This window comes from Cinclus cinclus, chromosome 2 (genome assembly GCF_963662255.1).
Source record: "Cinclus cinclus chromosome 2, bCinCin1.1, whole genome shotgun sequence".
Lineage (NCBI taxonomy): Eukaryota > Metazoa > Chordata > Aves > Passeriformes > Cinclidae > Cinclus > Cinclus cinclus.
This window is the reverse complement of record NC_085047.1, coordinates 44,770,877-44,842,965: the sequence shown is the minus strand read 5'-3', so window position 1 is coordinate 44,842,965 and position 72,089 is coordinate 44,770,877. Positions and strand designations below refer to the sequence as shown.

The 72,089-nt window shown below is 41.8% G+C and overlaps 2 protein-coding genes across 3 annotated transcripts; one reads left to right on the top strand and one right to left on the bottom strand.

Annotated features, from left to right (window-relative positions):
* The first annotated feature begins 19,919 nt into the window (after positions 1–19,919).
* On the top strand, positions 19,920–20,431 carry SLN (sarcolipin). Its single transcript, XM_062514634.1, has one exon. It carries the CDS (start codon positions 20,295–20,297, stop codon positions 20,388–20,390), a length of 96 nt encoding a protein of 31 aa, XP_062370618.1. The 5' UTR covers positions 19,920–20,294; the 3' UTR covers positions 20,391–20,431.
* A 20,223-nt stretch (positions 20,432–40,654) lies between these two features.
* Positions 40,655–65,382, bottom strand: ELMOD1 (ELMO domain containing 1). 2 transcript variants are annotated; one of them, XM_062514632.1, is made up of 11 exons: positions 65,366–65,382; positions 55,561–55,706; positions 55,381–55,409; positions 54,119–54,216; positions 50,160–50,289; positions 46,940–47,073; positions 45,693–45,761; positions 45,381–45,404; positions 43,308–43,358; positions 41,668–41,801; positions 40,655–40,827 (listed from the first exon to the last, which is right to left on the bottom strand). In XM_062514632.1, the coding sequence occupies exons 1-11, from the start codon at positions 65,380–65,382 to the stop codon at positions 40,655–40,657; spliced, it is 1,005 nt and encodes a 334-aa protein (XP_062370616.1). The 2 variants fall into 2 exon arrangements, with proteins under 2 accessions (XP_062370616.1, XP_062370617.1); XM_062514633.1 differs by lacking the exon at positions 45,381–45,404.
* Between the last annotated feature and the right edge of the window lie 6,707 nt (positions 65,383–72,089).

Here is a 72,089-nt window from a genome sequence, read left to right as displayed (position 1 = left end):
GGGATCTGAGACACAGCTGCCAGTCCTGGCAGGCAGCAGCAGCCCAAACACTCTATTCTTAGACTTGGAAAGCATAAGTAGGTCACGTTACAATTGGTTCTTATAAACACCATCTCCACTAAAATCAGAAATCAATACGAGGTCAGAAATTTGCAGTATGTTGAATCAGCAAGATAAAGCAGATGGGGTTGGTTAGAGCATGGTGCTAATAGTGCCAAGGTCCTGGGTTTGATGCCCCTGTGGGCCATTCACTCCAGAACTGCACTTGATGGCCCTTCCAGCTCCCTTCCTGCTCAGAACAGCCTATGATTCTATGGGTTCATTTGGCCTCCAAATACTTTTGGTTCACCCCCGTTTTTACCAAATGTGGTTTTGCTCCATAAGCTATCAGTAGCTGGAGACTTCTCCCTGGCTGGGGAGGTCCCATGGGCTCCCAGAAGGTCTGGCAGATACAAGGCAGTTGAGGGATGCTGTTTATTTGTACATCCTGAGGTAAAGCTAAATAGTTAAAGAGATTGAAAAGACAGTTGCAACTTGTCAAGTGCTCTCCCCTGTCTGTGCTTTTGACTCTTTTTCTTTCGGAGGCAGAAACATTTAGACATGAACGGAGTAAATTTGTAGGCTAAAAAGAAGGTTTGGTGTAAAATGTGGGTAGAAAATACAGTGTAGATTTTAATCCTGCATTTTCTTTTCTTCCCCCCCACATTTTCATCTGCTCAATTTTATTCCATATTTTACCCAGTCTTTGGTTTTGGCACTACAAATTTGTTTCTGCTCTACTCCACACAAGTGTTACATTACAGCTCAGGGACCTCCTTCACATCCAGTTGAGCACTGCCTAATTATTGCTGGCCTTGTAAATAGGCATGGCATCTTACCCAAATCACGTTCCTTTTCATCCTTTTCATTACAAAGGCAGATGGGCTGCAGTTGTTTACAGCCACCTTGGTGGAGGAACCTAGACCAGAACATCTTTATCAGCACTGAGCTCATACTGATCATGAAAAAATACACCCATGTTTGATTGCAGACAATGAGAAGGGAAGAATACACCAAAAAGTGGTTTTCACATAAGCCTGATAGGCAGGGAAATGTCTGGAGACTGATCAGTAAGCTCTTAACAGAAAAGACTGAGGCTTAGCTGAATCTGAAATGAAAGAGGGATCTCTTAATAGTGAGTCTGAGCCCTTTCTTTGATACTGCAACTGAGTCACTGGACTGATTTAATTCCTTGCCCTTGTTGAAACACATCAAAGTTCTGACATGTTTGGGGTCTCATTATCAATCAAATGCCAGGTGAAATCTTTGAGAACTTCCGTTTTCAGTTGGTATAAATGTGCCAAGTCTTGTGATTCCTAATGATCTTCTCAGTGTCTTTGAAATCCCCCTTGCAGCTCCACCATGAGGAAGCATATTAGCAAAAGGGAATACTCCACTTAAACTGAAAATCATATGTGCGTGTACTGTAGTTAGAACTCCTTGAAAATAGGAGGCTTGAGGTGCAAAGCCGTCAGGCAAATGACCTCCAAACCCAGCAATTTGTGTTTCACCTTTCAAGCAAATATCCTGGTTTCCAGGTCCTAATTCAAAGGGCAGAAACAAAATCACTGTTAAGTTCATAAGTAGCCCTTGGCTATACTGCAGCTCTTAATGTGGGAATAAAATTGTACTTAGATATTAACTGACACAAGATACAGCTACAACTTGGGTAGGTCCTGCCTATGTAACTGAATATATCTTTCATTATATCCTCCAGGCTGCTCAAGACCAGGGATGGCAGTATTCGGAGGACTGGCAAATCATGCCAACTTAAATCTAAAATGAAATTGTCCGCTAAATTTATTCATTAGCAACACACTTCAAATGGTTATTTCTTGCACCATATTAACCACTGCCACTACGTAGAGAAAAGTCTTGGTCCCTGAGAGCCATAAATTAACTATGGGTGTATGATACTACAGAGATAACAGTTTGCACTGCTGGCTATGGTCTTGGCCATTCATAATCACTGAGCTCCTGAGAGCTCATTGCAAAGAGAACTCAGTGTACAGGCAGTCTCTTTCTCCCTCTCTTTCTTTCTCTCTCTCTCTCACTGCACTGATATGGAGCAACCCAACCAATACTCCCTCTGCAAGGACATGCAATTCAATAACTGAGCTGTTAAAGAGCACAGTACTGAAGAAGACATCACAGCAATTAAAAGAACCCCAAAAAACCAAATGCAAAATAGAATCAAAAGGACCAGATTAACAAAAACCAGCAGGGGATAAATCAATTAGAAACCATTATTATAAGTTTTTGGTAGTAAGTTCAACCTTCTTCTTCTGGCAAGGCCAGCCTGGCTACAGGAGTTTTGAGGCTCATTGAGGATTCCTGGGAGCCTTTTCTCTCTATGTCTTTATGGAGTTCTTTGCCCTCACTTTGGTTGACTTCTGACAACCTCCTGGACGTTTCCAGCAGGTACCAATACTACTACAGGCAAAACAGTGGTCCAAAGGACACCACCTTCCTTTACTGACCCTCCATCAGGATGAGACTGTGAGCGAAGAATGACTTTGAAGACCTGTGGGAAGATGGCCAATGATCCCCAAATTAATCCTGTCAAGCTAGCTGTGGTGATGATCACTGTGATCTGAAAAGGGACTGAGACAGAACTGAATTGCCCCAGATCCAATGTATCCCTTCAAATGATTCAAGCCCAAGTCAAAGTATATTCCTGCATGTTGCCCACACTTATCATGCCCCAGTGTTTGGCTCCAGAGTCTGAGCAGGGAGCATGGGTTGGCATCACATCTCACTCAGAGGTCTCCAGAGGTGCCACCTCGTTCTCTTGGTGCCCCTATATTGGTATCTGCACCTGTGTCCCCACACCTCCAGGAACAGGGTCCTCACTAAATACAGTGGTGGCACTGGTGACTTTTGTGACAGCTGCTTGCCTGGAGTTCAATGAGAAATGACTGCAGCATTCACATGGGAAATGAAAGACCTGGAGTCAGTTCCCTCAGCCCAGGGAAGACCAGGTTTGCTTCTCCCAGTACAGCTTGTGGGGGATATTTCACCCAGTGCTGTAAAATGGACTTGGGTTTGGGGAAAATGGGGACAGTAACTGAGGTACAAAGTGTCCTTAGCCTGGCTTGGCTGAATATGTGGGACCAGACTGCAGGAACACTGGGTCATGGTCCCTCCCTTTGTCTCTGTGGGGCATGGTACATGGTGTCATCCTGCTACACACAGAGTAAGGGTTATGTACCTGTCAGTGCCATTTTATGTACTGCCTGAACATATGGCTTCTGGCTAATGGAAAGGAAAGCTTCTAAAATGCTAAATCTGGTTACACTTCAGCCGTATTGGCCTTTTTGTGGTATTTCTTGGACTACAGAAAGGCCCTCTATTGGTCAATGGCAAACTCTCAAAAGGCTGGAACAAGACTAGATAATTTTTTTCATTAGGGGCATCACCATTTGAATATACCATGCCTGAATAACAACTTACCTGAGGCCTGATTTAACAAAGCTCCTCAAGTGCACTCAACTCTGAGTGAGAAGGGCTATTCTGAAATCAGCAGCTGACTCACAACGAGCTAAACATGCACTTTAGCACTTGTTGGGATGCTGCAGCATGGTTCATTGCCTGCAGGGATCTCGGCACCCAGCCAGGCTGGGGGTGGAGGGAACGGACAGCTCACACCCACCGAGTTGTACATTAATTGTATTGTCACTTTTTTGTCACTAGGCAGAAAAGAGGTTGAGCTCCAGGAGCCAGTGGCACTGGTGAGTTTTCCCTTCTCTGTCCTGGCTCCCTCCAGTTCCAAATTGGAGTGTGGCTCTCAGGAGTCCCTGAAGTCAAGGTGCCCTCCTGTGGTGTCAGCTGGGCTGCAAGCACCCAGCAAGTTAACTGCACACCCACATTCCTTCCACTGTATAACTAAGGTACTTATTTAAATGTCTTAAAACACTTTGCTTGTATGTGAAGAGGTACTTTTTCAGGCTGAGAACAATTACAGGATTTCTGTGGTTTTGTTGCTTACTTTGATATCATCATCTGTGTCCATTTTGGAATTGCCTCTTAATAGACAAGGGCTGAAGGTGACGGTGAATTATTTAACCAGTGCCCTCAGTGAAGAGTTATTTAGTCCTCCTAATCCTTCTCCATGTGGTCTCTTGATTTCCATGCCTGGAAGAATAAGAGCACCAAACTTTAGCTGAAACATTATGCTGCAGGATCCTCCCTGTGAAAATAATTCATCCAAACAAGTCCTTCTTGGATTAGACAATGCCCAGCCAGCCCTTAATGAGATTTTGAAGCAAGAGCTGACAGATGTCCTGTGGCAGGGATGGATGCACATTCCAGGGACAGCTGTGGGGGGAGCTTTGGAGCCCTAGACCCATGGCAGCAGGGGCATGATGTTGCCTTGGCCACGTTGTCAACAGCAGGCTCTGGCTGTACATTGTGCCTTGATTGCTGGAGACCACACAGCTCATCCCAGGAAACCTGCCAGGCCTCAAGACTGAGTGGGAACAAGGCTGGTGTGGATGTATAGAGCTGTGAGCTGTAAAGAATGCTTCAGATGCTGCTGCAGAAAGGACTAATGACTGAAGAGGCAAGCTCTGCTTGAAATTCAGTGCCTGTGAAGATTAGTTTTCAACCCTTTATAAGCCATGGGAATCTGTTCTTTGCCTGTCCATAAACACCAAGACCTTCAGATTATCTCCTCACAGGAATGACAAGCTCCAAAGGTCTGGTAAAAGACCCATACTCCCAATCATAAAATAGTCACAGCCTCAACAGGGAAATCTTTCTACCTAGATCAAGAGCAGGGAATTTGTGGTTGGTTTGTTTCTTTCAAAAAAAAAAATTTTTGAAATGGACTTTAAAACCCCCCAACTTTCCTAGATTGTTACAGAAGATATTTACAGTACATAAAGTATATGAACAATACAAATATTTTAAAACTTATAACTTTGACAAAAGAGACTGATACCAGCTGGGTTCGGATTGCAATTTTTAAGCCAATTTATTTCAGTTGCAATAAAAGGGTTAGTTGTGAATCCTGCATGAACTCCGGGTTTCACATCTAGACTCCCTTTCCTCCTTGCTGAGAGCATCTTGTGCCATGGCTGTGTTCTGTCTGTTCCCAGGAAGCAGGTTTGTATTGGAATAAGATTATTATAACAAATGAGGGTTATTTTGGCATCCTTAATTATGTCTAGTTATGAAAATATTCTTTCTGGTTCTTCTCCATCTCCAAGAACAGCAAAAGAAGGTTCTTGGGAACTGTACTAGAAAGAAATGTGAATGTCTTGTGCTCATACATATCGACACAGCTAGTTTTTCACTATTCATCTCCACCTGAGACTGAAACAGGTGGCCTGTGGAAGTTGGAGAACTCAAGATGTATTAAGTAAAAGCTACCCCAGCCCTTCAGCACTCGGGAATTTCTTATTGGGTTTTCTGGCCTCTGCAGATACCACTAAAGCTGTCCCAGTCCTGTGCAGAGCTGAACTGCAGCACAGCCCTTCCTTGAAAGTGCTGGACATGCAGGGATCCTTGTGCTCCTGTGAAAGGCTTGGCACTGATCTCATGAGGTTGGCTTGGGAAGGCTCATCTCCATTCCTGGGGGGCTGCAAGTTAGACCCTCCCCACAAGGGGTGATTAGGACCAAGGCAGACATCTACCCCAGCAGGATGGTGCCCACAGTGGCCTGCACTGGCTGATATCCCATAGGAGGGTCTCCAGAGATGCTGAGTTTGGCCTTTCTCTCCACTGACTGCTGGAGCATCTCAGAAAGATTGGCCTTGTCGGGGTGAAGATGTGCTTTGGTTGTGTGCACCTAAGTCTTCATCACACTGACAGGTGAGCAAAAGAAAAAAAAAATCACGTTGTCTTTCTGTATCTGCCTTTCTCATCTTTTTTCCCCTGTTCTCTCCTCTGGGTTTAACCAGGAATAAAAAAGATTCAATGCAATAGTTTCATTGTCTATGAACTACTTACAGCAAACAGCTTTCCAGTATGCCCTTTTTCAAATTGAAAGATTATAGCTTGGTCTGTAGTAAGCCTCAGCTTTGAAATTGAAAGAAAAGGACTTGCTGTCTGTAAAGTAAACAAATTATGCTTTTGAATGGAAAAAACCCCAACTTCTTTCCTTTTTTTCTTTTCTTCTTTTCTTTTTTCTTTTTTTTTCAGTATAAGTAATATTTTCAGGCTTTCCACTTTCTGTCTCTTGTATGAAACATCCAATATTTTTTAAAAGATTTTTTTGTCCAAATGAAATAAGTAGACCTGAAAATATTTTCAAATTTTTTGCAGTAGCTTGTCCTGCAGGTCCATCCAATATTCACAAGATCGTGAAAGGTCCAGGAGATGGACAGAACAAGTAATTTTTGAACTAAAAATATTATGGAATCTCTCTGGATTTCCTGGGGTTTAAATCAGGGCCTAGAGGGAGGTTGTTTCGCCAGCTGTGCTGTTTCTCCCTGAGCTCACTGCAGCTACAATTTGCAGTAAACATTAACTACTTCTCTACTGAAATTTTCACATGTTGTCCTGGAACATATTATCGGAAAACTAAGAAATAGTACAGTATTTACAGATCAGATGAATTTATGTAAATTCATCACCTCAGTGAACTGTTCTTAGGAAAGATAGTGAGAAATAACCTGTGAATAATTCCTCCCCAGTCCTACCAAGAGGAAGATGGGAGAAGAGGCACTTTAAAATCTCACTCAGAGTGCCAGGGATTTTCTCCAGGCTTTCTTAGCTCAAATGATTTTTTTTTTTAGCAAAATGAAGAAGAAAAAAAGGTGTTAAGTGTTTTCCAGAAGTTTTCAGGGAATATTCCTGATGGAAAAAGGGGCATACAAACCCCAGTGCAGTTAATTTAGTACTCCTAACATTTTCTGGTAGCTGGGATTATGCAGAATGAGGAAATTATGCAGCATGGGTCAGGTAAAAGCCATTGAAGCGCATGGACCCACCTCCTTTTACTGCCTTCCTGTGACCAAGTTGGTTTTAAGTTATAATGTGCTAGCTAGGCTGAAAGGCTGGTGAGAAATTAGGGGTGTCCACTCTTCTTGCATTATCATTCTTTAGCAGAAACCAGGATATTCCTGTGGTGAGGTGTGCCTCCTATCAGCATTTCTCACCTGCACAGCACACTACCTTACCTGCCCCAGGATTCTGACCTTACAGTACTTCTAGTGCTTTTTTAATTCCAGCAGGTGACATCCTATCACACCTTCTTATCACATTCCAGAAGTTGATTTCAGAAATATTTCATGGACTGTAAGTGGGACTGCTGTTCCCTTGTGACGCTGTTAATATCATGGATCCCCTTTGTCAGGAGTCCCAGAGCTGCTGCTCCTCTCCCAGGCTCAGTTTAACACTTTGCTTTTAATCTCAGCCCAAAAGAACTCAAATGAAGGTCTAACAAGGTATACCAGGTGAGGAGGCTTGGAGAGCTGGGCAAGGGATGGGAGCGAGGGCAGGTGAGGCTATGCTGAGGCTGACAAACCTGGCACGGTGTTAGCTCTGCACAGCTGTGCCTGGGCTACTGAATAAAACAAACCAGGGCCATTATTTGCCCTGAGAGGGGGAGGTATGGCTCAGCTGCCCTGACCATAGCTATCATACCCAGACTGTCCCAGTAACACGCTGCAGAAGCCATGCTTGGGCAAAGGTCTCTGTGGGGCTCAGCCTGTGGGTCCTGGGTGGGCAAATGGTACCTTTGGGACTAGTGGGAAGCACAGAGATGGGGCCATCTGTATGGCAGAGGGGAGAATCTCTGGGGTTTTAGAGGGGAGAAGAGCCCTCCACTCCTCCTGTGTGCCTGGATGCTTTGCTGAAAAGACAAGGAACAGCAGAGACACAGTCCTGACAAATTTATGGGCATGTGAATCCTGTCACATCTTTTCATTTTTTATTTTTTTTTCAAACTGGAGCTTAGCTTAATTTTCAGCAACCCAGGAAGTAAGGATTTGCACCTAGTCATGTGTGAAGTGTGGCAAGCTGTGCATTGTTCAGTAAAAGGGCTTGCTTCCTACAGGGAATACTTTTGAGTTTATGGCAAACCTGGTGGGACTGAGATCAAATTATACAACGTGCCTTTTTCCTCACTTGCTTATGTCAGGTGCAACCTGATAACCTGCAATGGGAATCTGAAACTTCTGAATAAAACACAACAGAAAGAGAATACAAAATACAGAGCAGTGAATGAGACAGACATACAGATCTGGTGGCCACTGGGTCTGACAAATTTCCCTTCTCCATGGGGACAGGGCTCGATGGGTACCATGTACGTCATGAAGACCCTCAGGGTGGGCGATGGGGATGCTGCAGACAGATGGCTGCAATTTTTGTCTCTGTTGTGCACTCAGAAGGTCAATCAGGAAACTCATCACCTCCTGCATGTCTTCTGTGATGTGTTTTTGCAGAAGACATGCACTAATTTGCAACCCAAATTCAAGGTTGGATTTGTAGGTGGGATCAGTGAAATTTCTTACTGAGATTATGGTTATTTTACAGGCATCAACCTGCTAAAGTGCCAAAGGTGTTTATGAAATTCATAGCTTGATTCATAAGATAGCCTGGGTCTGAGCTGAGTGTTTATGGATTGAGGAACACAGGACTGTTGTGAGGGAAGGAAAACAGCCCAAATAATCTGATTTTAGAAACAATCTCTTATTAATGAAACTGGGATAGGCTTTTTGTGCTTTTGCCCACTGCATTTTTAAATCTGTAATTGTGTGAATTTGTGCTAAAGAAGGGATTTTAAGGTTAGTTGGTAAAGCCCAGTTATTTATACAGTCATGTTTTCATTTGCACTTTTCTGCCCAAAATAAGATGTATTTCCCTGAGTTTTCTAAACCAGCTTGGTTATGCCCAGTTAGTGCAGAAAAGCCAGAAGCACCAGCCTTGACCACTAATCACAGAAAGTCTCATTCTGGGTACCACTGCTGACCAAGTGAAAACTGATGGAGGAGTCAATCATGTTCAAAAATATTTGTTGCTGGGTGCAGAAAGCTCTGTGTCCTAAATCTGTCTCCAGCTGTGTTCAGCCCTGTTGTAACTGGACATGGTGTCTGAGTCCTGCTAACCTCACTGCAAGTAAATACTTGGGGTCCAACATTTTCTAAGTCATTGTGACTTGTCTGTCACCAGTTTCCCTGAATTTGAATGGGGCTCTGCTTGGCCCCTTTTCCCTCCAACCAAATTTAATAGACTGTATTTCTTGAGAAATACAATTCTCTCACAGCACAAGACCTTTTTTTTTTTCTTCCAAGTCAAATGTCTTGGGAGACAGTAAACAGTCAAAGGCACGAAGTTATGCCCTGGGGGCAGGGAGCAAGCAGGCTTCTTGGCTCAGGGCATCCCGTGCATCCTGTCCCCCTTGTATACCACACACACTCCTCCATTACTCCTTGGCTGACATTTCCCCAGCACTTTCCGTTCTCTCAGGCTGGTCATACCCAAGCCACGTGCTGGCAAACCTCAGAAAATAACTGGCACAGAACCAATAACTTCTTATTATGAGGGGGATTGCACATAGAAAATAACACAGGCTAGCAAGGTTCTTGTCCCTTACTGCCCAGGTAATCATCAACAACTTTAACCCTTGTCAGTGTGTTGGGGTGGGAAAATTGAACTTTAGCTCAAGCTAATGAAGCAACATCCCTCTAATGCTTCCTGGAATAAGGAGTTTCTTGTCTGACCTGGCACAGACTGCTGCTTCTCTCCAAAAGCATAACAAGCCCCACAGGAGCTCTGCAGAGGATCAGAGTGTGGTTCCCTGGCTGTTCCTGCTGGATTAAGAAACACTTCTATTATCCAGGGCTGACACAGGTCAGTGTCATGTCATCCAGCCTGAGCAGTCTATTAGGTGCTCAGATGGCTGCTTAGGTCCTATGGGCAAAGTACTGATCTTGTTAATATTATCAAATCAAGCCAAAGAGTGCACTGACCTGCACCCCTGACCCTCTCTTGCAGGGAAGAGTTACAATCACAGAATAACTTAGGTTAGACCTCTAAGGTCACTGAGTCCAACTGTTAACCCAGTACTGCTGTGTTCACCATTAAACCAACCCTGGTGACATACCTACACATTTTCAAACACCTCCAGGGATGACAACTCCACCACTTCCCTGAGCAGCCTGTACCAAGGTTTGACAATCCTTGCAATGAAGAAATTTTTCCTAAAAAAATTCTAAACCTCCCCTATGGTAACTTTATGCCATTTCCCCTTCTCCTGTCACTCATTACCTGGCAGAAGAAGCTGACCCCCCCCTGGCTGCCCCCTCCTTTCAGGCAGCTGTAGAGTGATGAGGTCCCCCCTGAGCCTCCTTTTCTCCAGGCTGAACACCCCCAGCTCCCTCAGCTGCTCCTCACAGGACTTGTGCTCCAGACCCTTCCCCAGCTCCGTTGCCCTTCTCTGGACACGCTCCAGCCCCTCAATGTCTTCCTTGCAGTGAGGGGCCCAGAACTGAGCACAGGATTGGAGCTGTGGCCTCAGCAGTGCCCAGCACAGGGGGATGGTCACTGCCCTGCTCCTGCTGCCCACACCACTGCTGATCCAGGACAGGATGACAATGGCCTTCTTGGCCACCTGGACACACCCTGGATCATGTTCTGCAATGGGTAGGAATTCATTCTTGTCCACAGTTTAGCCAGACCACCTACCTGGAAAGTGTCTCCTGTGATGCAGAAAGGTCTGGAAGATGCTGAATAACACGTCTTCTAAGAAAAAAATGAACTGGAAAATGCTTCAGAGGGGCAGATGCCAGAGGTGGCCTGAACCAATGCTTTCTACACAGCACTTTCAAGCAGATTGTCTTGTAACCATGAAAGGTTTGCACTGTGCAAAATGGGTAGCACTGAGGAGCCCACCCAAGGATGAAGGGAAGGTGGGGCACCCTGCTCCAGCTGCTGAACAGTGAGTGCACACTGGCAGGTCAGCTTTACTGCTGCAGGATTAGATCCATGACCTGATCCAAATAGAGCCACGCTGACAGATATTTTGGAGTGCACAGGTTTGATGTGAGCAGTTGCCTAATCAAACCCTGAGAGAGCAAAAGAAGTAATTTCCTATTCCAGGGCAGGGAATGAAAGATAATATCTTAATAGAGGAAGGGAAGGAAAGGTATGATACCTGAGCAGGGAATGGATCTCCTGTTTGCCCCTTAGCCACATAACACTTAAGTCTGTGGGCATAAACGTGAGTGTCAGTGCTTCTCACTTGGTACACCCTCAGGGAACGAAGCCTCCATATGCTTATGAAGAGATGTGTGAATTGATTTTGTAGAAAGCAAAAAGTAGATGTAATTATCCATCAGTGATGCACAAACTGTGATTACAAAGACAAGAGGAGGGGAAATAACATTTATCATCAACAACAGGAGAAGCTTAACCTTAGTGATGAAGCTATCTAATGTTACAAGTCTTGCTCCCAACGCACTACTGGTCAGTAGTCCTGTTAAAAGTTATTGCTCCCTCTTAACACATGTCTTTCCAAAACCTAGAATATATGGCCATCAAAACAGACTGAGAGAGCAATTATAATAGATGTGGATTTTGACTAAGTAAGAGGAAAGAAGAAGCACTGGTGGGGCCCAGGTTGAGGGTGCTGTTTTGAACTGTTCCACTAATTTGGCTGTTCCAACTTTTTTTCTGAATTAAATCCTGACAGTCTTCAGGTGTATTTCATAGCCTGGAGCAATCATCTGGGGCCTGGAGAGGGAAGGGCGCTACTGAATTGTTGAAAGTAGTCGTGTTTTACTTCTCATTTATTCTGTAAAAGTACATTGCTCTGGGAAAGAATAAAAATTTATTTTCATCAGTAGTTACAAAACTCTGCATTGTCTTGAGTCAAACTTTATATTAGATTTCATCCCGCTCATACGGGGTCAATGACTGTTGTGATTAGAAAGTAATTAGAGACCTCTTGACTCTCAATGGCTGTGTATAAACACCCAAAAAATGAAGGGCGAATCTGTGCTGAGAGAGAATCTGCTCCTGTCTTCCCTCCATCAAGTCAGTTCAGCCTTACTAGCTCTGTTTTTCCTAGAACATAAATAAACACAAAGTGATGCAACCCAGAGATTTGGGTTCAGCTCAACCCCTGCTAGAACACATAGCAAGATTCCTGTGAAATTCAGTGAGAGAAGGATGGGATCCTTCATGAGCTTTTCTTGCTAAATAATACTGGCTTTAGATTTGTCTCAATGGGTAATGCTAAAATGTGAGTGTCAACATCTCTTCAAGGGGTATTTGAGGTAGTGGTGGGCCAGAAGAGATTTTTAGGTCCTGTTTATTGGCAGTTTATCTGTTCATCATATGCATTTATATTTGTAGAGGACACCTAAATCTTGCAGAAGCTTTAAGTCTTCCAGGCATGTTGGCTTCCCCCTGTTCCAGACATTGTCTGAGGGCTCTTGTCTACAGCATCCAGAAACTCAGACTACTGCAACACTCAGTATTTAATTGATGGTGAGTGCTAAACTGTACTTTCCCAGTACTCATGTCATGAAGCATTTATAGAGATAAGCTTTTATTGTTGTTTAAGTCCCACAGTATTCCCAGTTCTAACACAGATACCCAATAAGTGTGATTTCCTATCTACCAGTCTTGGGCTGGACCCAGAGCTCACCACACACATTCTCTTTTGCAGACCCCCCACTGCTCTTTTTCTTGATTTCTGGATGAAAATGTGTGGCTTGCTATGTACCTCTGAGCTCTATAACTCCAGCACCAAGGCAGTTGCTTTCTATTTGTTTTTCTTGGTGGTTTTGTTTCTTTGTTTGTCTTTTGTTTTGGTTTAGTTTTTGTTTGTGGTTTGGTTTGGTTTCTTTTTTCCTTTTTGTCCCCCCCAGAGAGGTTCCAGTCTAAGGCTTCAACTTGCTGGTTCTGTTCACATGCTTCTCTGAGTGTCCCTAGGGAAGAACAGCTCCTTTCCATGTTCCCAGAAATGGGCTCGCGGTCTTCTTACAGTGGATGCTGGACAATATAAAACACCAGCCTACTGCTGGTAGTTACTTCCTGACGATCTTCTGGCTGAGAGTGGGGTCCCACCACGGTGTTTTGGGTTTTTTTTCATCATTGAACCAAGTGCACTGTTCTGTTCTGTCAGAGTTTGCTGTTGGTGTTTGTAAAGTAGTGAGAACGGGAGGGAATGAAAGCTTGTACTAACAAGTAGGCCATACTCAGAATTTCTTGCTTCTTGGAGTGGTGTTTGAGAATTCAGTTTGGCCAAGGTTTAGTCAAAATTCCAAGTTTTTTCCTCTGTTGGACTCAGGTGGGGCTGTCAAAGGATTTGTTTTCCAGGTGCACAGAGAATGGCCCCCTCTACTCCTTTCCAATTTTGCATGCACAGGGTGCTCCCCTGCCTCATTCTCCTTCAGCAGTGCCAATCCTTCAGGACAGCCCCCATCACCCCTCTGGAGCACAGCCCTTTTGTATTCTTATTGCCAACCAGGCGTGTTTAACTCTCCCCTGTGGCTGTCACAGCTTTGTCAGGAGGATTTGGGCAGGATGTTGCCTGTCGGAGGAGAAATGGTGTGGCTTTCCTGAAATGCAGCACGTGCTCCATGGCATCTGTGCTCGCTGCTCCATGGGGACGTGTCCGAGGCGGAGGGACCGCGCAGCACACCTGGGCTAAAGGCAGAGAGTTGCGGCAGAGCTGGGCTGGTCCATCAGCCCACAGCCCTTCGAAACCACTCCAACACTGCTGGCTGGAAGTACCAGGGTGTGTTGGCACAGCAGCTGGTGGCCACTTAGTAACCAAAGGCAAATCTCCTTCTCTGAGAGGGGCTGCCGTGTAAGAGACTTCAGAGATGCGAGAACGCACACGACAGCTGTATGGGTTGAGTTGGAAGCTTGTCACATACCAGTAGTGCTGATATTGTTGCTCCCAGAGATAAAAATTGTATTCCTTCATGGTGCCAGGACATAGTTTATTGAAGACTCACTTCTTTCCACGGAAGAGATCAAATCGTGCTGTAAGTGCACAGATGCCTCGCTCTGTGCTAGAGTAAGGAGAGAACATGACTGACATCAGTGGAAACTCGTGGCCAAACTCCTACTCAGAAGTTACCTTACAAAGCTGCCTTTTTTTTTTTCCCCAGAGAAAAGCACTGTGTCTTTGCTTATATGTTCATTTATCAGGATTCAACCAACAAGTTGTAGGTTCACAGCCACCCTTGTTTTTCTGTGTCCATACCTGTTCTGGGATAGCTGAACCCTTTGCAGGAGACTTGTGACATGTTGATAGCTACAATGGCATCAATAATTCTTGATGCAAAAGCACTGAACACCATGGCCTGAGTACAGAAATCTGCACAGGTCTGCCTATGCCTCTGACCCTGCTGCACCAGTCTCTCCTCCCCCACCTGTAGAAATTTCCTGCACCACTCAGAAATTACTTTTAAAGAGATTGATTTTGTTTCTTATTTGAATGTGTTCTTCTTCCACTGCATCTTCTTCTATCAGTCCCTTTCATGTAGTTCCTTACTAGTCTGCAGATTGTTTTCTTTCTTTGAACCAGTGCTGACTAAATTTTTGATCTGTTCTCCTATACTTGTGGACAGAAGTCTTCTGGTTCAAGCATAAACCTCATAGATGGCATTCATCAGAAGACAGATGTGGCAAAGGTCAAAACTACTGTGCTTCTGAACATGTTGCCAATGCAGGGGTTCATATTCCCAGGGATTTAATGTGCTCCTGCCTACTCCCTCTACCCAAACTGCAGCTCTGCCTGGCAGCACATTTTAAGGTGGTATGGAAGAGTGTGGCCTCAGTAATCTGCATGTCTGTGACCTTGATCCTGATTGCTGAAATCAGCTTTACAAGCATTTAAGCTCAAACCCCTCTCCGTAGCTTCCACCAGTACTGTCTAGACAAGGAAGCGCAGCAATAGCATATCCAGGTGCATAGCCATAAATTCCCTACCAGCCTTTAGTTATCTTCCTGGAGAAACTCATTAACTTCAAGGTCTGACATTTAGTATCATGGGGGGAAGTTGGCTTTTAATGGTTTTCTGTAAAGCCCTGTGAAAGAAAGAAGTCTGTGTCCCAGAATTCAACTCTGTTCAGAACATGTGGGATGTAAGAATATAGGAGCCAAGATGTAAAATACACCCATTTTTGTCTAACTTTCAACATAATTTTTGTACAATTTCATCTATGATATTTTATCTCCTAATGCAACTTACTGCTTGATTGTCCCTGGAGTGACTGGGTCACTGCTCTTGAAGGTGAATTGAGTTTTCTTCACTCTTGATATGACATTTATTTTTTTTTTGAGACAGCTATCTATAAAAGATTAAAATTAAGGCCTCCTTTGCTTTATCTTTCTTATATTACCTCTCATTTGTGGTGTTTTAGAAATAATTTTAAGTTTTCTTCTTTCCCCTCTGTGTTCAGGTTTTCACATGGTCTTTTATTGGCCTGAGTATATTGCCACAGAGTTTGTCTCACAGTATTAAAACCTTTGTCCAGTTGAAAACTTTGTAGAGAAATAAAAGGAATATCTTCTGAAGTCTAAAATTAACAAAACCACACCCAAAACCCAATAAAAAGATTACAAGAACAAGTTTAAGAAAATCAAACTCTTAACAGAGAAGGACGAATTATGCTGGCAACAATTGTAAACACCTGTGTGACTCATGGCTCATACTTACACTGCATTTGGTAAGAAAGGTAATTCTGAGGGCAAAAATTAACACTAATTGTGTAAGAATGGCTTTGAAAGATGATATGGTACTTGATTAGCAGCCTGGGAAGAACGTGAGTTAGTCACAACAGCTTTAAATATAGGCTGGAGATGTAAGTTTGAGTATGTGAGGCATGAAAATGGAACTTTGGCATGGCCACATGAAAGCTGAGAACATCTAGATCTGTCAGAAAAACAAGAAAAAGTGACAATGAGAAAAATACTCAACAGTGTATCTAAACCTCTGGATCAGCATTTAAAGTAAAATCACTACATTCATTCTCTTCCTATTTTCTGCTTTCCTAATCAGTACTGAATTCCTTGGATAAATAAACCAACTACTTAAAGAAACAGCTTTTAAGGTCTTTATGCTTTTTCATAGAGAGTAGGAATAGGTGTTTGCTATTTTTTGGGGGGGGGGGGGTGTGGGGCTGGTATGGAGTGGAGAGGGGCAGAATTTTCAGCCTCTGGCAACAGCAGACTCTAATCTGTGGTGAATTGAAGTCAGAGGTTCAAACTTTGGTTGGACTCATTGATAGCATCCAGACACATTCCACGACTCAGGGGTGTTTATTGGACCTCCTGGTCAGTGCTAAGTCCTTTTTTCCCACAAGTCTCTGTGTGTGTGTGTCTTTGTGTACCTTATGTAATATATAGGCAAAGTTCAGCTATGAACAAGTTGTTTGATCTAGAATTATTCACTGAATGAGTAAGAGGGAGCCATAAACCCAGTCTGTTTGTAGTCCCTCCCTAGCAATCCCAGTAGACTGGATCCCAAATGTTTGAGGATATCTAGGCAAAGACCATGTTATATTTCCTGCGTTCCTCTATACTTTCCCCAGATCTCCTTACCAGTCAGTGAGTTGGGTTAGATGAACTTTGTTCTCATTCAACAATGAATGCTTGTGGTTCTCTATGCTCATCCATGGTCTACTGCAAAATCCCCAGCAGAGAAAATGAGAGAAACATCAGTGCCTGTAGAGGTGAGTTAGGGTGTTTATAGTGTGTATTGTGATTAATGACATTTACAGAGCTGTTTCCCTGCTTTGAAGAAGGAAAATCTTCTAGCTGTCATGCAGTACATTAAAGAAAGAGGAGATGAACTGGCACAGAGGAGCAAGGAGCTCTCTGTCAGTGTGGAAGTGCAGGGGACCTCAGCCTGGGGACAAGATGGCTTCTAAATTAAAAAATACACCTTTGAGTTTTCTGTTATCAGAGGGTAAAATAAATCCCAAGGTTTCCATAGCCCAAGGGGAATAATTTAGACAGTGCTGTGTATAACATTTAATAATTCGGGTGAATGGTATTCAAATGTTTCAACATTTCTCTGGTGAAGATTTATGTGATTCAAGGTGAAGTAGATGAGGTATAGCATGAGAAATCCACAGATTTCTGCTTCAGAACATGCCAAGGGAGGAAATAGTCAAGGGTGGACTCATGGTATAAGATCACAATCTTGCGTCCCTCAGGCTAAAAGGAGCATTTTCAACTTGGATTTCCCAAATTCCTGTAAGTGTGGGATGTTTGCCCAAGTTTCCCCTAAAAGGATGGCTCAGCAGAGCATGCACCATAACAGGATACTGCAAACCTGCTTAGGCATGTAACTCCTGAATGAGGCACGGGTTGAAGCCTTTGCTGTTTGATCTGTGTACTTTAGCACAAGGCTCCCACGCAGCACACTGGCTTTTTTGAACGTGCTGCCTTGGTTGTGTAGGAGGGCAGTGGCAAAGCAGTCAAACCAATGAAAGGGAATGAAAAGGAAAACTTCTACTGTTCTGACCCCCCTCCTACCTCCACTGATCCCGTGGGAAGACTATTTAGGGAGATCATCCAGCAAAACCCAAGCAGCACTCCCCTCCACCCCCCTGGTTACCCACAGCTATTTGTTTTGTTGTGTTTTCCACCGGGTAGGTTTCCAGCCAGCTGGCCTCGCTCACCAGGCCATCATCCCGTGATGTGGGTGCCAGCAATGGTGCAGAGGGTGAAACCTGGGAGCTCAGGGAGGAGGACAGTGACAAACAAACTTGGATACTGTGAGCTAAAATATGTCCCAGCATGCCTGAATATAAATATACAAAAGGCATCAGAATCAATAAATAATCTACATGCTGTATGTCACACGGTGTTTGGCAGTGAGAATAAGGTCAGTGTTGTGGATAGCTTTACACACTTAAACCTGAGCAGGATCCCCCCACTCCTCTGCTAGCAGTGTTGCAGAAGTGGTCCCTCTGGCTTCAGTGGAAATACTTGTATTTTCCAAGTAGGAGGAAACCCATTGGCACTGTCTGCTCCCAGTTCACTCCAGCTCGCTCTGCTGTGTCAATTCAAAGGGAGCAAATAGCCACTTCCTCTTGTTCATGTTTACAGCAAGTCCTAGCAGTGCCTTGAGCAAAGATAAGGGAATGTGGGGGTTACAGCTCCCTAGTTTCTTTCTGGGTTGAAATACTGAAGGGTGGCAGAAACACTTCCCTGTATGCTCATCGAGGTGAAGCATTCACACCAGCACTGAAATTCAGTGGGGGAAAAGCATGCAAGAGCGTTAGCAGATCTTTAAGGAAATGTTTTGTATTTTTCAGCCAGCAAATGATCCTGTTTCAGTTATTCGTATTGAAATGAAAAGTGTATTTTGCTCCTATTCACTTTATTTTAAATGCATGTGAACTCCAGAAGCTGTGCAGAGTACAGGTATGTGGAACAACAACAGCTGCACTGTACTCAGAAAGGTAGATGTGTAGACAGGCTCCATATCCTGGATCCTTGAGATCCTTAGCTCTGCACACAGAACTCTTCAAGTGGCTCTTTCTTTCCCTTTCCCCACGTTGAGGAAGACATTAACAGGCCAAAGGAAAGAATTTAAGGACAGAACATGGGGGAATGGCTTCCAGCTCAAAGAGTAGATTTAGATTAGATATTAGGAAAAAGTTCTTCACTGTGAGGATGGTGGAACACTGGAACAGGTTGCCCAGAGAAGCTGGATGCCCCAGTTCCAGAAGTGTTCAAGGCCAGGTTGGATGTGGCTCTGAGCAACCTGGTCTAGTGAAAGGTGCCCCTGTCCACGGCAGGGGAATTGGAACTAGATAATTTTTAAGGTTCCTTCCAACCAAAACCATTCTATGATTGCATGAAATTCTCTATCAAATCCAATTGACTCCCAAGGGATGCACACAGCTCTGCTGTTAGTTCAGCACCATGGTAAAAGAAGCAAATCAGCCCACAGAGGCCACTGCATAAACAACCTTAACCAAATTTACAGCCCAGCTTAGCCCTTTAAAAATATTTGGGGGGGGTGATGTCAGCACCTGGATTGCCAATGCACTTGTTGGTCTCCACCCTCAGCCTACTTTAGTGCCCACGCAGGGACAGAGCATCCAGACCGAGTGGGAGATAGGCAGAAGCTTGGAGGGAAAAAAATTCTGCAGTGACCCAAAGTCCAGAGGCAGAACCTGATTTGCCTCCTCAAGGTAAAAGAACTGGCTTACTTATTAGGTCAGATTTTCTCATGTGCAAGGACACAGAAGGCTGGCAAAACAACTTGAAAATGTAGGAATTTGTTAACTGCATGCACTAGGCTTTTAATATTTAATCTGCAAACTCAAGTAATTTCAATTGAAGCTGTCTTCATGCTGTGTGGTCCCAAGGCTTCTCATTTGCACCAGAGATGTTACAGCCTAATCTAGCTGTGTAGCTGAAATTCTTTGTCTAGCCTTAATGCTTCATTTGTTAAAGAGTTCTTGTTTTATTTATATGGTATGCTGAGATTAGAGCATGATATTAATGATGAAGTGTTTTCTCTGCATGAACTCTAAAGTAATATAAAATTCTAAAATTTCTATCATAAAGTAAATAAAAGCAATAACCAACAGAAAAGTTTTTGAGTATGACTTGAATGGGATTTTTGAAATATGAGATTTTTAACATTTTTCAATTCAATTTTTCCTTGAAATTTCAGGAAAAGCAGAAGTTTCTTGAGAAAATACTATTTCATCTGTGGAAATTACTCACAAAATATGTGAAGTTATTCAGAATTGAAAATGTCTAACCTTAGGTTCTTGTATTTTTAGTAGTGACAAATAATTAATATTTATTTGTCTTTCTCTATAAAATAATAGTTTGCACTTAGTTTCTTAAAAACAATACACTGACAAATACAGGAATTTCAAACCTCTTAACAGTAGTATATTTACAATGTATACTTGTTGAAAGTGTCAAATGGGGCCCAGAGTAATTTATTTGAAAAAGCTTGCAGAAGTCATAATTGATTTCCACAGACTGCTCACCCCTGTGCACCATATTTTGGGGTGACGCTGGGAATGTCCTTGCTGGAAATCAAAGAAGGTGATAAGCTGCCAAAGATGGCTTTTACTTCTTGGCACCCAAGTGGTTACTGACTCCTGGCCACTGAAACAACATTTATTTAGATCGACATAAAAAGCTCTACTGAATCTACCACCTTCATGCATCTATCCCTTACTACTTTTTTTTTTTTTTAAGAGCCTGTGACCTGAAGTTTGAGCTCAAGGACACATCCAAGCAAGTCACCAGAGTTTTCTTTTTGCTCTGCTGGCTAATCCCTGCTCTCTCCTCATTACTCCCAAAAGATGGAACTTTCCACACGAGAAATTTGCCTCAACTTCATGGTCGTCCTGATTACTGTGATCCTCATGTGGCTCCTCGTGAAGTCTTATCAGGATTGAAAGACTCTCAGAAACTCTGGAGGTGATTTCAGTGTGTGCCTCCACAGACATCAGTACCACCCACAGCATGCCACAGCAATTAGTTTTCAGTCAATTGAGGATGTTGCAAACCTTTATTTTTTACTCTCTCCTATCTGTTGCCTGTGCTAATGTCTGTAATGGGTCTGTAATTCTTCCAGTCTCCAGTGATCCAGCTGTAAAATGTAAGATGCTTAAGTACGGTTTGATGTGACAGTCTCCTCTGATAGTTTCTGTGAGTGCTGTATCCCCAGCCCACACCGGCTCATTTGGCATCAGTGTTGGGTTCTGGAGGGTGTAAAACAGTGCAGTGTGTAATGTAAGAGCCTGTATTACCCAATGTAAAAGGCAGAAACTTGCTTAGCAAAAAGGAATGTGAAACCTCTGCTTTCACTTGCACATTTTGTTTAAATAAAGACCACATAAAATAATTTTTTGGAGCATTCCTTATCCCTCTCCTGACCTGAGCTGATAACAGCTGTGCTACAGTGTGATATAAAAGTGGGGTGGTTTGCTCGCTCCTTCTGCTTACATTTTAATTTGTAATTTCTAAACCAGTGCTGTAGAGTAGAAAACCTGCAGCATAACAGACACGTAACCATATATATGACCTATTTGGGTGAGTTTTCTGTCCAGAGACACTAACACACTTGGTGCCTGTGGACATGGAGTTCAAAGAGAGCCTTTGTCCCTCTGGGACACTGTCAATAATTGCATTTTCTGAAGCTCAATTTCAGGCAGGGATTCCCACAGTACTATTTTGGAGCTATTTTTGGAGCAGTGCCTGGAGGGATGAGCCTGGCCAATTGCAGGCGTAGGTTCCTGCTGGCACCCCAGCCCTGCCGTGAGCCTTGCCCAGAGCAGAATTCCCTCTGGGTGCAGTGTGGCACGCCAGGCGTCACGGCACAGCCTCGGCAGGCTGAGGCGTGACTGTGTCTGGGTTGCTGTGATGGTGTCGTCGCCTGCTAAAACATCTTGAGCCAGCTTGAAGAGCCCACTGTTCCTGGGCTTGTGAAATCAGTGATGAAACTCCTCCTAGGAATTCCCCATCTGTCATTTTAATGGCTTCAGAGAACCAGGTTGTTCTACAAAGTACAGCCTCCTGTAGGAAGGGAGTTAGGATGTGCCGTGATGCTGATTTACGTCTCTCTCCCTTCCAGGAGCCTGGAAAGAGCAGGCAACACTGCAGGGCTGTGCTGGGCTACCCAGGTCTTTGACAGTGAGGCAGAGCTGGCCCTCACATGTGGGATTTCAGCCCAGGCTTTAGGGAAAGAGCAAATATTCTGGCAGCCCCACTCATTAAGGGTTTGTGTTGCTTAGAGTTTGCTAATAAATGAACCCTTGCCCTGTGTCATTTGTACCATCCGTTTGGGTTTGCAGTCTTGCAGTTTGTGCCTCTCATTCTCCCAGTCAAGGAATCCCCACTGCAGTGAAATGCTAAAAAGTCACCTCTTGTTTATTCTTGGCTGCAAATGAGCAAACTTGCCTCTAGCACTTCTAGGGATGGCAAATTTTCTGAAAAAAAGTGCTGAGACATTGAAATGAACCTCTGTCAGCAGTGGACACAGCCTTTCTCTGCAGCCCTTGCACCAACCTTGCACCAGATGCTGTTCTTTTTTCAGTATTGCACAAGGTCTGTTTGTGTTCATAAGCTTGGCTGAGACATGCAAGCAATGGCTGGAGAAGGACATGGAAAATCTATTTTTAAGTACCATGAATACTCGATAATTCAACATGGAAAATGAGAATGTTCCATTGGCTGTAACTCCCAGAAGAGACCAATACCATGAGAGAATTGACATTTTTGGGCTCATCTCAGTCTAGCAATGTAAAAACAAGAGGTGTGGGCTTCACTTTCTGAGCCAGCAGAGGTTCAGAAACAGTTCAAAGTCATCCTAGCAGTTTTCAGATAGGAAGAATTACAGAACAGTTTGGTTTGCAAAGAAGCAACAAAGATCATCGAGTTACAAGTCTCCCTGCCAAGGGCAGGGCCACCTTCCACTGGACCACTCTTTCACTTTAGATTCAAACCCCTTGTCCTATCACTGCATGGCCTTGTGAAATGCTCCTCTCCAGCTCTCCTGCAGACCACTTTGGGTACTGGGAGGCTGTAGAACGTGTTCCCAAAGCCTTCTCTTCTCTAGGCTAAATAGGTCTCTCATCTGGTCTTTGCAGGAAAGGTTCTCCATCCCTCTGATCATCTTGGTGTCCCTCCTCTGGACTCTCTCCATCAGGTCCCTGTCCTCCCTGTGCTAGCCCCCCAGAGCTGGGTGCAGCACTGCAGGTGGGGTCTGAGCAGAGCAGAGCAGAGGGGCAGAATCCCCTCCCTGCCCTGCTGCCCACGCTGCTCTGGATGCAGCCCAGGACACATTTGGCTTTCTGGGCTGGGAGTGCACTTGGCTGGGTTGTGTTCAGTTCTCATTATCCTATGTCCCCAAGTCCTTCTCCTCAGGGCTGCTGTCAATCCATTCTCCACCCAGCCTGTATTTGTGCTGAAAGATGCTAAGAAAATATTCTGGAGAGTTTGGGTCATCCAAAACTTTGAGTCACAAATCTTTTTCAGAGTCGACATGCATCTATCTGACTTTGACAATATGATTAAGGTGAATGACCTCAAACAAGTTCCTAAAAGTGAGAATACCAGCCTAAGTGGTTCTCTTCTCAGGAATTTCTAGTTTTCAAGCAGATTTTGAATGAGATCATTACTTGCCTAGCTAATTTGCCTGAAACTGAGGAAAAAGGCAATCCAATATTTAGGGCCAGATGCTGTGAAGACCCAGCATTTTGTAGGTGTACAGGCACATTAATGTCAAAGAACTTCAACCAAATACAGATTTATAAATACAAAATTTCCTAGTTTGAAGGACATTAATGGAGGTGTTTGGTGTGACCCTTAAGGCTCAAACTCTCTCCATTGCCTTCTTGCTCACCAAAGAATCCCTGGATGAGAGATGGCTTTGTGGACATGCATGTTGTCATGATTCTCCATCCCTTTGTAGTACAAAGGGGATGGAGAACATCAAAGGACTTCTGGCCTAACAGCGATTTGTCTTTAGTTTATTAGTCAAATTATTTAGGCAAAATTTTCATTAAATCAATAATTTAGTGTAAGTAGCTGCTCTAGCCCCTCCAGCCTCCCTGGGTAAAGTGTTTCAGTGCTTGACTGTTCTCACTGTAAAAAGGATTTTCTTGTGTTTAAACGTGTTTCCTGCCGTTGAGTTAGTTCCCATTTCCTCTTGTCTTGTTGATGGGCATGACTGAGAAGGGTCTGGCTCTGTTTTGTTCATTCCCACCCATCAGGTGTTTACATACACTGAGAAGACCCCTCTAAGCCTTGTCCAGGCTGAACAATCCCAGCTCCTTTAGCCTTTTTTCATATGTCAGATGCTTCCTTGTCTTCATGGCCCTTTGCTAGAGTCTCTGCATGTCTCCCCCTTGTACTGGAAAGTCCAGCTTTGGACACAGCATTCCAGACTGTGGATTCCAGTGCTGGGCAGAAAAGAAGAATCACCTCCCTCAGTCTACTGGCAGTGTTCTGCCTGATGCAGCCCGGGAAGATGTTTGGCTTCTGCTGCAAGGACCCATTGTTAGCTCATGGTCAGCCTGGTGTCCACAGTGAGCCTCAGGTGCTCTGCAGAGCTGCTTTCCAGCTGCTTAGCCCCTCCTGTGCATTTGCATGTCAGCATTTGACCCACCAGAAGTTTTACACAGCTTGCCCATGACATCAGTGCAGCACAGTTCCTGCACTTGAGGAGGATTGCCCAGGTGACACTTCACTGCCCCATCCCCTCTTCCATCCCACCTCCTTTGTTAAAGGCACTCTGTGCAGCAAGAGCTGCTCATGACAAGTAAAACAGTGTCTGCTCAGGACTGACCTGGCCCAAACAAGGTATTTTTCACCCTAAGCACAGAGGAATTAGCCATACACAGAACCACAAGTCCAGCAGCAGTCTCTCAAGTCACTTTACCAGGCTTTGGATCAGACCATTGCTACCTAATTACAGATGGTCAGATTTCAGAAGCTTGATTCTAGGCCTGGTAATTTGGAATTGCTAAACCCTTAACACTTCACTCCAGAGAAACTCAAGACATAGGATGTTCAGCATGCTTTTGGGAAAAAATCAGACCACTAGTTTATGGGCCTGGATACCAACCTAGAACAAATTTAGGTACCAAGATCTGAAACTTTGGCTAACCATTAGAAAATTGTTCAGTGGGGTTTACCAGAATGCTTTTATCAATCCAGTGTGTTTTTAGCTGAAAACAGTTTCTCTATTTTTTTCAAGAAAATTGTTTTTATCAAGGAAAAATAAAATTTGTCAAAGGCAAATGTCACGTATAAAAACCAACTGGATCCATTTTGCCTTTGAATGATGTGTCAAGGCTTTTGTAGTCTGTATGACCTGTGCCCACTTCTCCTTTATTGCCCAGGCTCCAGGCCAGGCAGGTTCTCTATCCCATGTGACATAACCAACTACTCTCATGATGTGCTACCTCCAAGTCACAAGACAGGAAACTGCCATGCAATGAGAGAGAGAGGTGAGTATGGGAAGGAAGTGGTTGACATCAAGGAACTGCACCTGCTGCATTCTTAAGTGGATTGATTACAAACATTTTCTTAGTGACATTTTTTAGTTTGCAACGATTCACTCAAAATTCAGTTTTCCATGGGAGAGAAAATGGAACACTATGTAATCTGTGTTCAGCAGATGGAAATATATAATGTAAAATGTGTAAGTCCTGTGTGTGTGTTCAGCAGATGACAAAGAAAAAGAAGAAGAAAATGCAAAATCCAGGGTTCTCAGCCTTATCAAGGCAGCATTCCTGTGTTTGCACAGAATCTTTCTCTGGGTCATGCCAAAAAAAAAAATGTGAAGCATAAATAACTTCCTCACTATGTAGCAAGTCCAGCACAGTTCTATTTATACAACTGCATTTGGAAGTGTGCCAGAGGGAATAGATGCCCTTGCAATTCAAGAAGAACTTGGCACAATCATAATCTATATTTTGCTGGTGCAGTGAGCTAGAAGGGATCAAGAAGACTGACAGGTGCTGACTCCCTGGCTTGCCATTGGGGAGGCTCCTAAATCACTCTTCACCTGCACAGCTGAGCTGGTCTGCCCCCTGTGCACTGGGTTTACCCACGGATTAGAGTCTCATGGGTCTGAGCTGGAAAAGCCTTTGGCACGTTTCTCAGGGACACATACAGCTGCTGCTCAAGCCAATTGACTCTGACCTCCCAGCTTAGCAGTTCAGCTGTCAGCCTCTGCAGAGAGATGACAGTGTTTTCAAGCAGGCCCTGCTATGCTTATCAGCTAATGCCAATCTCTACTCACACTGGGCTGATCCGTGAGCGAGTGCAAAGAAGCATAAATTCGTATATGGAACCAACAGAGGTGTTCATCTTGTCCCACCGTGTGTGCTGCATTCCACTTGCACTTGCCAGTTCTTGGCTATAGTGGGTGGATGAGGGAGATGAGTAATAATTTGGTTTTGGCAGCAGTTAGGTAAATGTAGACTCATGCTTCCTTCTACTACAGCTTGTATGGCAGGGCCCAGGAAGGTTTTCGTATGTCCTGGATGTGCCTTAATCTTTTGGCTTTGCATTTATGGCTCTTGGTGTACCCAGAGGAGCAGCCAGAGCTGTGTCTCTCTTCCAAATGACTGTTTTCCTTGTGTTTCAACTCTGCCCTCTTGGGAAGCAGGCAGTGGGTTTTGTCTCAGCCTCATGGCCAGAGATGTACACGGTCTACCAGAATAATGTCACGCCCTGTTCATGTCTTTTCCACCCTGCTGTTCCTGCCATGTGTGTGAAGGCTTGGAGCAAGTGTGGCTCAGGTGAACTGAAGATCAAATTGATGGGGCCAGGATGCTCATGGTGATTCAGGTATCAAAGTTGCTCAGGAGGGACTTAATCCCTCATGGATATGTGCCTTGGGAGGAGGGCTGCTGGTGAAGATTCTACCTTGTGCTCATAGAAATCTGCATATTTCTATATGCACATGGTGTGTATGTGGGCTTGCACATCACTGTGACAGCCTGGCCCAGATGCATCGCCCAAAATACCTAGTGGGAGTGACCCAATTCCTTAATCAAAACTATGGGACACATTGAGCAATAAATAATCTAGAATGGATTTTGCATGTACCTCTTTTCCCTGCTGTATGAAACCTTTTCTCTGTTCAGCTTCTTGTTCACAGACATCACTTGGCACAGCTAAAAGCAGAGACATAATTTTTTTATACTTGCAGCACAGTTTCACTGGTGTCTGCCAGTTCCAGTAGGATTGTCCTGAGCCTTGCTGCCATGTTAGGCAGGATCTACTTCTGCTTGCTGCAGGCCATTTCCCCAGTGTGCTCCAGTGAAGCTGGCCCTGGTTATATCAGACAACGATCTGCCCCTCTGCGTCTCTCTGGCTCTGATCTGCCCTCCACGAAGCTCTGTTTCAGCATCACCTGGAAGAGATGCACCAGAAGTAGCCTTAGATTTTTCACTTCAACTCAATTTTCAATAAAAGAATTTCTCTACAGGCAATATTAATTAACACTTTAGAGAAGGTACGATTTGGGAACAGCAAGCCTCACACTTTAAATCTATACCTGTATTTCAAATTATGCTTTCAAATTGCTAGGTTCTAAAACTTCTTTGGCTTGGAATAAAATAAGTAATAGCAATTAACTGAGTTTAATAGATTTCATTTGCAGCACATTTGTTTTTACAACCCCAGTAGAACTTAAAATCTAGCCTATTTTTTAAGTGGCTTGAATCTAAGTGAAGTCAGAAAATAATAAGCATTGAAAACACTAAGTCTTGTTTTTTTTCTTTTTTCAGTCTAGAATACTTCCCTCCTTAATGATACCTCTAGGTACTTCAGCTGCATTTTTACTTGTGCATCAAGAAGGCTGTGAAACTGAATCTGTCTCATCAGATACAATCAATTCCATGCCATAATGAGGCTAAAGAAAGTCTCCTGTGAGATTAGTAAGTAGGAACTTACACCCATTGTCCCAGATTTGTACTCCTTTTGTGGCCTTCGTTGGGAGTTTTGGCTCCTCTCTCTTCTGAGGCTGCAGTCATCTGAGTACTGAAATTACTGAAAACTCCCTTTCAGGCTTGGGGAAACCTTTCCTGCATGAACAGCCAGCTCCAGATGTGAAGTGCTCAGCTTTTAGATTTAAAATAATACCATACTGCACCTCCTGATATAGAACAGAGTGAAAGTCAACAAAGTTCAGATGCAAAAAAGGCAATCAGCAACTTCAATAAATAAAGGCCCATTTAGCCAGAAACAGAAAAAAGACCAAATTTAGGCACATTAGTGGTTTTCTATTTATTTATTTATTTATTTAAATTTTTTGTTGTTGTTGTTTGGTGTGATTGTTTTGTTGATGTTGTTGTTATTGTTGTGTTTGGGTTTTTTTTGTTTGTTTGTATTTTGGTGGTTAACCAGGACTGGCCTATGAGAGAGGTGGGAACTAGGAGACAGCCATAGGATGGGGTGTAAACACAAATATCAGAGAGACAAAGACAATAATATCAGTAAAGAAGGTGCAGCATACATTAAAGACATTTTTATCAAAATAAACTCAGTGTTAAAAAAAATATAATAGCCCTCAAGCCTGATTTCTTAAAAACAGGAAAAGTGTAATGAGGACTAAAGTATGAACCAGAATAAGATACCAGGGAGGCTGTAAGGCAGAAATCATGGTGGCCATAGAAAACTCCAGCTTCTCACTACCTTCACAAAATGGGAAAATGTCAAGCTGGACTCTAATTCCTGATACATTTTTTAGCAACATAAATTATTTCTCCTTGGGCAGTCAGGCATCAGAGAAGGAGACGCATTAACAGAACACAGGATGAGGATCAAATGTTACCCTTGTAAAATGACGGTGTGACAGTGACCACAATGTGCATGAGGAAAACTTTCTTACGGGACTAGGAAGGCTGAAAGAAGAATCAGCAAAGCACAGAGAGGAGTTATGAATAAAATACTACTGCTCAGAACATAGAAAATGTATCTACATTAGCAAAACTGAAAAGAACTCAGAAAAGTTAAATAAAGGTTGTAAGGAGGGCAAGAAAATTGTTGATTAATACCAGGGCAGATGCATTATAAAATAAAAGTAAAATACATCAGAAGCAGGCAACCTGCCAGGAGACTGCAGGGTTTGCAGATGATAGATACAGAGCAGGAGCACACAGAAAACATGTTTGGTATAGGGAAAGTATATTAATTACCTGCAGCTCACGGTAGAAGGGATTTAGAAGGGTTTCAACTTTTATCTCCAGGTGATGAGTAATGATCGCAACTGACGGGCCAGAAGCCAATAGCATGGATGGTGATATATCAGCAGGACCAGATGATGCTCACCCGGTGATTTTAAAGGAGCTTTGATATGAAATTGCCTGCCAAGTTACTGTGGAGTGTAACTTATTGCTCACATCAGACTGGTACCAGAGAAATGGGATGTGGCAGATGAAATATCAGTTTTTAAGAGGACTGCAGAGGACAGCTGGGCAGTTACAGACCAGGAAGCTCCATTTCCATTTTAAAAATAAAGTCAAACCACAGAAAAAAAAAAGACAGAATTTAAAGGTACATAATTGCCTTGGGTTATAAGAAATAAATAAATAACAAACATAATAACAACATATAAAATGAAGAAAGGCATTTCGCAAAGCAAAACTGAAATGCAGAACTCAAAAGTACAAGATGTTTTGAAAGAAAACAGAAAAGATATGTTTAAAAATGTTTAGACAAATCTGCAGAAGGAGAAAAAAAGATATTGAGTCCTGACTGATATGAAGATAGACTCGTTGGCTGCATAGGAAGCTTAATCCACAGACTGCTAGATCTCAGTAGGTATTTTAAAGAGTTATTGCACCTTGTTTCAGCGGTCATCAGGGTACCAGTGTGACCAGCCCCAGCAGCAGACACCAGGCACCTCACTGGGAAAGGGGATTGGCCAAATAAGACAAAAGAAGATTGCTAACACCCTTAAAATATATACAACATAGCAGCAAAGAGGTAAATAAAAAACTCTTTTCCTTGCACGCGAAGTAACGGGTTTGGATGTTAGCAACAGAGATTTCAGAGCAGTTTTCTTAGTCTTACTAATGGATGGTGTAGCTGATTTCTAGGCTACGGTGTTGAGAGGTGTGGGGCTGCCACTGTCAAGAGATGCTCCCAGCGATCCCAAGGAATGGGTTCAAAGATCCATCAGAAATACTTTATAACAACTGTCCTAGCTCGGAGAGGCATATCAAGGAAATATTGAGGATTTCCTATGAAAGCAAATATCAAAGGCTTCTTTGAGAGTTTAAGAGACCTCAACCTTCCCAACCTGGCTCAATGAAGAGAAGGACATTTTACAATGGAGAGAAATGCAAATAGAAAATTGCTGTAATTTTCTTACAGGAACAAACAAGGAGCATGTGCATAAGCCTATCTGCACTTGCTTTGATGGAATTTAGGAAGTATTCTGGTGACTCAGAGCAGAGTTTCATAGCATGGAAAATACTTGCCTCACAGAAGACAAATGCTGTATTGATTTATTTCCTCCAGGGTGCTCCTGTCTCTTTGGGATCTCTCAGGTCTGAAGTAAAGGATCCTTGGCAGACTGTCCCCAAGGTGAGGAAATTCACAACATCTGACTCCTATTCAGGAAACTCTTGATAGAATAGAATCATGAATTATCTCGAGTTGGAAGGGGACCCATGAGGATCATCAAGTCCAACACCCTTCTCCTCGCAGCAATATGTAAAAGTGAACCACATGGCCAAGAGCATTATCCAGCTGCTCCGTGAACTCTGACAGGCAAACTGAGCAAAAAATCATCCGGTACAGATCCAAAGCCCTGGAGGGCATGGCCTCAACATGACTGCCAAGCTCCAAATTCCATCAGAAACTCAACTCCAATTTACCTAATTCGATTAGCAGAGCTTTCTTGGAGATAGTCACCAAGTATCCCCACTGTTCCAGCACTCAGTGGCAGGGAAGGGCTGTAACACGGGAATTCCCAGGAGCTGGCGGAGAGGGTTGGTGTTTTTGCCTGGAGGCCCAGTGCACCCGGTCAGTCGCCCCGGGAGCGGTGCGGGCCCGGCGCTGTCCGCGGTGCTGAAGCTTCACCCTCCGCGGCTGCCGGGGAGGCTCTGCCCGGCGGGAAGCGGTGGCAGCGCCGGGGCTGGGAGCGACCCTTGCACCTGGAGAAAGGGATTGTCCACGACCTCTGGTTGATTTTTAGAACAAGAAGAGAAATCTCATGCTTTTACCCCAGAAGGGTCCTTGGTTATAACGCAGAGGGGTCAACTGGAAGGCAGTTAATAATAGAATCACCTCAGTTGGAGGGGATCTACAAAGATCACTGAAGTTCAACTTCTGTCCCTGCACAGGACGGCCCCAAGAATCACACCATGTGCCTCAGAGCATTTTACAAGTCCTTCCTGAACTCTGTCAGGCTTGGCTCCCTGGGCATCTGTTCCAGAGCCCAACCAGCCTCTATAGCTAACCTAAACCTCCCCTGACACAGCTTCAGCCCATTCCCTCAGGTCCTGTCACTGTCACCCCAAAGAAGACATCAGTGCCTGCCCCTCCTCTTCCCCTCTCAAGGAAGTTGCAGACTGCAATGGTGTCTTCTCTCAGTCTCCTCCGGGCTGAACAGAGCAAGTGATCCCCATGGCTCTTCATACAACTTCCTCTCTAGACCTTTCAGCATCATAACGGCCCTTCAGCCACCATAATGAGAGGCTGTTCACAAAAATGTTAGTGCTTATGGCTTTGAAGTGCTCTTCTGTCGTTTTATTTTTGTGTGTGTGTGTTGTTTTTTCCTCTCTCTCTCATTGTTTCGCATTCATTGTATAGTCAGACATCAGTGGTGAAGACTTAAGTTGTGGGGGCCTTGCAAGAAGAGAAGTTTTGAAGGGGGAGTGAGACTTTAGTTTTGAGGAGATAAGAATGCAGATGGAAAAATAGGTAAGGAGGCAAAACCCAAAGGTGTCAATGACACGATGGCTAACTTGTTATAAACTAGAAAAAATGCCAGGTATTAAACAGAAGCTGCTCCCTCTACCAGGGGTATCTGACTTTCTGCATTTAGGGGGTATTGTGGTTTAGCCTCAGATGGCAACTCAGCACCCCCAGTCACTCTTTCACCCTCCATAACAGTGGGATGGAGGAGAGAATCAGAAGGGTAAAAGCAGTAGAAGTCATCAGCCGAGATAAAGATAGTTTAACAGGAAAAGCAAAAGCCTCACATACAAACAAAACAAAATAAGGAATTTATTCACCACTTCCCATGGGCAAGTAGGTATTTTGCCATCTCCAGGGAAGGGATCCATCACATTCAATCGTTATTTGGGAAGACAAACACCCTTACTCTAAGCATCCCTATCCCATCTCCCAGCTTTATATGCTGATTTTGATTTCATATGGTCTGAAATATGTCATTGGTCCCAACTCTGTCCCCTTCCAACTTCTTGTGCACCCCCAGCCTACTCACTGCTGGCTTGGTGTAAGCCCTTCTCAGCAATAACAAAAATACTTCTGTATATACAGAGATCCAAAACACAGCCCCATAGTAGCTACTATGAAGAAAATTAACTCTCCCTCAGCCAAAATCTGCACAGATGTTGCTTAAAGGTCAGCTTTCAAGTGTTGCAGGATGATGAAGATGTGATAGCTTTGAGCAAGATGGGATGCTGTGTTCCATGCTCAGTGTACATATATACAGAAAAACACAAAATTCAGCCATGTCAGAGAAGTGGCTGTACATCAGCTGAGACAAAAATATGAGGTCATACCCAAAATTTGTATTCACCACCAAGATACTTCATTCTTAGAGGGTATCCTACTTGCCTACATTATTTTGTATTGCACCTCCTTTTCTTCAAATGTGAGAAGTAGGTGTTATTCATCCATGTACAGGGATTTTGTGAAACTGAATTTGTTATGATGGGCAAAGCATTACCTGTCCTTGCTGGAGCATGGATACTGGCATTCAGTCACACGACAACAGTGTACTGAGATACACTGATATTATGTAGGCTTGTGAACAAAAAATTTGCTTTCTCTAAACCACCATGTTTTTCCCATTGCAGTGTTTATTACAGTTTAATATGAAGAAAATAAAAATATTGCAACTGCTTTGATCCCAAGAGCAGCAGTGAGCTAAGGTGTCCTGGAATTAACTCCTGGCACAATGGAAGACCGATGTAGAAGGCCCACTGCTAGTGCAGGTAATTCATCACTCTGCAGTCCCCAACTGCAATGGGTATCTCAGGCTTACCTTTTTCCTAGATAGGTACACAGTCTTATGAATGTTTTCACTTGTACTTATATCCCTCTCTGAAGTTTAGGCACTTGATATTAGGGTTATATTGATTAAATTTTCAGTACCCAAATGGCATAGGCAGCTTTGCCTCCCACTGTGATCTACCTTAAAGGCAATTCTCTCTCTCTGGGGAAGATCTTTTCAAATTCTCATCACTCAGATGTCTAGGAGCTGTCATTGCTGTGCCTAAAAAACAATGGAATAAAACTGTGACACAGAAGTTAATCACCATTATGTTTAAGACTCATAGGCAGTGATTATAGAGATCCATACTAAATTGAAGAGGATCACAAAAAAGACAGTTTCTCGGCAGTGATGCTTAATGCTTTATTCTCTATTCTTAACTTGCACCTCTACATACAAAATAAAGTGCCAGCATCTCTCTCTGATTTGCAGTTCAGACAGCTCTAAAAGGCAGGTTCCCACCATATCTTTGCATCTTTTGGATCTCTATTGGAATTAGAAATTAGTTTTGCACTCCAAAAGCACTGATATTTCACACAGGGAGAAAGTCGCTGGCAAGATTTTAAAATAGTATCTAAGGATGTGTATGCTTAGTCCGCCCATTAATACAAGGGCACTCACACCAAGGATCAAGGAAGGCTTTCTGACCACTCACTGTGTTGCCAGATGAAAAATCATCTACACCTGGTGAGCTAAAACAATGCTTATTGTTCAAAACCCCCTGGCCTTTGGAACTGCACAATGGTCATTGTGTAAGAAGAACTGGAAAGCAGCCAGCCCCAGTTCTGCCAACTTTTACAAGTTCACTGATCATTCAAGTGTGACTTTGGGATTACTGACCACCAGAGACCACTAAAGAGACCCTCTGCACAGAACACATGTATAAAGGGGAGGGGAAATATGTCAATGGTTTCAGGGAAATGGCTATCATATATGTATGTTTATTCTGGGACAATCAGTGAATATGTATGTGAAATACAGTATATAAACAGGAGCTTCTCTGTACTCAGCATGCACAGTGTTTTGGAGGAGATATTCCCTTGTGCCTCCAGATAAATAAAGAACACCTGATTCTTAATATTACACTGGTGTTAAGGATTTTATTTTATTTTATTTTATTTTATTTTATTGTATTTTATTGTATTTTAATTTTACTGATGTTTGGTTAGAGCTAGATTGTTGATGTTCACATCTCCCTCAGACCTGTCTTTTAATCCATCAAATGAAGGAAAGTACTGTGCTGGGATTATAACTTCTTACCAGGGCTTGTCCTTGGCTATTGCTGGATTCATTTCTTCCAGTCAGAGTTAGAACCTGTGTAAATTTGCTGAGTCTCACAGCAGACAGGCAAAACTTACATTAACTGAGCCTGGTCTCAAACATGGAAAAAAATCCTCCTGAAAAACACCGTTTTATTCTGTAAAACAGATTATCTCTGGTGACAGATTGTCCCTGCAAGACAGATTGTCCCTTTCTGCAAGAGAGATTGTCCCTGGAGAGAGCCTGGTGGGAGGTTGAGGGTGCTTGAGGGGCAGAAAAGCCCCAAGCACTGTCAGAAGCTGAGCTAGGGAAGCCCTGGGTTGTCCATGCAGCCACATGCTCGTCTCCCTTTCTCACAGCCCTCAAAAAAGGCACAATGCAGCTGGAGACAGCAGCCTTGAGACATCCAAGCTTAGAGCAGCTTTCCTGCCCCTGGTGTCATGGTGGCCTCCTGCAACCTGGGCCAGGGCATGGCAGGAGGAGGAGGCTCAAAAGTTCAGGGCATTTCAGAGCAGCCTGCTCAGACCTCTGCTCCCACTGTTCTTTTTCTGCTCTTTTTTGGCCACAGAGCTATGGAGAAGTGACACATCCTCTGCAAAATGGCTTGCTGACAAATGTGTAAGAAGGGCCAGTGGTGCCAGAGGCATGGAAACTGGAGGTGAAGTGTGTGCCAGTTGGCTTAAATTCAAACCAACCAGCCAATGTGAATGAAAAACTGAGAGAGAGTGAAGAGGCAAATGACGGCAAATCATAACAGCTTAAAGGAACCTGTGAGACCTTCCAAAGCCGAGTCAGCATCACAAATTCCCCTATCAAAGAGAGAAAACAAACTGCGTCCTTGGGTCTTCTGCATCCTGCCCCTTTGGTGTTCCCCCACCCAGCACATCAAGCAGAGGCAGATTCTCAGGGGTGAGCAGGAAGGTTTCATAGCCTTATGTACCAAGAAGAACTTTCTAACTTTGGAGAACAATCCTATCTTGTCTCTGGACCATGACCAAGGGCACCACTTTGGCCCTTAGCCTCCCCTCAGGACTTTACATCTAGGCTATGTCTACATCTTATTGACACTTCCTCACTAGTCTATTTTGAGAATCACAGACTTTCCTCTCATCCGTGTGGTAGGCACCAGGGATCACAGAATAATAGAATGGCCTGGATTGGAAGGGACCTTAAAATTCATCAGGTTCTACTCACCTGCCATGGGCAGAAACACCTTCTACTAGACCAGGTAGCTCAGAGCCGCATCCAACCTGTCCTTAAACACTTCCACGGATGAGGCATCCACAGCTTCTCTGGGCAACCTGTTCTGTACCTCACTACCCTCACAGTAAAGGATTTCTTCTTAATATGTAATTTAAACCTTCCCTCTTTTAGCAGGAAGCCATTCTTCCTTGTCCTGTCACTACATGCTCTTGTAAATAGCCTGTCCATCCTGTAGACCCCTTCAGGTACTGGAAGGCTGCAATAAGGTCACCCCAAGGCTACTCTTTTCCAGGCTGAACAATCCCAGTTCTCTCAACCTTTCTTCATAGAAGAGGAGCTCCATCCCTGTAATCATCCTGGTGTCCCTCCTATGAACTCACTCCAACAGGACCCTGTCCTCCCTGTTTGAGGACCCCAGAGCTGGATACAGTGCTCAAGCTGGGGTCTGCTCTGTCTGTCCTCATTTCCAGTGCCACAGTGCTATGCCCTTTTGTCCATGGGCTGGGTTTTTCACAGTCACCTGCACATACCTTCCTTGGTTACCCTTTCAGTTGGGCAATACTGACTGCAAACATACAACAAGCAACCTCATGTCTCTTTTTTCCAGCTCCTTTTGTGCAGCTCTGCTTTGCTGAGCTGCCAGCTGTGCTGCTGTGTGTTGGCCTCATGCTTCTCCATCCTGTTACCCTCCCTCATTCTAAGCTGTAAACTATTTGGGGAATACACCACCTATAGTTTTGACAGCCCTTCAGCACAGTGGAGCCCAAGCCTAGTAACCAGCCCTCTGCCCTTTCCCATTGATCCTCTGGGGCTAAGCTGCTGTACTCAGTTCTTGCTTGGAGGTTTTGAGCTAAATCTCTTTTCAAATTATAGTTCTATATAGAGTAGAACCATTTCTTTTACTAGAATAAGTAATGACCTGATTTCTATGTGCATTGCTCACAGGGGAAAGCACAAAGCCTGTCCTGCTATATTCCTATAGGATCTGGTAGGAAGAGTCCTGTCTAATCTTTGTTAAGTCTTACAGAAAACCCGCACTGCTAAAAACTAAGGAAAACAATGAATAATTCATTTCCTTATCCATTTCAGGATTGTTTTCTGCAAAATATCTATTTTAATAATTTATGTGATTTTTAGCTGCACCATGCTGTAGATGCAAGAGTACAGAGTGGAACCCTACTGTTTGTCTCTGTAGTGTGGCCTAGTGGATTCATTAGAGCAAAATTTGAGCTCTCATTGGACCATGTTCCAAGTGAGAAGTGAAAGGTGGAAATCAGGGTAGTTAACAAGATTCAAAGTAGAACAATTCTCTGAAAATCACCATTCCAGAGGGGTCCTTTCTGTGATACCAAAATGGTCATATGTTGATGATGTCAAGCTTGTTAAGAGCCAGCTGGGGGACAGAAGGAAGTATAATCAGAGTTGTCGTATTTCCCAAAGTGTACACAGAGTTTCCCTATTTTCCCAACAGCACTTGCCAAAGACATGAACTTAACAGTTACAGAATTTCACTCCAGTTACTATTTCAGGCTGTAACTGATTCCTACCTCAGTCACATCCATCCAAGTGGTGAAGATGTGGACTGAGGTTTCCTCTAGAGCTCGGGCAGGAATGACAGCAATCTGCAATACCCCACTAGGGGACAACCCCGCAGTGCTGGTCACTCCTGTGGAAGGGTCAAAAATCTCTGGTCACATTCTGACAAAAAGGGACGGGTCGGCAAATGACATGTTAAAAGCCAACCACAGTCCATGAAAGGAGGGATTAAGAAAGAAATGATGATCCCTCATAATTTGCTCATGATGCTACCAGTGATTCTTTGGGCCAGTAGAGGTGGATCTGGATTCATTAACCTGGCAATCAGCACTCTGTTCACATACATCCTGTTCCATCTAGCAGCACTTATTTCAGCTGGGGACATGCTGAAAATGCCCTACTTTCATCAAAGTGTTTTAGCCTGCTAAGTCATCACCAGCTGTCTGTGCCCCACAGGGCACACAGTAGGCACAGGTCCTTTTAAAGATTGCTCTTTCATTAAAAAAGACATAATAAATAAATAAATTAATCTCCTTTACCCTCTATATGACAGTAAATTTTTCAATCGAGCTTCAGTGCTGCTCCAGGAAACAGTCAGGAGATGCAATTGTCCAAGACAAACAATATAGATAAGGTAGACCTTGTTTGCTTCTAAAAATAGTACACAGAAATACCACCAGCACCAGCATTTGAAAACCTATTTTCCAAAAGAGCCAATTAGAAATGCAGCAAAAATACTTCTCCTTCCCTCAAAGAGAAAAAATAAAACCCACAAGCCAAAAAGTGTCAGGAAGCTGGAGCGGCACTTGGTCTCATCCTCCTGGCTGTAATCAACCCCCCAGGCACAGATCCCCTTGGCTCTCACAGCCCCAGCTCCACAGATGATGGCTGAGCACCCAGGTTAGTGAAGACAAGTCAGTGTCCACCCATGTTGTTGTAGGAGCCCTGGTAACAATTTAAATACATATTAACTGGGATAAGAAAATGCTGTGCTATGGGAAGTGCCTGAATCTTTAACAGAGAGGAATATAGGCACCATTATCAAAGGCTGCATGCAGAATTAAAGAACTCCAAAACTACATAGCCTTTTCCTCCCCCCGGCTTTAAACAGATCAAGGCAAATATTTCTGCATTTTAACACAATATTATAGTTTCATCAATTCTCATCTGTCAAACCAAAGCAATACTTTTTCTAAGCAATGCATATTCTGCATAGTTTCAGCATGCTGTCTTGATTTTTATACAATAAATTAGCATCTTAAACTTGCAACATAGTTGTGTCTTTTTAAAATAATACCTGGGCTGCGTGGCATTGCCAATGTAAAAAATTACCTGAGAAAAATTACCTGTAAAGAAAGAAGGTGACCATTTACTTTACAGCTTGGGTAGGAAGCACTTGCTGCCAGAGGTGCACATGGCCAGGCATGAGCCTGAGAGAGACATGGCTGATGAAATGCAACAACCTTGAAGCTGTGGAAAGTTTTTGGAAAGATCCATCCTAAATCTTCTCTATACTTAATTAAACCAAATTCTGTACCTTGAAGTGAATATAAATATTGATTCTTCTTTACTGAAACAACTTTTTAATACTTTTTTTCCCCTCTTTTCTTTCATTTTCTCCTCCCTAGGGAAAGCATCATCCAGTTGCTTACAGGTCAGTTTGGATCTGTACCAGTGATAGTGTAAATTCTAACTTTTAAAAAAATGTTTAGGTTTGTGTCATGGCAAGAGGTCACTCTTGGAGAGGAGGGAAGGCAGTGCCCGACAGACATCCTCCCTGTGCAGTGCCCAGCCACTTTTAGGCACCCACCAGGGGTATTCTCTGTCCCAGGTTTGACATAGATTTTGGGAACAAGCATGTTACAGGACAAAGCTGAGGCACAAGCAGGCAGATTTGAAGGCATGCAAGGGCTCCACAAGAAAATAAATTTCACGCTTAGCTTCATTAAATCTATTTTACAAATAATCAACCAAACCAGTTAGATTACAGTGATGCAATCTGACAGCGAGCCAGATGACATCTGATTTTTTTTAAGTTGACACCTTGAGACAAGGCATAACTGAGAGGATCAGAGCAGTAAGAAGGTAGCAGAAACCTACCCTCCCTCCCCTGCAACTCCATGAACTCCATTGCAGAGTATTAAAAATAACCCAGTGTAACCTAATAAATTGCTGAAGATATACAAGTAAGAGTGGGGCAAGGAAAGAAAGAGAGAGCCTGAAATTTGAAACAGTGAAAACTGTTACCAAAAACCTATTTTAGAAGCTTTAAGAGTCACACAGAAAAGTCCTTAAGACCTATAGGTCTATAAATATAAATAGGCTATAAATAGGCTATAAATAACCACTTTCCAAAATCAATGGAATTAAGTTAAACATGCATAGTTTTTATTCCTTGTATTTTCATGCAAAAATATGCAAATGTTAATACTTCCAGTTCCACACCCACAAAATTCTGCTGATTAACTCCATGAGTGCCAGTTTCCAGCTGTGTAGAGAAGTCCCAAACCCCAGCTTACATTTTAGCAAAGAAATGAGACAGCTCAAACCTAAGGAGTTTCCTAGGAAGTTGAAGCACTCCCATTTCTTTATTTTTATTTTTGTTAAATAAAGTGATGGCCCAAGCAGTAACTAAAATGATATAAAGCACCTTATCTGAAGAAGTTGCAATCACACTTCATCCTCGGGAATACCACAGAGCTGTTACAACCCATTTTTCCACTGTATTACTGCATATCTCAAAAATAAAACCCACGGTGCTTCAGTTTAGAATGATGTATCATTTATTCATATAATTCACAAGTAGTTGGACACTACTCAATTTAATCTCCATATGCAAGTGATTTACACAAACATATAATACTAAAATTGATTGCTTAGAAGGTAAAAAATACCATGGGTATGAAATGCCATGGTAGATGTTGTTCAGTATACTACACAATCTTAGTGTCAAACACTTCTATTCATTTATGGTTTTAGAAAAAAGGCAGTTTGCCATTTTTTTTTTTTTTATAAGTAGTCTGGGAAACACAAGCAATTTTGTTCTAAACCTACTAATCAGTTATTTCTCCCAGCCCTTAGGAACTGAATTAACAACCAAAGCAACATTTTCATTAGTTCAAAGAAAAGAAACATATTTTTACTCCCCTGAATTCACCAAGTACCAAGTGACCAAATTGTGCTGCCTTCCAATGTGTGACACAAGACACTAACCTCTGTATATCCAAAGGAATGGGCAGGAATCTATACCATGCTTCAGCATGGTGGTGTTAGTGACAACAGCCTGATGTTATAATTTTTGGCCCCTGCCAGTAGCTGTTAGTTGTGAATGTGGTCACAGTTCACTGTGTTAACATCACCAGACCATTTGGTATTCATGCATTTGATTGTAATTCTGCATAAACTCTTCTCACTGAAACATGTATCTCATAAGCCTCATTAATTTTGCATTAAGCATATAATGGTTGCATGGAGAAAATTGGACTTTAATGTGTTTGCCTGCATAATATTAAATTACATTATCTTCTAGATGAGGTCCAAACGTGTATTTTGCTTGAAATGCCAGTAGTTATCTTAAAACATACCGAGAAGTTAAAAAGCTTTCACAATACAAGATCCAGCTACTTATTCCACATATACAAAAACACTGCTAGAGAAATACAGTTCAACTGTCAATGCTGAATTATGATGAAAGTCTAAAAAAATAGAAAAACTCTGATATCTGGACATCAATTCAGAAGGTAACACTGCATAACGAGGCAATATGAGCACCCATTTAAAATGGAAGATCCCCAACAGGAGAAGCATAAGGGGATCACGTGAAAAAAATAGATGAACACTGCGCCAAAAACATGCACACAATTGCCATGGTCATTCAGTATGCTAGTGGTGGTCTAACAGTGATCTAAACCAAGAGTGAGATGCTGCTTCCAAATTAAATCATCTGAGGAACTACATGTTGATTAAACTTTCTGATGCAGCAAAATGAGGACACAGAGCCATCTCTGGGTTCTGGAGCTGTCTCAAGATTCGTTTGTAAAATTTCTCTCTGACACGATTGAATTCCATTATGTCCAGTGGATCCTCATCAATCCAGAATTTGTGGAATTCATGCATTAAGTAGCCTACAAAATAATAAAAAGGAAGAAGAGATAGATACAGCATGTAAAGATGACATAAAATTACAAACTAGCCTGGAATTAATAATTATTATTTGCACAGAGAACCCTGGTCACTGAGGTCTGACGCCTCATGACACTGTGCAGGAACAAGACCAAACTTATTCTGGACAACGCCAAAATTGGATGAGTATTACACACACTGGCAGAATTTCTCACAATAAACACAACAAGTCACTAGTACTCTTGACATATGGATCCACAAATTGAAACATAAAACTAGAGAGTATAAAAACACGGAAAGATGCTGCAGGCACTTATTATCAGCTCCTTGCCTACACATTGAAAAATATTAGAAGTTTTACTTCCACTGAGCAAAGATGAACAGCAGGCCTCTGCTGTAGAAGGGATGCTCAAATACAGGGGAAAGAGCTGTCAAAGCATTATTTTGGCAGGGGAGATGCAGCTCTGCTAAAGGGTGGGGAATAACACTACACTGTAGATGCAAGTATCATACGACAGCTGGATTTAAGGGGGGACACTATTCAGACACTCCTTAAAGCACATTTGCTTTCTCTTTATTATTCAAAAACCAGGAAGGTCTGTTGTTAAGGTGCTTAGTGCATTTTTTTGTTTGTGTTTCTTTATTTGTTTTACACTTTGGTTTGGTAGTGGCCTCCATCGCAGCTAAGAGATAAATCCAGGCATTCTAGACAGGAGAGCACAGTCTCTGTGTTGTGTCAGAAGACTTTATTTCCTTTTTGAAACTATGGGCAGTACTCTGTTAGCAACTAGTACCAATTATGCATTTCCACCCCTTGCCCCATGCCCACACCCAGCACTTACAGAACGTCTGCTGAAAGTGAGTGAGCGTTGGTGCTTCTGGAGCAACATTGTAGAAATGGGTCTTCAGAGCCCCACTCACCAGCAGGTTGTATGCAAGGTCTGTTATGTTAATGCCCACGATAGCAAAAGAGTAGCTGTAAGGAAAAGCAGAACTTTGGTTGAGAGTTCACCTCCTTTCATCGTATTTCAAAGAACACCAATGACTCTGATGTTGAAGACTTTGTGTGTTACTGAGATGTATTAATTCTCTCCTTTGTGAGTTTCCAAGGTGTGTGAGTGGGGTGGAAAGCAAGAAAAACATTTATTCTGCATGCTTTGAATGCTTCTGCATTTTCCCTTGGGAAATACATGGTCACAGTAAAAACAGGAGTTTCATCACTGTGCCAACCTTTTCAGTGGAACAGTACTGATTCATTCCTACAAAATAAGAACAAGCACAGACATCCCAGTGCTCCTGCACTTGCCTCTGAAACAGGGCAAGGACTCCACACGGTGGCCACAGCTGCAGGGTGGCCCCTCATTTGTTATTTTTAACTGCTGGAGTTCCCAGTGGAGCCCATTACCCATAGTTAGGAACATCAGGTTTCAACAACCTGTCCTATAAATACATTCATATGGCTAAAAAGCTTGTGAAAAAGATCCCGTGGAGTCACCTCTAATTCCTCCCTAAAAGAGAACTAGAGACAAAGGCCAGAAAATAGGCAAAAAACCAAATCAGAGCCTGCTGGAAACAGAAACAAGAAAATCAGACTCATTAAGCAAAATGTCCTGCTAAGAGGTACCAACAAGTGAAGCACACTTAAGCACAAAAAAAATAAGAAACTGAAAGTTAGTTTGTGAGGCTGGTGCATAAAGAACTTGACATTTCTAGCAGTGACTATTTCCCAAGAAAGCACATAAAGTCTCACATGGATATCTAGTGATAAAAGCAAACATGTTTGGATATTCAGTGACTGGATTTTTTTCTCAGCTAAAGACAGCTGTCTTTTCTAGACTTTCCTGGGTATTTTTTTCAACTACCTCTATCAAGCAAACCAAAATATGTTCTTTTTCTTCAACCTTTTTTTTTTTCCCATTTCAGGACAAAAAAAAAAAAAAACAAACCAGAAACTTCAGCATGAGGCCTAATACAAGTTTCACAGAAAAATTAAATATGGGCAGTAAAATCTTGTATTACAGATTTTTAGATACATTCAGAAGGAACACCCTGTTCCATTCTCATGAATAATGCAGTTGTACCAAACCCACCGTTAAAGAAGAAAAAACCCTCAGTACTATTTCTTTGCTATTATATTTTCCTAAAAGCAGTTCTGAACCTGGCTTTGAAAGCAAGAAGTGAGACTTGATCATGTCATGTGCTAAGAAGAATTGAACAGATATTAATCACCAAACTATATATAGCACACAGAGAAAGTTCCTCCTTGCTACAAAATTTTTTGGTTATTTTTTTTCTGAATGTAACTTGAACACTTTCTCCTGTAATCTTTGATCAAAACCAATGTGTGGTCAAGACAGCAGATGTACATATGCTCACAGAATTTCCCTTTAAAAGGTAACTAGGAAATACCTTTTCTCCCTCAAATATACAGCATCATTACCTGCTGTGTTTGTACCAAATCAAAAAAGGTCTTTAAACTTACCCAATTGCCTTATCAAACTTTTTCTTCTCCCATTCAGCTTTGCTAAGTTGGCTGAGGAAGAAAAAATAATTAAAATCCAGATATTGCCAAGTCTTGCTAACTGACAAATATTTTCCTTTAACTTCTCTGATGTTATAACATTGACTGAACTATTTTACTTTCTTTTACATTGCTACCTCCATTTACACTGCTTGTGGCTGAATGGATTGACATAAACAGACTTGAAAAGGGTTATTGGTTTAGAGCATTGCCTGCAAACTCGTCTCACCATTACAAAATGCACCTATGTCAATGTTCTCAGCAAAAGCCCATTGTTTTCTAAATTGACCACAAAGGTGATCTACTTCAGCTAAGTTCCAGCTGTGTGAGAAGTTGAAATTACATTTAACTAATCAAAGATGGTTTCAGCTTTTTTGTGTTTTCAGAGATATATGTGATACTCATCACTGGAGGCATGATTCACCTGAGGCAGCAAACATGAAAACACTCCTCTGATAGTAAGTTTTTATGACCAGCCAAATTGGAAATCATTCAACAGCCAAAGCATAAGGAACAGTGTTTCCTATTATTTGACTCAATAATGCAGTGCTTTTCAAGGACACAGAAGACACCTCTCTTAAAATAAAATTAGTTAGGGAACAGATTGATTTTAAAGTAAATTTCAGCTCTTCAATTATTTATAAGAGCTGTGTGATCCAACCAGTCATCCAACATCCCACTAACCAGGTTTGACCCTAATGAAATGAGCAGGTTTAGCAGAAATCATTGCCTGCATTTATAACCAGCTAAAGGCAGGTTGACCCTAAACAGGGGGCTACAATCTTGATGTGGCTGTGGGAGTTTTGCCTTACTAAGGCAAAACAGAGTTTGAAAGCTTTATGTCCCTAATTACAGACAGCTATGTGTGAAAGCATTGTTCTTAGACTATTCTTGAACTTCAATATGTATATATTACACTAAAAACAATTCCCTGAGCTTCATGTAAATATAGTACATAAAAATTTTTGTCATTAATTACTCAAGATGCTCATAGGTTCATACCCATCAAGAATTGAGGGCTGCTGGGTGGCATGCATGAGGACAAAACTCCAGCTCCTAAATAGCTTTGCATACCGGGATACACTATTCTCTCATGCCCTAAAATCTGAACCATCTTTGTAGGCAGTGGCATAACACCAGTTAGAAAACCCCAGGTAAGGACTGAATAATAAAGGTGGCACACATGGATGTGGGCAAGTGAAACAGTTCAACTAGGATAGAAAATCCATTGATCACAATCCCATCAGAAGACAGCACAGCTGCTAAGCAACCACATCAGGAAGATCACCATGAGCACCACCTGCAGCATCTATCTCCTGCTGAATGTTCTGTCAGGGCATAGAAATTGCACATGCTCACACAGCACTCCGCGATTGCCCTTGGTAATCAAACATGCAAATAAAGAACACTAATATGTTCCAAGGGCTTTTTGTCACAGAATTACCATTAGGAACTCAACATAAAAACCCCAGAAACCCTGAGGACATCAAAAGCTTCAGGATTTAGGTGTGAACCAGCTTTATGGATATTTAACATTACTGGCTGAAGAAAAATGTCTTTTAAGGCAACTGATTTCTATGTAATGGGCTAAGAGACCTCTATCTTCCAATAATTATGGAGTCCCTTGTTGACAAATTACCTACAACACAGTTTGTGACAGTTGAAGGTACCTGATCTCTCAACAAGTCAGGACAATGGAGTAGCCAGATTGGAACCATCATTAGCCAAATTAGACAGTGCATGTGACTATAAATAAAGGGGCTTTTCAGCTCTGCTAACAAATATTTGGCCTAGACTACTTATGATTATCGAGTCAGCCACTTTAACTACATCAAGCAAGGGGGAATTCATTTTTGATATATAAGCATGTTCAAATATACCCAGTGTTCCACCCCCCAGTTTGGGTCAAATGTAAAGAAAAGAATATGGATCTCTTGGTGTTGCAACAAAGACTTTATAACACACCGAATTGCAGTTTGATCTTTATTTACATGTAGTGCCTCAGAAAACTTAGAAAATAGAAAAAAAAAATACCTTAGTTCCTTCTTAGTGACTTCCCTTTATTATGAAAAAGCACAAAGAAATTAAAAGAAAGGTAAATAAAAATACAAAAATCGCTTGAAATCAGAAGTGAAAACATTTAACACTAAATGTAACTATTTCCAAGATTCAGAATACAAGTTTGCCTCTTGCACCTGGTCAACTTTCAGGATCAGTACTTCAAAACAGACAGCATGTGGCAAAATCCAAGGATATGCCCAACAAAGTGAAAAAAACCAGCCCTCTTTCTTAAAGAGAGCCAGCTGAGTGCTCTCTCAAGTTATTCTTTCTGGTCTCAAGCATTACCTGTATTTAGGGTGAAGAGAATCAGTGAGAACTTGCTGAGCTATCTCAGTGTCCCATTCAGCAAAATACCTGCAGACATATATGTTTAGGGTGAATAGTTAAAAAAAAAACAACAAAAAAAGCATCTGAAGTCATACTAAGCTGTCTATACACACCTTTTTAAAACTCAGTGCATGTGTAACGCAGTAGGAATAACATCTGATGTATTAAACTCATTAAACTGCCACTCAGGCCCCCAAACTGAAAGATTAAAGCAGCCTCCAACTACAAGTGTGCTTCTATACAAGTTTAGTAAATGTGCATTACCAGATTCTCCTTTCTACCCACCCTACAAACAAAAATCAGTTGTTTATGACTAGAGCATGTTGGGTGCTGAGCTCAAGAGAAAGCAGTTCAGGCTTCTTGATCTGGCAGATTCATTATCAAGAGTCATCACAGAAGACTAAGAAATTAAATACATGGTAGGGATTAATTTCAAATAGAAGTTCAAAGCCAGAGTCAAGAGTCCAGATCCTCAACTGAGATTTACTAGGGAACAACATATGGACAGAGGATGATTTATGTTCTTCAATCTGTAAAACCAGAAAATACTTATTTTTTGCCTCATACGGAGAAGTTATTTTACCAAATGTTTCTAAGTTATGTAACTGCATGCAGCAAATACAAGAAAATAACAGGCATTATTCAATTCCCAAATTACAAAGCGCATCTATGGCATTAACACCTGGTGTGACTGAGTTGGAAGAAAAAAGTGGTGCAAACTCACTGCTTAATTTTTAGTATCGAAAGAAATTGAAGTAGTAGTCAAACTACCTAAGTCTACCATCAGCAACTGCATATCAAGTGTTTTGCTTAAGAATTCAGCATGAAATTCCCAAAGACAGCAGCTGAACAGCAACATAAACCTCCCACCTACATACTTCCAGGGCATTTTGTTTAAGGACATCTAGGTACTGGTGAAAATATACTTTACACATCCTTTCTGGTAGCAAGAGAGTGCTAACTTACCGTGTTACAGAGAAACTAAAAAAAGGGCTTAGCAAGTGGTATTACAAGCTGGAATTAGGAAGACTAACTGAAAGAAAGCAGACCCCTTTGATAAGAGAAACACTCCAAAAATTAGGCTAATTAGCAAATAAATTCTTTCATTTGCTTAATATCCCCACAGGTTTGCTAAAATCTGCAAGTAATTCGGCTTTTCATGACTTCAGACACACATAAACCCATCTGCAGAGGGACATACTTACACCAAGTTATATAAGCCCAAGAGACCCATTCCTCTAAAGTCTGTTTTAGGATCGTCACCTTGGAAACCAATTTCACACCATTGCTTCGAAATCCGAGCTTTCAGTGGTGAATTCGGCTTCAAGCATTTCCACAACTAGGAAGATTACAGGTAAAACATAAATAAGTTTCCACACAGTACAGCATTTTTTTTTCTTTCTCTCTTTTTAAACCAAGCTAAGTTCTGATCACTGAACAGATGACTGCAATAACATCACTGCATTGCTATCCCAGCAACCCAAACACAAAATCAAATGAAGTTCCTCTGGATGTGTGTCTTTAGGGGGAAATCCCAAACCACTCTGAAGTATTGCAGACATTTCAGCCCTACAGGGCCCTTCTGACCTTATCACAGCTAGTGTAACATCTCACACAAGGACTTGTCTTGCTCATGCTTTCTGCATTGAGGTGGTGTCTGTCTCCATATGCACAGAGACAGGAATGGGCTGGAATTTGGTTGTAAATCACAGACAGAGCAGCAGAGAAGCTTTGAGTCCCTGAAGCTCTGCAGCAATCTTTTCTCTGGCATCTTTTGCAAGAAAAGGTTATAAATGGAAAGGTTATAAATCAAGAGAGCTGAATTGGCTACCACAGTGTTGAAAAGCAAATTGGAGTACATGAGAAAAAAAAAAAATCCATACAAGGATAGCATGTGCACCATCATACTTAACTAAGGGAGGAATCATTCATTGATCTCACATAAAGAAATGTCCGAAGTGATTTAACAAGCCAGATCATCAGCTGGAATAAATCCATTTAACTCCACTGATCCAGCAACTTTAGTGCCTAAATATCATGTTGCTATGCACCTAAAAGCAGCCTAAATTGACAAATAAGAAATCCATACCTTTATGCACACCTCATGTGCCATATCACAAACTCAGCCTTTCTGAAGTGTATATTAAGAAGTCAGAATTTACAATTAAGAACGTATATTAATCACCAACCATGAGTTGGTGAGTACGCCCTCAAGAAAATCACTGAGACAAAGCCTACCCAAGGGAAAGAGCTGTATGCACATTTCCCAAAGAAACAGAAATAGTTTTAATTTTAGCAATTCTAATTGCATTTAAAACTAAGTGCCATGGGAAGGTTAAAACTTTAATAATTTCACTTTGCAATGACTGCATAAAGCATCATTGTTTAAACCAATGTTCATCCATCAACACTAAATACAGTATTAATCATTAGTCCAACCACATTAAGTTAATCTTTCTCTCATTCATAAAGTGCTCTCCTGGTAAACATGAATAAATGATAGCCATTAGGAACCTGAATTGCCCATTGCAGAGATCACTTAGCAGAGTATCTAGAAGGAATGAAAACCAACCAGCCAATCCTTCCACAGTGAGGATTGGAAAATGAATTAAACTCTTGGACATCATTCCTCCTGACATTTGCAAAAGTAGAACATCTGTTGTAAACAAGTGCTAATTCTTAGGTGAAACTGAGACTTTTTTCAACATTATGAGTTTGCATAATGTTGCATAAACTGCTCTGTTTAATCTCTCCTCAAACAAATGTTCAGTTTCCATTCTGCTTTTGTGCTCATGCAATTATGTTTTTAAAGCACTTACATGATTATACATCATTGCTGACATGATTCTCAGGACTTTGCCCTCACAGGCTGGATGGCAGAGAGAGACTACAGCCAGCTCCTTGGTCATTCTCACCTATGATCCCATCCCAGACCCTACTCACTCTCTGGGCAATGTGGGTGCCCAGGGCATTTAGGGATGCTTTCCTGGAGCCAAAGGCCCTTTTTAATCTTCAGTGAGGTTCCTGGTGTTTTCAGGGACCAGCACTGTAGACTGCCACCTGGATCTCTCACCTACAAGACACAGACTACCTCAATGGGTAAATCCGTGTGTCCCTTTAGTTAAACCTCTCTCTCCTTCCATAGATCTGTGCATTTGGCTGCACAAGGGCAGGACTTGAACAGGAGGAGTCCCTCTGCCCGAGTCTACCTGATGGTTAGAACACTCCTTCAGGGCAGCTCTGGATTTGGACCATTCCTTGGTGAGACTCCCACCTGCCAGCAGCAGCAAACCTTAAAGGCAGCTTTCCAGACACCAACTGGAACCCTGATCATCTGAGGCATTTTTAGAAGTAGTTACTTGCATCTGACAGTGCTTGCGTAATATGTCTACTGGGATTTTTGGAAAACCAAGTAACTATGGTAAAACTCTCTCTCTCTCACTGTAGCTTGTACCAAGATTTGCACTGCAAGCTACAGCATGGAAGACATCATCATCATCATCGTCTGGTATTGTTAAAGTTTTCAGTACTTTTGTTTTAAAATGAAAAAACAAAACCCCCACATCCAAACAGGTTTTTATAAGAGCTCTGAAAATTCTCTAAGAAGGCATTTGGCTTGTAGCCAATAAGCTCACTCTCACTTATTCTATGTTTCTTGGCATTTCTCTGAAGCATCTTGCAATAGCTATGGTTAAAACCAGGATCAGGACCAGAGCTTGCTGTTAAACTGTTTTCCAGAACCATTATTCTTTTCTCAATTTCTTTCTAATTTAAGAACTCTCTATCTCTTCCTCTGCTTACACCTTCAAGATAGAAAAATGCTTTTATTATCTGTTCCAGTGCAAGGCCTTCCTGAAAGCATGAAGGAAGTAAAACCCAATTGGTATGGTTTTCATAACTCTGCATGTATTATCTAAAGAATAGTTTCATTTTGTTTTCACTTGAAAATACATTTGGTAACTATAAACGGGTAAGTCATCATAGCTCCCACTCTTCCATTCCACACAATAAAAAATGGATGTTTGCCATTAGTACACACAGACATTGCCCCCAAAAATACAAGAAATGGAAGAAATAAATTTGTAATTTGGTCAATAGAGAAAAATAACTTTCTTGTGCTGGAGAAAGGGGTACTGAAGTAGGACATAAAGCTACTTTTCCAAAGCTCACTGCAGATAACAGCTCTGTGCTCCAAGACCTGCATTATCAAGTGACTAGATATTGTCCAGCCCAGAGAAATGCATTTATCAATCAGGGAGCGAGCTGTTTGCTTGGCAGGTTATAATGCTGTGTAGTCCTATCTTAAAACAGGTACACAATGGAAGAAGGTCACAATAGCTCTCGATGTTTCAACGAGGCTCATGAAGCAGACTTGGGAGCTGACATGAATAAAGGATGCCCTCTCAGCACCTCCTCAGCACTTACCTTCAGCAGCATTTCCTCGTGCTGTGGATTCTCTGAATCGTAAGGCTCTCGGCGCAGCTTCTCGACCTCTGCAATGAGATTTCTGTACCCCACAATCTGCAGCAGGCATGCCTGAAGAGACACTCCCAACCTGAGGGTGGGGGAAGCAACATATTCCAGCTCAATCATGTATAGCCGTGAAACAGCCCTGCCATGTACATACACATGACTAGTGATACACCCATGAATTGATAGTCTAACACTTCAGTTGCAACAGGAAAGTTTCCAAGAGATCAATATTACATTAAACAAGGCATTGTGAAAGGCATAATCTAATTTAGTGCCTTCCTTAGATGATAATATTTGGGATTTTTTTAAAACCGAGAACAATGATTTTTTGGCACTGAAATCCCATTATAACTACACACAGCAGCATTGAAGGCCTATAACAAGAACATTACTGAATCTTTCTCCTCGTTCCAATGACAGCTTCTCAGACAATTCCCTGGGATCAGAGATGTGAATTTGAAAAAGACTGAGGGGGGAATGAAAGCTCAGCGAAGAGCTAAAAATAATTGTTTTTCTTCTGTGCCACAAAAGCTAGCATAAAGAAGCCAAAACACTGAAGTAATATGGATTCAAAGATCTGCCTCCAGGCAGATTTGGTTTTTGTCTCATGTCAAGAATTGTCATAATGGTTCTCTTGCCATTATAATGCAGATTTTTGTGTTTCCTTTTTACATTTTCTGCATCATCAAAAAACCAAACTCAACACACATGAAACAACTACCCTCAAAAAACCCTAAACCAAACTTAAAAAAAACCACCAGAAAACTCTGCACCAATCAACAGCTTTACATTAAGATTTTAAAGTACAAAATGCAAGTCATGCAGTATGGAACGACCATGCTCATAGAAATATTCGCTTATATATGGGAATAGCCCTTTAATATTTAATAGTGTCTAAAATTACTTGAACACCTGGTATGAATTTGGAGGGCCAGCTAAGTTTGCACCCTTATTCCTGTTTGGAACACAGGCTTCACTGACATCAAGCTGCACAGGTTCCTTGTCAGTCGTGTTTGATACACTGAAACATTTTCTTTATTCTGTAATACTCTTAAATTTTCTGAACAGAAGGATTTTCAGTGCTTATCTGTTGAGGTAGGCTCTGCTTGTCTAAATTGATCTCCCTCTATGGGAGGGAGGTGACCTGCCTAGGATGAGGGAAAGGATGTAGATGTTTTCTACCTGAACTTTACTAAGTCCTTTGACACTGTTTTACTCAGCCTTCTACTAGAGCTGGCTGCTCGCGGCTTGGGTGGGTGCACCATTCACTGGGTAAAAAATTGTCTGTATGGCCAAACCCAGAGAGTGATAGGGAATGGGGTTATATCCACCTGGGGGCTGGTCACTAGTGGCATTCCCCAGGGATCAGTCTGGGACCAGTTCTCTTTAATATCTTTATCAAAGATCTGTGTGAGAGGACCAAGTGCATTCTCAGTCATCTTGCAGCTGATACCAAGTTGGGTGGGAGTGTTGATCTGCTGGAGGGCAGGAAGGCTCTGCAAAGGGATCTGGGCTGGCTGGATCCATGGACCAAGGCCAATTGTATGATGGTCAGCAAGGCAAAAAGAGACTGCAAGAAAGACATTGAGGGGCTGGAGCATGTCCGGAGAAGGGCAACGGAGCTGGGGAAGGGTCTGGAGCACAAGTCCTGTGAGGAGCAGCTGAGGGAGCTGGGGGTGTTCAGCCTGGAGAAAAGGAGGCTCAGGGGGGACCTCATCACTCTACAGCTGCCTGAAAGGAGGGGGCAGCCAGGGGGGGGGGTCAGCCTCTTCTGCCAGGTAATGAGTGACAGGAGAAGGGGAAATGGCCTCAAATTGCCGAAGAAAAAGTTTAAATTGGTTATTAGGGAAAATTTCCTTCACCAAAAGTGTTGTCAAGCCCTGAAACAGGCTGCAGGAAAGTAGTAGAGACACCATCCCTGGAGGTATCTAAAAGAAGTATAGATGTAGCACTTATGGAAATGGATTAGTGGTGGATTTGGCAGTGTTGAGTTAATTGACTTCAGAATTTTAAACCTTTTCTAACCTAAATGATTCCATGGTTAATCTACAGAATCAGAGGTGTCAGCACTAGTCTATTTCTTATGCTGCAGTTTTATCCCATTTGAGGCTATAACCCTTTCAGACAGAAAAACCTCCACAGTATTTTCCATCCTTTGCTTCTTCTTGTCTTGATTTTTTTTTTTTTAACATGCTTCACTAGCTATAGCCTCCAATTTTAGAGAAAGGCTGCATTTCAAAGAAAGCTGAAAATCCTGACAGACTGTGAATTGCTGTAGAGTACCACTAAATCACAGCCATAATGTTTTTAACTTCTTTATAGCCTCAGAATTGTTTAGAGCAGCAGAACGCTAGCTGTGGCAAAGCAGAGCAATTTTATGTTAAAAAAAAATACATGTTCTTAAGTTCCAAGGTGCACAACACATTCAAAGTAAACCATTTTAGCACTTTATGTAAAGGCAGTCAAAAGCTCCATGCAATGTTATTTGTGTGAGGAGATGGGGGTTGAATTAGATTCCCTTTTTCCTTTTCATGAATGCTTTGTTGTTCTTGCCAAACACAGGATGTGGGTGAGGTGCTGATGTCCCACACCTCCTCTTTGTCATCCTGGTGCTGGCTGTGGCTCTTCTCAGAGCACAGGAGCAAGGTACCTGGGCTTGCGCTCCCACTCTACTCAGCGTCAGGTGCTCCATCACATGAAGGCAAGTCCAAAACTGGAGCAGGGGAACTAGACCACTGTTAAGTTCCCTCCCAACCCAAGCCTTTCTGTCATTCTATGTCTGCTTCCATGTTTAGTGTAGACTGCACATTGTCCCCATGAGGTTATTCAACCTCCTTGTTCCTACTGCTAAATACACACACTTATCAGAGAGGCATTGATACAGAAAAATTACTGTGGGATACCTTCTCCTCTTTAGAATACAGCAGCCCACAGCCCCCAAAAACAGCCAGTGCAAGCACCCCTGAGATGCTAGTTCAGCTCTGCAAAGATGCCACATTAACAAAAATGACTGGTACAGATTTGCAGAAACACATACAGTATGACATATATCCCCTTGTCCTTAACCCAGGAAATTTCAAGTCTCTGCTATTCAACATAAGGCCAGAGCTTCTAAACAAGACGGTTTGGATACAGGTCTTTTATGTTCAGGAGCTGACATCACCTTACCTGTTGATGCTGCTGACCACTTAAAGAAAAGCAACTTATGGATGCCCATTTTTAATCATGCATATCAACTTCAAACTTGGGAAGAAGAGTGAGCCCCAGACTGATCACCTGGATACTATAGGTCTCAACTTTCCTCCTACTGATTCCTGACCTAGACATCTTGTGCCTTAAGCTAGGAACTGAAAGGTAAGACAACCACAAAAGTGTTATCATCACCTACTCTTGATATACACTCTTGTAAATGTAATGGTTGGTTGTCAATCTCTTCTTACAGTAATAAATATCAGTTATATAATCAAAACTTCTGTTTGGATAAATAAAGGCAGTTTTAAAATGCAAACCAGTATATGTCTGTATCAGCTAAAACAGGATGATTACTTCCCTACTCAAATGGCACCATAGAGCCTTTCTAAGGAGCCAGCACTGTCCCTGCCAGGACCTGTGGTTTGGTGGTATTTTATCCCTGAGGAAGTGACCCCCATAAATCCATGCATCAACAATATACTAAGACAGAATCACCTCGATAAAAGACTCAGGACTTGCTTATTAAGACACCATAAAAAATCATTCATTTTTACATTAGTCTTTTGGCAGCAAAGCTAAAATTAGAATTTTATGCTGAGCGACAGAATTCATCTTCAACTTGTATACCACAATAACTATGGAGAAGCAGTTCTCCATGGACCCAGGAACTGAGGAAATTAGTAATTCCCACTTGCTCTGTAAGGAAACTATGAACTTACTGTGGATTTATATCTGGATTAATCCTTTTCAGCTCCATGATGTCATCTATTGTTTTTTCAATAGCATCAGGGTGAACATTTACTGATGTTTGCAGCCGCTAAAAAGAGGTTTTGAACACATATTAATTCCGACAGAAGTGGTAAATTTGAAATCTGAAATCTTCTGCATTAACAGCCCAGAAGAACCATGCCAAGCCCAGCTGGACACATGTACATATCTTTTCAAGTTATTCAACTCTACTGATTCATTTCAGAGCACCTGCCCTGTAAGAACTCGAGTCACTTCACCCCTGTAGTCAGTTTATTGCATTTTTGTGGCAGCTGTCAGTGAAGATGATCAAAGGCCACAGTGCAGATCAAGAAGCAGCTTCAGACCATCCAACTAATTACATCAGCATTTCTAGCCTTCATTTGACATTCCCTCATCCAACATGTTGCAGTAACATAGCAAAACATTCTTTCCTTTCTTTTACACGTAATTGCTACTTGTAGAAATGCCCCTGAGGGTTCAGTATTCAAAAACCAACATGCCATCTGAAAACTTAAGAGGCTGAAATTTCTTGTGCTTTGTCTCAAGACTGCACAACTGCTAAATGCAAGTTTTTAAATAAGATTCTGCCTTTCTGTTTGTGCTAGAAATACATTTGGAAGTATGATGCTGAACTAAGAGCTACATGACACCATTTTTGCTAATGCTGAGGTAAGCTTTTCAACACCATTGACTCTTGTGACAGAAAATTTAAAGGCTGAAGGATGTTATTTAACTTATACACAAATGCCTTAGGGAAGAACTTAGGTTAGAACAACCACTGTTACACTAAAAGGATGAAGTGAAAGAGGCTTTCTTCATCAATGCATTTAAAAGGAAAAGAGGGAACAAAGTTGGGAAAGTTGCTTCCAGACAAAAAAAATTACTTCTTTTTTCCAAATTTGTGAGTGACCAACTGCAGATTACAGATATCCTAAGACAGGATGAGGAATCAAGCCAAGAACCCCCAACACTCGTCAACTCCACCATGGCAGGTTGTCCCCTTGATTCCATCATTGCCACAGTGGGCCTGTCCCTGGAACACAGGACACTCTACCCAACTTTGAAAGATAACTGCTATTGCAGACACGAGACCCTCTTCAGCGGAAAATGGTTATCGGGTTAAATCATATCAAACCTTAAAGTGATTTTTTGGGGTGAACAAACAGCAGACTGAACAACCCAACTACATATGACACAATAGAAAAGGTGAATAATGAGATCTTTCACTCACCTTACTTTTTGAACCTTTCAGGGATGCCTCTGTAAGGGAATAGTATTTGAAAGCATCATGTCAAATAAGCATGTTTACATTGGATCAATTTAACAACTTATTTCTAATTATAATATCATACAATTTCTAGCACATGCAGAAAATTACAAAGGCATGCACAACTAAGCATATTGCAGTTACCTATTTTCATAGTTCTGGCAGCTCCAGGTTTGGTATTGTAACAGATCCTTTGCAATTCACATTGACCTGTTAGTTTCCTGACCACGAATTTCAGGCAGCGCCATAAGCATCTGCAGTAGAAGTACAGGCATACCTGGACAAACATCCTGGCAAAAGAAGAAGCCTGCAGATAAGAGTCTGGAGCAGAGTTTCAACAAGGTCACCACCCAAACAACAAGTACTTTCTCACCCCAAACTCCCATTGCCTAAGGGCACCTTCATAGCAAAAGCAGCAATCACACTACAAACATTTATGCTGGTAAATGTTAAATTGCTCTTTTTAGTATTAGCCAACAAAACAATCCACACACAAAGCACCACAACTAGAAGCACAGAATAAGTAAACTCCAGAGTTTTAAAAGAGTACTTGTGGAAAACTCTTTGTCCTCTTAATATAAAAGGCTGTATAGTTCCTACCAATGCTTTGGGGAAACATGACTACATGAGAAGGGAGTACAGCTCACCCTGTGGGTGCTGAGAATTCAGGAAGACATTACATCCTGGTTTAGTTTTGCCTCAGCAACCATCTGCTCCAAGTAGAGTGCTTGGTTATTCTGACAAACTTGACATCCCGACATGCATCCATGTCATGTCCCTAAGAAGGAAAGTTAAGGCAATCAAAGCCTTTCAGAAGAAAAGGTGCTTAAGAATCTCTCCTGAGGAGTGCCAGTTCTTCCCAAGACCAGCTATTACAAAGCACTGATGCTGCACAATTTCTCAAATTACAGAACTGACAGCAAGCCAAGAAAATCCTTACGTAGCTACTGCAACTAGTTTTGAGCCACATGAACAGAAGACAGACTTTGACAAACTGGATGTATTTCAGTGAAGATGGTAGGGTTGGAGCACAAACCCTGTGAAGAGAGGCTGGGAGAGCTGGGATTGTTCCACCTGAAGTAAAGATTCATGGGGATCTAACAGCAGCCCCCAGTGCTTGTGGGAAGAGCTTGAAAGAAAGAGATTGGGGCTCTTGACGGTCCTGCAGGGGCAGTAGACAAAGGACAACAGCTCCATGCTGAAACACAAGAGAATCAGCCTTGCAAGGAGAAGCTTTTTCCTTCTAAGGACAGGCAGGCAGTGGCACAGGTTGCCCAGAGAGGCTGTGCTGTCTCCTTCCTCAGGTTTTTAATCCTTGACTGGAAGAAGCCCTGAGCAGCCCAGTCTGGCCTTGGTGCTAGCCCTGCTGTGAGACGGAGGTTGAACTGGAGACCTGCTAAGGTCCCTCCCAGACTCAACTGGGACCCTACAAAAACCTGAAAAACGCTCCATATATGACAAACACTCTATTTTAAACTTGGTTAGCATTACAGCTGCTACCAATGCCCACATATTGCTACCACAATTACATAACACACCCCAAACCCATATTTTAATGCAAAATAACTTATTTGAAAATAATTTATCTTTCTTGTTTCTATGGCTATGATGGCACAGATCCTGCCATATTACCCAAATATCTGTCAACCTCCTGTGGTACACATGGATCCACCCACAGTCCCTGGGTTCAGAAACACATCTCATAAAAGACAAATTGCAAAGAACTCGCAAGAGGAACATTGCCATTTGGGCAATGTCTTTAGCTACAGGTGGTTCTGCTAGAACAAGGGGATGGACTAGATGACGTCTACATGTGTCTTTCAATCTCAACCTCTCTGTGATCATATTCTGTGATTTTATTATATGAAAATATCAATACAACTTTGATATGCTATCTTGCCAATAAATATTCACAAATAATTTGGTCCATCATGTTTTAAGCCTGCGGGTATGCATATTCATCATTAGCCCCCTATTTTCTGCTTTTGATGCTTTGAAAGGACAGTTATTTCTTAAGACACTATTATCCTTTTCAATAGCCTGCAATGAATATTTCAAAACAGTAAATTCCAGATACTCAAATCCATTATAAATATGTGTATGTATGTATGTATGAAAAGCTTGAAGAGCTTCATCACTTCCTCAAAACTTCCAGAAGGGCATGGTGTACAAGGATGTTCAAGGAAGGGAAGACGAATTAACGCATGTTAATGTCCACGCAGGAGTTTAATCTGCTTTATGTTGGTTTCAGATTAATCATCTTTGAAGGGGGATTAAGCTATGGGAACTAAAGACATTTTATGTCTAAATGGAAAACATCCACACAAGTATTTAAAATGCTTTAAAAGCATCTACTTTATCTTCAGACTTTTAGTTAATTCACTTAGTAGTCCCAAATGCCTGCATGCAGGCAAACCCCCTTGGTTTTATTCAACAGAAAGCCTCTATTTTAGATACAAATTAACATCTAAAGAACGAGGAATCAGTCCCACGACAGAACCAAGTTTTAGACAAGAAAGAAGTTTCAGGTGCTGACATCAAAGTATTTGGGTACTCCCACGTTCATGACTCACGCCAGAATACACTACTGTGAGGAGTTAATGTGTACTTCACAGCAGGTTATCACCTCCAGTACTAAGAACAACACTAGGAGGCAAGGCCATCATCAGGCAAGCAGCCATTCTTTAAGTTTCCAACAGTCAGAAGTAAAATAATAGAATCAACACAGAAGGGGCTGGATTTAGGTTGGAAGGGACCATAAAGATCATCTTGTTCCAAACCCTCCTGTCATGAGCAGAGACACCTTCCACTAGACCAAAAAGAATTCAAATATATCCTATAGCCTTAGTTTCATAAACACAACTCAGCTCCGTAGTCAGGTTAAAACCACAGGCAAACACCAAACTGGAAGGTGGACTATGGTAAAACAAAGCCCTCAATTTTCATAATATATTTGTAGTAGAAATTGGTTTCTTTCTTTTTGGTCTGCTTTGTTTCCAAATGTTAGGCCTCTTTTAAAGGAGCCTAAAAAATACACAGAACTCATTTATATGTAAGATGAGAGGAAAGGCTCACTTAACTTCATGTTAATAGTCCATGTACAATTTCCTTCTAATGACCAAGACAGCTCCTGTAGAAACCACATATTCTTTAAGAAAGTTCATGCTTATACTTAATTGTCTCCAATGCTGAAACATGACAATCCATTTAATTTAAAAATGTTTTGAGTACTACATCGTGGATAATTGAATACTGTGTGTTGTGGATAAGTTTTGGGGACTTAGAGCAGGGAAGGTATCAGGTGCATTTGAACTACTTATTTTTGCTTTAGGCTCAATGACAGATCTGCAAATCGAAGGAAAAACTCCAAATGGGATAGATCTGTGACCACAGAATTGCAACCACTTTCTCCAGTAAAGTTCTGCTTTGGCAGTGGTTTGCACAAAGATTAATTAAAATGCATCTACTAAAAACATGACACTACAGCACACAAACACACACCTCTGTGATCCACTAAAATATGCTTAGCAGCTATTACTAACAAACCAAACACACACTAATTTTGACTAGGTAGCTTATAGAAGAAAGTTAGCCTGTGTGGGTACCTCCAGTTTTCTACCACTCATCCATCTCAAGCTTACAAGAGTTGAAACCTTCCATTTGCAACATGAAAGATGTAAAAAATATCACAAGCTGTTTATAAAAAGGAATTCTTGCTTGCAGAAACCCTGTAATAAAAGCACACTAATGATTATGCAAGTCAAGTTCTATGTTAGCTCCTATGCAGTGTAAAACAAAACACAGAGTATCATGAAAGGGAAACCCCCAAAAGCACAGCCATGTGCTTTGACCGTGGCACAGTGACATTAATTTCTGGTTTGTTTTAGAGTTAAATTCCAAACCTCATCGCCACTCATTCTCCTCTGTGTTGCTTTTTTCCCCCCTTTATTTTCATACTCTTCTTTGTTTTGTGGGTTTTCCCCACCTGCTTGCCTTTGCAGGTTTCTCAGCACACAAAATAGTTTATGTGGTCATGTACAGCATTATTTCAGACCCTGAGGTGAGGTCTAAGAACAGAAGTGAAGGTGTTCCTTAGGGACTCACACTCTACTCTTTCCTATTTCAATCCAATCTCCTTCCCCTTCCTGTATTCCAAGCAGCTGTATAGACCTGCATATTTGTGTTTATACATGCATTAAAACAGTTCATATGAACATTTATTCAAGTAACACAAAGAAAAAGCTGCATAATAAGATGTCAAATCAACATTCAGTTCCCTTGCCAAGGATGCTGCATGACAAAACCAATCAAGCAACCAATCTCTATCAGCAATAATGAGGCTCAAGAGATTTTGGAGAGCTCTCTTCCATGCCGAAGAAGACAAGGAAAGGGGTTTCTACAATTGCTCAGATCCTTGCAAGACAGGAAGAAATTTAGAGCCCAAGCCAGCAAAAAGTAGGAGTATTGCTGCAGCAGAGAGAGTGCTTCTATTTTCCACAGCATGTGCTGCTTTGCCTGGGGAAAGAAAGCACGTGGCAGCACCAGCAGAGAGAACTGAGTATGTTGTTTCACACCCCAGCACTGCAAAGGGAAGGATGTAAGTGCTTTTGGACAAGGGGCTTCCAGATTTGCCCTCGACTAGCCCAGCTAATGCTGTGACAGTGTTATTAAAATTGAAAATGCATTAAATGCACTGGCTATTAGAATTTACCTCTCCAATGACAGTATGACATCGCATTTTCATGAAATCTGGCTTTTTATTTAAAGGTGTCTGGCACTAGAGGATAAGCACAGCCTTCTCCATGATAAACTGTCAGAAGCAAAACTGCAAAACTTTCTGAAGTTGCCTAATATTTCTGGGATCTCTTTCCTGTGTAATCTGTTCACCTAACTAGCAAGATGTATGTCTAATACAACATGAAGTACTTCCTGAAGGGAAGTAGAGATCAATTACTGTGCAACATTTCTGAAACTAATAAAATAGAAGGTGCTTATTCCCTCCCTCAATAATTTCAGAACCTTAGTATTTTCAGAGCTAGTAACAAACATAAGTATTCTGGGTAAAATGAAAGCTTCATCTAGATACTCAGCGCTAGTTACTGGACTTGAAACTGGGAGGAAAGCAAGCAAACAAAAACAAACAAACAAAAAATAACCCTGAAACAAACAACAAAAAAACAAACCATAAAACAAGCCAAAATGCCCAGCCCTACCAAAAAAAAACCCAAACACAAAACCCAACCCTAAACCAAAACAAAAAAACTCACTCCCCCAAACCCACTAGTTTAAAAGAATGAAATAAAAGTCACTGAGCATACTTACACATAATTTTCTTTCCCATGTGTCACGTTTTAAGTCCTATGGATACTGAAGATTTTACACAATTATTTTCCCTGAAGGATATACTTATTTCAGAAAAGAGTGCATTACACATCATTATTTCCTTTCTGAGAATTTTAATTACAGATTGAGAAGTCAAGGACACACTAGTCATGGCTGATAAGCTGTCCAGATGGGTGAGTAAGCAAGTGATACAACCCTGCAAGGAGCTCATTAACTTGACTATCTTTGGTTCACGTGCATAATTTACAGTGTGTATACAAGGTCAACCAAGAAGTGAGGTACGAATCACCATTTCTGCTACAGGCAGACCTGCTATTACTTCTTTAAAACACAAGAAATTGCCTTCATTCTGTGTCTTTGCAGACTTGACAACTGAAACCCACCTTGTCTCCCCAGTTAGACCAGCTCACTGGGGCAACTAAGGGAGGCATAAGAGTAGTTTTTAACAGCAGCTTTCCACACATTCACTGCTCTTGCTGTTTGCTGATTTGATTTTCATTTTATCTGAACACTCCAGTACACTTAAAATCTGCTAGAGCTTACAGATTGCTTTGCAGTAGAGCAAGAGAAGATGTCAGATTTCTAGTATTTACTGAAAAAAACCCTGTCTACTACAGCTGGTTCTCCAAGTTGTTATTATTTCAGATGTTTAAGATAAATTACAGTCAAAGTAAAATTGTTGCTGACAGACTTCACAGAACCCCTTTACAACAAAAAGAGAAAGCCTTGAAAGATTAAGTATGTAACTGAGAAACAGTATTATTTTTTCATAAGTAATATTTCAGATGTCAGAAATAATTCATATCAGAGCAAGTTGAAAAAGAAAAGACCAACTATTTTCATTTGGAGATCACCTTGAATTGGAAATATGAACATAAGAGTCTAAATTTATGGATTTAGGGTTACTGCAACTACTGGACTGTTTAATAGACAGACTTTTTCTCCAACCAAGTTGTATAGGAGTGATGACCGACTAGAGGCGGGAAGGCTCTGCAGAGTGATCTGGACATGCTGGATCAAAGGACCAGGGTCAGTTGTATGATGTTCATCAAGGCCAAGTGCCAGGTCCTGCCCTTGAGTCACAGCAACCCCAGGCAGTGCTACAGGCTGGGGCAGTGGCTGGAAAGTTGCCTGGCAGAAAAGGACCAGGGGGTGCTGGCAAACAGCAGCTGAACATGATCCAGGGTGTGCCCAGGTGTCCAAGAAGGCCATTGTCATCCTGTCCTGGATCAGCAGTGGTGTGGGCAGCAGGAGCAGGGCAGTGACCGTCCCCCTGTGCTGGGCACTGCTGAGGCCACAGCTCCAATCCTGTGCTCAGTTCTGGGCCCCTCACTGCAAGGAAGACATTGAGGGGCTGGAGCGTGTCCAGAGAAGGGCAACGGAGCTGGGGAAGGGTCTGGAGCACAAGTCCTGTGAGGAGCAGCTGAGGGAGCTGGGGGTGTTCAGCCTGGAGAAAAGAAACTCGGGGGGGGGGGAATCCATCACTCTCTACACCTGCCTAAAAGGAGGGGGTAGCCAGTTGGGGTCATTCTCTCCTCCCAACACAAGAGAAATCAGCTTTTCTGCCAGGAAAGGTTTAGATTGAAAATAATTAAAAATTTCTTCACAAAAATAATTGTCAAGCATTGGAACAGGATTCCCAAGGGAGGTGGTGAAATTGCCATCCCTGGAGATATTTAAAGGAAACAGATGTGGTATTCAGGTGACATGGTTTAGTGGTACACTTGACTATGCTGAGTTAATGCTTGGACTGAATGATCCTCAAAAGTGTTTTCCAAACTAAGGAATTCTATGATTCTAAAGAAATGGAACAGGTTTTTCAGGGAGGCTGCAGAATCTCCATCCTTAGAGGTGCTCAAAATGTGTCTGGATGCAACCCTGAGCAACCTGATATAGCTGACCCTGCTCTGAGCAATGGGATAGGACTTGATGATTTCCAGAGCTGTCTTTCAGCCTCACGAAACACTTACAACAAGCTGAATTTGAAATCCACTCTTCAAAATCCTCCTTGGCTCTCCAGGTAAATATGTGCTGCAGGAAGTTGCCACAGGTAAACTCCTATCACTACTTAGAAAGCAAAATCAAGGTTATCATAACTTCAGAAATGAAAGCCCTGTTCCTCTCAACGACTGTTTTATGGCATTTTCCACATTGCAATAAACAAAACGACTTGCAGTTTGTGCAGACTTAAGTCATTGGTTTTAAACACAGAGATAATCTATGCTGTCAGCATCAGCTATTCTGGTGCGTGTTCCATGTTGTGCAACAAGGAAAACCCTGTGCCACTGAGCAGTCCCTGCCATCAGAATTACATGTTTCAACCCTGCATTTGATCTTCACAAAAAGCTGATGATTTAAGCTGCCAGGTGGTGCTGTTATTTGTAACAGACAAACATGGGGACACAATAAATAGACACAATAAGTATTAACTTATTTTCCAACAGATTTCCAAGCTGGAAGGCTTAATATCCTTGTCTTGCACATATATGTCCCTGCAGTTCCACACTTCACTGCATTGTTCCCCATCCCATAAACCTGCATCTGCAGGTTGCAACACACAGAGCAGAACTCATTATCCCCAGTAAATGCTTTCCTTGGAGGATTTTTGCTTCTCAATCCTTCTGGTTTTCTTCTATTTTTACAAAACATGGGGAGGATAGGACTCTTATCAGTTCATGTCAAAGGATTAACATAATATAAGAAAATCCAGATGTTTGTAAGTAAATAGAAATAGCTTTCCTATTTCAACACTGTGTTCACATTTTTGGTGCTCTGTACTCTCTTCCCCTGAATCCCTTAATCCAACTTTCTGTTCAGAATTTGAAATACAGGACTTTCTATAACCTGTTTAGATAGGCAACAGTTTTCAGAAGCTCTACCTTGACTACTTAAGAGACTCTAGCACCACTGAGACTTTTCAAATCTTTTAGGATTCACTGACTTCAGGAACAACATGTAGAGAAGTAGAAGGTAGTTTCTCCATGATAGCCTCAGGAACTCACATATTCAAAACAGCACTCTTTCTCCAACATGGAAAAATCATCAAGGGGCTGGGAGAGAAAAGGTGAACAGAAGAGGTAGTTTAAAAGGAAGTGAGCTGGCAGCTTAAAAGTTGTCAACAGCTCATCTTCTCCATCGGGAGGGAGCATAATTACTTTATGTTCAGAAAATGCCAGACCATTAAGAGGGCAAGTATAACACTCTCTGTGATCGCAGCCAGGGGCTCCCACCCCTCTCACAGGATGGTAGAGTCCACTTTATGAAGGACTCATTAACCAAATCCCATATGGCATCAATTTGTGACCTTGGGTCAGGCTGCTGAACAAGTCTGTATAGAGAAAAAAATGTAAAAATTATATAGAGGCAGGACTGTTGAGAGGGAAATAATTAGCAAGATTCCAGAACAAAGGCTCTGACATGAGGTGTTACAAAATTGTGAAGGGAAAAAGCAGTGCAGGGACATTAGTCAGGCTAGTTGTGATCTTCCAGGTCATTGGACCGGTACAAATGGAATTGGTGGAAGACTCGGGACCACCCAGGACCTGGGCCACAGAGCTGAAATGGTCAATTCTTTCCCTCCTGGCTGGTGCCCATCCGGTGGTGAGCACAGTAATGTTTAAATTGAAACTCAACTCAGCCTTGGCTGTGATTTGTAGATGTTAGTAAACAAATAGTTGCTTTATGCTTTTGATCTGTCTATGTCCTGCTTACAGAGCCCTTTCGCAGCTGGTTCAAGACACAAGAGGAAGTGGGCCCAAACACTCCACAGAAATGCTAAAGCTATGTCTGCCTTGGCAGCAAAATCATTACAGATGATCAGCCTAGAGGTAATGGTGCTGATATCTATACTGTGTAAGACTCTTTGCTATAAACAATCTAAAAAGGGAGAAAAATATAGTGACAGATGCTCTATACAGAAGCATATGTTTTAGTCCTCTTGAAAAGGTTCCTCCCACACAGACAGAGTATGATTTCTTTGGTTTATACACAAATTGAGCTCTTGATCTGTATTAGTTTTGAGAAGTGCTCAGCTCCCTCCACCAACTACAGAAGAAATACAACATGGGCTTTCTGCACCTACATCTGTTGTCTGCAAGTCCCCCATTTATAATTGGTTTATAGAGGAAAAACTGCAAGTCATACGTAGGAGCAAGTAATTGACATTTCTCCTGCAAACTGAGCATTATCAGCTTCAAAAACACTTGCACATCTTCAGCAAGCATCTCTGTTTTCACAAAAAGCGCTCCAAAAATCCAGAAAGTGGACATGAGCAAGAAGGAAAAAAAACCAATGTTTTTCAAGCACTGTTCAATGTTTCTATTTCTTCTCTTTTCCCCTGACATATCAGACACTACTGATTTGGTACATGACTGCTCCAATCCCACAAGACAGTTCGCATATTCTTTGCTTCTATAAAGAACTGCAAAAGAAAATTTATATTAAAATAGCTTTAATTAAATAGTGAAATCTAGGTGAACAGAAAGCAGTCTAGTATAAACTAGTTTACACCTTCTGTAATACTTGTAACAGCTAAACCACTTAGCTCACTGCAGCATAAAAGTAATTAGAATAATTCAACACTTTTGTGAAAATACAGAACAGTTACCTCAGGAAGTGTTTCATGGTGATTGTTTGGTTTGTGCTGCCAGACCTGTAATATATTTATCACTGATGATCTCTTCTTCACAGGTGATATTAGTGCTGTAGAAATAGAATTGAGACATTTTTACAGATAGAAAAAAAGGACACTTCAGTTTTTTTAAATTACTCTTGAAACAAACATCTATGCAAACACAAGGGAAATATATTAAGAAAAAATCTCATGTAAAAAAATGAAAAATCAGAAGGTGTTCACACTTCAGCCTGAGCACATACTTTGACCAGACTATGCTATCCATATTTTTTTTCAGAGAAGTAAAAAACTTGAATGAGGATACAGAAATAAGTGAGAAAGCTTGAAGAAGTATCTAGCAATTTTCAAACACTTCTTGTGTTCTTCAAACACCTGTCTGGTTCACAGCAACTCCCAAGCAGCAGCTTCAAGAGACATTCAGTTCACTCTGCTGTTTGAAGTCCTCTCTTCACCATAATTTGCATAATATGTATTGTAGAATAATAAAATATGCTGAGTTGGAAGGGACCAACAAGGGTCATTGGGTCCAACTCCTGGCCCTGTGCAGGACACCCCAGGTGTCACACCATGTGCCTGAGAGTGTTGCCCAAACACTTCTTGAATTCAGAGTTCCTAAAATACAGTTGACCAGGCTGATCATTGGTTCTGTGATCTTGTGTCCTATGGTTAATGTTCTTTATGATTACTGGATAGTTCCAGCAAAGGAGCAAAGGAAGAATTAATGAAGAAACTTCATAAATACAACCCTGCCTGTGTACTGTAGACTCCCCTCAGACACCACCTCTTTACTTTAAGTTTCTAAAATTAGGTATTCATATACAAATGATACTTGATTAAAAGATGCAGACTTCCCACATTACTGTACTTCATGTCCTGTAAAAGGCAGTAAAACATTTATACTTGCTTCCAGAAAATGGGACACTGTTACACAGATCTGCTATTGGGACGACTTAATTCAACACATAAAGGGAACAAGATCACGGTTTCAAGCTCTGTACTGATACAAACCACACACAAAGGCCTGAATGAAAGTTCTGTTTTTAAGAAATCATGTCAGAGCCCATTTTTCCTTAGCACTGAATGTTGAAAAGTACTGAAGGCCTTAAGAAAGCTGATCTCTTTTGTCACAAATTTAGAAATCTAGAGAACTTCAAACCTATTTTCTTCTGCAGGACCTATCAGCAATGATGGGATAAAAGTCTACTTGCCCTGCCATGTTCTCATATTCTTTCCTCTTTGTAACTTGCAAGTTTTATACTGTGCTATTGCCTGTTGACAGGAACAGAACAAGCATTTAAGTTCAGAAAAATACAGCCCTCTTGTTGGATTATATCACACCCAGCTTGCTAAAAATACATAATCCCTGAACTGTGAAAGCTTCCTTCATTTATATTGTTTTTGACTGGCTGAATCATGTTGCTGTCCCCTGAATACAGCTGTAATTGGTGCTGGCTGCAGTGACACCTGCTTGCAAGGGCAGAGAGATGCTAACTCTGGTTCATTAATGAACACAAGAGGCAGGTTCCAAACACTTCCTGCTACAGCTTTTGATAGGTCTTCTATGGCAGCAAGCACAAGAGATAGGCAAAAACTGGAGGGGATGTAACCTGTTCCCCTTCTCCAGTCTAATAATTTGCTGTTTAAAAGATATAGTTTGTGAAAGATTCTCACAGCTGAGTCTTAGCATTTTAACATCAACTTGAACAAAGGAAGCTCTACCACAAAATTGGACCCATAAGGGCATCAGTGTAAAGGGCACACCAGAAGTGCCAGGAGCTGTCAAATCAACCCTCTCTAAATGTGCATGCTAGTCTCAGCCTCTCAGGTCAGCTCCTTCTTGATTCTGACCAAGGTCCTTGCTGAAAATTATGCTGCTTTGTTATTACTGTTCTAAAGTGAAGAGAAATTCCACTTGCCCCAGTTCCAGAAATGGCTCATACAAACACGGCACAGTGGAGCTTCAACATCCTATCTCTTCAAGAATAGTTACCAGCTCCAGTCAATTATAAATTATAAATGTTTCCGATGCTCATCAAAAACTAAAGCATGACTGTAGCCGTTGAGAGACCCTTGTCTTCTATGCAGAAAGCTAAACTGAAAGGAAAAAAAAAGGAAAAACTAAGGGAAAAAAAAAGGAAAAACTAAGTGACTGATTGGAAAAAAAAAAGAAAAACTAAACAACAAAAGAAGCATGACAAGTGGTTAAAAATGCTTATTTTGAATCTCTTTAAAGCCCACACTTGAAATTACAAGAATAAATTTTCCATGCTGTCTCCCTTTTAATTAAAATGTGTGTGGGGAAATCTACAGGAAGAAACTTTACTGCTGAAGACCCAATGCCATAGAAGTCAGTATCAAAGCCCTTCAGCAAGCAAGAAGGAGTTCACCCTGCAATTCAACAGCCAGTTCCCTACAGTACTGGCCCAGCTAATAACTGGGTCCATAGGAAGGCCATGGCCTCAAAAGCAATTTCCTCTACAGGGGCACAAAGCAATCAAATCCCACCTGACTCAATTAACAAGAGGGCTTTAAGATCTAGAGGCAAGACTTGCAGCTCAAAAAAAAAAGTATTGCGAAGTTATGCTGCTGCCTTGGTTCATAAGATAAAAAGTTTAATTTTTGTGTATGGCAGACAGCTTTTCTAAATGCTGTCATCTGCTAAGTACAGGGATAGAAATCAACACTATACTCTGTGGTTCTTGCAACAATTCACCTCTGTGAACACACATATACAGATGGCATTAAGCTATTTACATCCCGGATAAACTGAGAAGCTGAATCTTCTGTGACAATTTACAGTCATCTTTCAACAAGTAGGACTGGAGGGCAGCATTCTCTGTTTCCATATACCTCCATAAGTGATCCTCTAGAGCTCAGTAAAGAATTTCTGTGAATAAAACAGTATTTAAACTCTTAGAAAAGGTTATTACCACAATTTACAGCTAAGTTCAACTATTCATAAACCTCTAGAGCCAGAAGACCTTATTTCTGCCAATCTCTTTTTATCTCAAAATGTAATAGATTTCTCATAAGTGAAACTTCCAGTGAGGTTGTTATAGCATCTCAATGAACAGGAAGAACAGCCATAGCTTAGGATGATATGTCTTATCAACAATTCAGAATTTACAAAAAAATAATTTGCCATTCGGTGTGCTTAGGAAAAAACCCAACCTCAACAAAGGAGTCACATAGTCATTTTTATTTAGGGAGAAGGAATTGGCTTCCAGCCTTCTCCTCTTTAGGAAAGACCTTCCTCAGCAAGATGGATGTCTGCAGATCAGGAAGGCTTTCAAGGTCCACTTGTGGGAAAGAAAGACATGTGAGAAAAAGATTCTCATCTACGAGTGATAATCTTGCTAATAATTGTTTATGAGTTTGTTAAAAGAAAGGGCACAACAATTATACAATTCAGTTGAAAAGTTGACAGCAGTTATGGATTTGGAGAGACTGAAATAAAAAATACTAAAGACTTGACAGCAGGACACCCAGAGCCAGCAGGTGCTGGGGAGCAGCCAGTTGGCCACAGTATCCACCCACTACTCAGAGCCTGAGTTTGTGCTTTTACATGGTTTCACTCATGTGAACTTGTAGCTGTGGGGTTTTTTATGGCTTTAGAAAACATCCCAGCTTCATGCTATATGCACATTTTCTCACTAAGGAATCCTCAAGATATTTCTCTTCTTGTGTAGTGAGTTTTTCAGCTTTTCCTGAATTTAAGTCATGCAGCTGATATAAGTCTAAAGACAAATAGATTCGACTTTGTTAGCAATCTTCCATTAACTCCCTAGAAGTAGCTTGAACCTACAACTACAGAAAGCCTCTAGACTCAATGTTTGAAGTTTGCTCTTTGACATGAAGAGACTCATTCATATTCTAAGGCTCTACATTGAGAATGATGGGGTGAGGATGAAGTTTTGGGTTTCCCACATGCCTGTGTTCTCAGCTTGCAGGATTTTACCCCATACCACATCACTTCCACAAAGCAGCTTCCTACTCCCTCCAACAACACACACACATACACATTCATTGCCAATTGTTTGATCCCGTTTAATTTCAACTAGACAGCAGCTTCCCCTCCTGAAACTAACCACAGCTTTTCTTGGAAGAGAAACAGTACTACTATAATCACATACAACAGCAAAACTATTGCAAGATTTGTCTCAAAATGTAAATGAAGCTTTCCTTAAATAAACATCAACTATACGAATTTCTTGTGACTCTGAGATCTTTTTAGTTGTATAGCAAAACATGCATCAATCTGAAAGGTTAAGAGTTGCTGAAGGCTTAAAGAAATCAAGAGTAAGCCTTAAACGTCACCTCCTTATCTAAAGCTGAGGGTTTGCTTTATTTGTCTTCAATAAAGCTGTAGGGAAAAGTCATGTTATTTAATATAAATCAGCATACTTTCAGAGTAGAACATAAATCCAAGATAGTTCCCTTCACAATATTTGTTTTGAAAGCTAATGGGTATTTGCAACCTGGTATATTGCAAACACTTTTAACTGTATATTCCAATTATAAAGAAAGAATAGGTGTGCTGAAGAAAAAAAATAAATCAGAAACATTAATGTGAGCAGGCTGGATATAACACTTTGTTTATGTGAATCATTAGATTACCAAAAAAAAAAAAACCCAAAAAAACCAACAAACCCCAAAACAAGTAATTTATTTTTAAGTTTAGTTGCTGCAGTTTAAGGCACATTTTAAAGTATGTTCTTCTGAATGCCACCACCATGCAGTTGATTTCAGGTTGCTGCTTTTCTTTCCAGTGGTATCCTGGGTTGGTATCTACTCCTCCTCCACCTCAAAAGCCTACATTTATTTATTTCTGAGGGACAATAGGCTTAAGCCTTAGGTCACCAAAACTGTTTTGCTAGTATATATTCCTTTTTCTTTTGCTGATGGGAATGTTAGTGCTTCTGTATCTCAAAACACCAATCTGAGATAACCAGAATTGGAAAGGGGAAGAATAGCTGATACACATTATGAAATGTCCCTTGAGGACCTGGAGGATAGCAAGCTGGCTGGAAGCCAGCAGGGTGCAAAGACAGACAACAGCACTCTGGGCTGCATGAACACAAGCAGAGCCAGTAAGTAGATTGAGGGAAGAGATTATCTTTCTCTACTCAGCACTCTGGGCCATATTTAGACACTGCCTAGTTTGGGGCCCTGGAAATACAGAAAAGACACCAACACATTTAAGAGAGTTAAGCAGAGGCCACTGGCATGTCAGGGGTGAGGCTGGGGCAGATGAGCTTCAGGCAGGGACAGCTTTGGAGGGACATAACAGCACCTCAGGTGCCTATGGGGATGTCACTGAAAAGTCAAGAGACAGAGTCTTTACAGCAGAGCAGGACAGCAAGGGGAAAAACAACAGGCAAAAACTTAAACAGGAGAGGTTCAGCCTGGATACAAGGCAAAATTTTTTCCCAAAAGGACAGTCAGGAAGAGGCACAGGTGGCTCAGAGACACTTCGAGGTTTCAAGCCCCAGCCAAATGAAACCCTGACAAGACTGACCTCACAGCTGACCCTGCTGTGGGCAGGAGGTTGGGCCAGAGATAATCTGAGGTCCCTTCCAGCCTTTGACTCTCATGGGGCAATCTCAGATATCCCATGTTATACCCAGATACTCTTAGTATGGTTTTATAGTATAGCACAATGGTGCTATAGAGATACAACTGACAGGCTGCTCAAATGCCTGCTACTTTATCAGTTTAAGAACTACCAAATCCTCAATATGTGTTGCAATGTTTCCCAATAAATAAGCTTAGCTTTAGGATGGAACAAAATCATTCCCTCTCTCATCTCTCCCCACCCCTCCCACCAAAAGCCTCCACCATGAAATTTGACCATAAACAAATTGTATTATGGTCCTACAATTCAAGAATGAGAGTCTACCAGAGTCATGCCAATGACAAACACACAACACACAAAAACCCCAAGTACAAATAAAACCCCAACAACTCTAGGACCCCACTTTGGTGAGCCATTCTAATTCTAAGCAAGTGTTGTTTATCCAGCTATCCCACGGAACAGACACATACCTTCTTACATTCATACCCAAAGGTGCCATAAAAATCGCTTCAAGTGTATTAAACAGACTAATAAAGAGAGTATCTTCATCTCAGTCCCAGAATAATAATTTATAGGTCTTTGCATGTTCTAGCAGCAATACTGCTCAGACCTCTCCAACTCAGAGGACATCCTGGGAAACAGCTCTATTGCCAGAAAAGCTCTCAAGAACTGGTCACCTGCTCCACACAGTTCAAAAGTTTTGTGTTGGCTCAGAAGTGGCTTTGACTGACTCCAAATGGATGCAGCCACTGGCAAGACTCACCTTAGACATCAAAAGTGGATGCCTGTTTTCTGTGAGCTTAGTTTCCCATCTCAGTGCATAAGGGTATTTTCATTTCTATGTGCCAGGGTGAGGCTGTATTCAATGTCAAGCATTCCTTAGAGGAAAATCTTGGAACAAAATGTCACACTTGATTGATGACCCTAATAAGCAAGACTTGACTTCAGTCACACTGTCACAGGTAATAAGACTTTTTCCACTTTTAATCTCTGTCACACATTGACATTTTACATTTCTGTATTTTACTAGAAAAGTGAGGGCAAGGCTAGATATGAAGTAAAATTTAACTGAATTTTAGTCCTGTGAGTATAAGTACATATCATACAATTATGCAATAAAAG

What these genes read in the sequence shown, in the direction of transcription:
- SLN (XM_062514634.1), top strand. Translation starts at nt 20,295, where the DNA reads ATGGAACTTTCCACACGAGAAATTTGCCTCAACTTCATGGTCGTCCTG.
- ELMOD1 (XM_062514632.1), bottom strand. An exon ending in TGCCAGAACTATGAAAATAG is followed by an intron (nt 55,410 to 55,560) that starts GTAACTGCAATA and finishes ATTCCCTTACAG; the next exon opens with AGGCATCCCTGAAAGGTTCA. An exon ending in AAGTTTGATAAGGCAATTGG is followed by an intron (nt 41,802 to 43,307) that starts GTAAGTTTAAAG and finishes TTTTCCTTACAG; the next exon opens with CTACTCTTTTGCTATCGTGG.